We start from the raw sequence: 72,089 nt of genomic DNA, 5'->3' as shown, positions 1-72,089 counted from the left end.
GCTATAGTATGAGGCTGATCATGTGAGTCATTTAAAACTCAACTGGACAAAGTCATGGTGGATGTGGTACCAGGAATCCCCCCATTTCAGTCACAATAAAATTAAAAAGACAAAATGATCGCAAAAGGATCTATCTCTTCAGTTTTGTTTTGTTTAGTTTTCTAAGCTGAATTTCATAATTTTACTGAAATCAGCTATATTAATAGACAGCAAGATTCTTCACTCTTTTGGTGTCAAATTTACTAAGCACTGGAACAAAAGGATTGAGCCACAAAAGAAAATCATTGACTATGAAGAAATAATCTGATATCATGAATGAAAGTTTGCCAACTTGGTATTTAGAGACATGGGCCCTAATTCTACTTCTCTTTCTAATTCTGTGATCAAAGGAAGAAAAATTGCATGAGAACAGGCAGTAAGTTGTGATTATATCTTATGATAAATAGCCTGATTTCATATATCACTTCTTACAATATTTATGTATCAATTTTGTCAGCCAATAAATATAATTAACTTAAATTAGTATCCATTTTGCCATTAAAAGATTAAGATGAGGGATTCCTGGGTGGCGCAGCGGTTTGGCGCCTGCCTTTGGCCCAGGGCGCGATCCTGGAGACCCGGGATCGAATCCCACGTCAGGCTCCCGGGGCATGGGGCCTGCTTCTCCCTCTGCCTATGTCTCTGCCTTGTCTCTGCCTCTCTCTCTCTCTCTGTGTGACTATCATAAATAAATAATTTAAAAAAATTAAAAAAAAAGAAAAAGTTTAAAAGATTAAGATGAGAGATGCTTGGGTGGCTCAGCAGTTGAGCGTCTGCCTTCTGCTCAAGGTGTGATCCCAGAGTCCTGCGATCAAGGCCTGCATCAGGCTCCCTGCATGGAGCCTGCTTCTCCCTCTGCCTGTGTCTCTGCCTCTCTCTCTCTGTGTCTCTCATGAATAAATAAATAAAATCTTTAAAAAAAGATTAAAATTATTTCTCTCCTATGCATTTACTACTAATAGTGCCACTACTGATACTACTACTACTACTACTACTACTACTACTACTACTACCTGCTTCTATTATTGTGACTATGATTATGATTGTGGTACACACCAGCCTCAAAGAACATTTCAGAAAATTTTCCTAACCCAAAATATGAAAACATATGCATTGCCAGTGTAGAATACAACTATGTTCCTAGGACTACAGTGTCATGGCTTTTCACTATGATATCAGAAAAAAATATATATTCTTAAAATGCTCTGAATTTTTAATAAAAACCCCACTAGAGTTCCACAGATCAGCAGACTAATTAAATGGAGCTCTTAGTTTATGGAGCATTTTCCAAAGCAACCTCTCATTTAAACCTGAGGATAATCCTGTGTGGTATGAACTATTATTAACTTTATTGATCCATGAAAAAAAACTAAAGTTCAAAAGGAGGAGTAGTTTCTTCAGAGTGAGAGTAAGTCCAAAGTAACATCACCTTGGGTCCCATAGCCTTTTATTCTTCTTGTTCTAGATACTTGCCCTTCTCAAGTATTTAGGGGGCTTCATTCACTAAAAAATGTTCAGGTGACAAATTGTATGTGCCAATTACACTTTCCTCCCTTCATTTTCTCCTCTACGTGTTCTGTTTCAAGACTACACACATAAATACAGGTAATATTTTAACAAATGGTATTTTATGGAATTTTATTTTTTTAATTTTATGGAATTTTAATGAATAGTAAGGTGTTTTATCCATTATCAGGATGAACTTAGTCCTACATACACAATAATGTAAACAACTGCCACAAGTTGTTTAAAAGACATGCCTGTGTCTACAAGAGTACACACTGAGGTTCTATAGATAATCTGCAAGAACAGACAAAAAACAATTTAAGGTTATTAAAGTCAAAATAGAGAATATCTCTGGGGGAAATTAGATGATAGATGATTAGATAGATAGATAGATAGATAGATAGATAGATAGATAGATAGACAGAATAGAAAAGTTGGAGAATCAGTTACCTACTCCAGAGGCTATTTAAATATACCAGTGAGAGGTAATGAGAGTAGAGACTATTAATAGTGCCTAATTAATACTTGGCTGTGGAAAATGATGGTAAAAGAAAAGTTAGGGGTTATTTTCAAGTAATTTCTGGTAATATTAACTAAGATGATTCAAACCAGATAATCAAATAATTCATCAAATATAAAAAAGAGCTGGTTAATCTCTTCCTATGTTTTCTGTGAAAATCTGCTGATGAGTATGAGTGCAATTCACCAAGGAGATGTTTTAGCTGGTGAGGTAAGCCTGTGATTCATTAGCATAAACACATTCTAAGTCATTCTGGCCTTAAATATTGTCCAGGGATATTGTTTAGAGAATGGGGGCTAGGAATTAGAACTTTAAAAATAAATAAATGAATGAATAAATAAAGGATTAGCAAAAATAGGAGGTGAAGAAGCCAAAGAGGAACAACCAGGAAAGCAGAATAAGATCCAGATGGTAACAGAAGACAAGCAAGGACAGCATTTCAAAGACTAATCAAATCTACAAAGAATCTACAAAGTTCAAGTCATGTAAGATTTTACATTGTCCATTGGGTTTGGGTATTAATGGCTATCAGTTATGCTTGCAAGAGAAGAGAAGTGAAATTGGTAGTGTGGTGATGGTGAAATTGATTGCAGTGAACCATAGAAGGATGTGGAGGTGAGACATAAAAATTGTGAAGATGACTATTCACATCAATTTGAAAGTAAAAAAAGAATGAGGTGGAAAACTAGATGCCTAGGCTTTTGACTAATGTCAGTTTTATAATATTAGAAAGACTTGTGGCACTGTACTTGAAGCCAAAGTATCGTTGAGAGATAGAAAAATTAAAAACAGAAAATGGAAGAGTACTGGGATTACAATCTTGGTGGAATAATTAGCTTTGGACAGAAGTTCAGGTTTGTATACCTTTGACATTGGAAGAAGGACCTTATGGGTATTGAAGATATAGATTAATTGCAAGCAGAGGCAGAGAGCCACCATCTCAAAAAGAAGGAGGTGAAGGCATCAATCTACTGCATAAAGCAAGTAGAAAAGGTTGAGAATAGGCTGAACAGAAGGGAAGAGGTATTACAACCTTTTTTTCCTTCTCAGTTTTCTAATATCACCTTGAAATATTGAAAAATAGTAGTAGAAAGCCATTCAGATTTCAGATTTGTAACATATAGTGAGAATGAAATGCTACAATTATTTAAGATCAGGAGAAAATACACTGCTCACTAACCCTAGTCCCAAGGGACCACAGAACTGGATGTGAACCCACCCTTTCTAGTCAATGCCAGCCCTTCTTCAGTACACTCACTTTAACCAGGGTAGGACAAAGGTGAGGTGAGTGAGGCATTCATCTCAGACACAGCATTGAAGGAGACACCAAACAACTCAATAATTAAGACCACATTATAAAGCATTGTCTGAAACAATTGAAATTAATGCAAAAAATATATTGAACAAAATACAACTTTAGTGAAGATTGGCTCCTGATGTAAATTGCATTACTCTCTCACCCTAATTTCCCTGCTTCCGGAAATGAGCCCATCTCCTGAGCCCCAACACCACTTCCCCAAAACATTAGTAAATCTGTTTTCCTCCTTTGTTCTAAATGACTGAGCTCTGCAACCAAACTTGCTTTTTGCTTAGCAAACAATAGTTTGTTTCAGATACATCTGACTACTCATCTTTTTTCCTCAATCTGAGAATAATAGCAGGGCATGTATATTTTCTGTTAGATAAGGGTTCCTAACTCAATCTTGCCATTAATATACTCTGAGACTTGGCTAAGAATTGTTCTCTCTGGGTGTATTTTCACATGTATTAAGTAGGGTCTTATTTTGTAATAAAAAATGATTCTTATAGATACCTTCAATGAAGGGTGTTACTGCAAGGAATCACAGAAATAAACTTAAGGTTGCTATGGTCACTGCCTTTTAACCCTGAGGCATACAGCAAGCCTTGAAGAAAGCCCATGGAAGTAATTCTGCTTCTTTTATGACAGGGCCAAAGCACTGGTGACATCCTTTTGTTTATTCTTTAATAACAAAGATACAAACATTTAAAAAACTACTTCCCCGGTATTTTTCTCTCATAAAAAAAAATTAAGCTTTGAGATTTTACAAATCATCTCCAATCATCACACTAACTCAGTTACTTTTTTTCTAAACAAAGCAAAGCTGCCAAAAAAATTTGGGCAAGACACATTACTTGAAATTACCTCAGCCATTGCTAGCTTGGGATGCTAATAATAACAAAATACATCGAGTGCTAATAATAACAAAATACATTGAGTGCTAATAATGCTCAAGGCCCTGATCTTTATTTAAATTTTCTTTGGATCTTTGTATTCATTTTTCAAGGAAGTTACTGTTATTATCCCATTTCACACATGAGAAAACAGAAGGAAGTGATGCAAGTTTGAGCAACTATGATGGAGAAGAGCCAAGATTTCAGCAATAGGCTGTTTTGCTCTGGAACCCACATTCCTAAACATTATGAACTTCTGTTTTAAAGTTTGCCACACAATATCAGATTTAAAAAATAAATTAAAAAGATGAACTAGAAATGTAGTACTTGGTCAGAGGTGTATATCGCCACAATTGCAAATTATATTATTATAAATAAGTCTTTTAAAGATTGTAACTACAAAATAACATAATAAGTTTTTGTTGTGATTATGTTTTCTAGAGTCATAAATATATGTTTAAAGGCTGGTTAAAAATTGCTTTAATATTATGTAAAAGGGTGCTTGTGGCTTAGAATAAATTCTTTAGTATTCATATTGGATACGATTCAAAAAGTGTCAAACAACTTCATCTTAGAAAGCATGATCTACCCCCTATTTTTTGTGCTATATGACTTAATAATGGTTCTAGCAATGAAGTTCCTAGGATTGTAAATAGCAATAAAGTTAAATGTCCACAAACATTTGCTACTCATAAGCTTTGTGATGGCAATGATTCAGGTTGTCTTAGAAATCTTTGTTATGTGTTTTCTCATCGTGAACTGGGATATTGCCTTAGAACCAAAGTGTTCAAATATTTGAGTATACACACATTTTTTTTAGACTTTCCACAAAGAAATGTTGATTTAATTGCTCCATTACTTAGATAATGTCCTCCCTGAATAGAGATTGAGGACAAGTCATCTGAGAGACAAGTTGGTCCTGCCCTGTTAGTATGTGATTTACCTCTGTCCTGATGCCATCATTTGTGGCCGAGTAAAAGGGCTTGGCTCCCCTCAGAATGCACTGAGATGTGACCCTATGGACATGACAAGCACTTGAGACTTGATGGACAACCCCACAGTCTGATGGCAATTCCCCACCTCTGCCAAATGGAAGTAGTATCACCCATTCTATTCCTTCCCCAGAGAGGAGATAACAGAGCTTTCTCCTTTTGTTCATCAAACTATTAATGTTAGAAATTACTGTAAGAAGGGCAATACTTCTTTGTAGTTCTTAGCAGAATACCTGAATATGTTAAATTTTCTAGTCTAGAAAGTCTCTACATATGTGAGGTGTTAACCACAACAGTCAGCAAGACTGTCAGGGTTTTTGTTTGCTCCCAATGTTGTCCGAACTTTGCCTGGCACTCTGGACATATTCCACTATTTGCTGATATGTTTCACAAATAAGGGGGAAGTCCATCCAATGTCCAATGCTGGTGATATATGTTTTTTGGTTCCTCCCTAGTTTCCAAACTCCAGCTGCCTAGCTCTCATATCCTTGCTATTCTTTCCTAGAGTAAAGTAATGGAAGTCAGAAAATACTAGTCAGAACTGCTTGTCCTCCTTTTATTGTCTCCATATTCTGTAACTGACTGGATAATATAGGAAATGTGGAATAGCTGCAAGAGAAGCAGGAAGTCAATAGTCATTCTGAGGTCTAATCCTCTCACTTGCTATGGGACTTTGGACAAGATATTTCACCTCCTAGATATCATTTTTCTCCTCTGTAAAATGAAGGGATTGAATTAAAAGATCTGAAAGGTATCTTCAAGGTAAAAAAAAATCTCTACGTCTATGATTACATAGATATCTCTAAAAGTAATTTTCTTACAAAAGTTTTGTTAAAGGAAGCCTGGTACCTTAAGTTTGGTGGGGCCACTTGTGAGGATGGGCTCTATCTCAGTGTTACTGCTATTATGACATGATGGCTACTTAACATCCCTATGAATGGATCATTGGTTTATTTGTGTGCATAAGGTCAGCAAATCTCAGGCAATGGGATTAGTGAAAGAACACGGCTTTATGTGTCAGAAAATCAAGGGATCAAATCTAGGCAAGTACTTATGTCATTTAACCTCTCTAATTCAATTTCCACATCCATGGAATTAAGATAGTTATACCTACTCCCAAGGTTGTCATGAAAATTACATGAGGTAAGATATGTGAAGAATAGAGCACAGTACCCAGCCCATGTTGAGTACTTGTGACAGCTTAATTTTCTTTGTTTCCTTCCTTAACATTAAAGCTGGCCAAATCTATGAGATCTATAGTTATTCAGTTCTCAGATGAATTTCTTGTCAAAACTTTGGCTTAATGAATATTTCTCTCCCCTGACTTCTCTGCCTCAGCATTCAGAGATATAAAATCATTGCAGAACACCCATGATCTCCCTCCCCCAATATTCATAGACAGTAATATAAATGACTTTTAATGTTCACCATAAAATGATATATAACAAATTGCCTTTGGGAAGTATATGTTTAGAATGATAGAATCCAGAATTTTTGATGCAACATTATAATACTATCACTTGACTATCACAGTCAATAATTTATTGACTTTAAATATTACTTTTATTAGAAAGATTGGCATTTATTAAATATCACCCAGTGTTTCTCCATTACATCATCCTCCTGTCTCATATTGCATTTAGAGACATACTGACATTGTCTTCTATTTTAGAACACATATACTTTTACAGAAAACTGAAATATATGTATCATAGTTCAGATGTTAGGTCTCTCAGTCAGTATGTATTATTTAATCTTGAAAGTGGTGAAGCCTAAGCTGTATGGCTGCTGCCCCGATATTGCAGCCACCTGCAATATCCTATAATATCCCACATTTTCCTTGGTTCATGATAAGAAAGCATTCCCCATAGTCCTTCTTGTTGGACGTCCATATTTTTTACCCTGGGCATTAACAAATGAATTGCTCACTACTAACTGTTTTAGGGTCAGAGAGTCTAGAGTGGCAGAAGTATATTCCCCAAGGATCCCATTGACATGTTCCTACTTAATTTAAATTTCTTTGAGTCACGTGTTTAATGTTGTAGACACTTCCCAGAGGTATAGTTATCAATCTGGATAACAGATTGTAGGGAAGATAAGTCATTTTCTGTCTCAATTTAGTCAAGCCAGCAAAAGCAACCTGTTACTTTGATAATCAGTATACTTTCCCCCTTTTGATTTCATTAATGTCATAAATTACACAAAAGAATTGGGCTAATCCACTTCTCCTGTTACACAATCTTCTAATATTTTCTGACTCTAAGTATTTTTGAGTAGCTATTATGTACCAGGTTCCATGGGTTTATAAAGGAAGTAAATGTCCCTGGCTGGAGGCAAACAAGTAAGATTCTCCTACTCAATGAGTATGTGGGGTACTGATGTCATAGTATAATTAACCAGGAGAGGATGGGAAGACAGGAGTAATTGCTCTGGCTGTGTATCTTCTTTTATTTTTTATTTTTATTTTTTGCTGTGTATCTTCTTATCAGACTCTTGTCCTGAGAGCAACAAACAGGAAGTGCTTAAGTATGCCTGTGATGACCACACAAAGTTATTCCCATTTCCTTGTTGAAGGTATAGAGGGACAACAAACACATTGCCAACCTAAGTATGAATCAGAGGAAGCTAAAATCTTCTTCCTTAACAAAAATATCTTCACCACTCACTGTCCATCTCTCTGATCTAACAAATATTTAATGAGTGGCAATTCTGGCCAGGTATTGTGTGTGGTGCAGAGCACTCCAGAGCAAATGAGAAAAAACTGTTGCTCTCTGAGAATTCAAAATCATAGACAATTCTTGCAGGGAGGAACTTGGGAAAGGTTAACACATTAAATGTGGTATGTTGAAAAGGCTTTGGTTCAGATTAGGCTTTCTTATCTGCCTGATTTAAGAACAATAACTTAACTCTCTGACCCTCAGTTTCCTTAACTGTACACATGGTCAATAATAACATATTTTTTAAAAGATTTTATTTATTCATGAGACACACACACACACACACACACAGAGAGAGAGAGAGAGAGAGAGAGAGAGAGAGGCAGAGACATAGGAAGAAGGTAAAGCAGGCTCCCTGCAGGGAGCTTGATGCTGGACTCGATCCCAGGACCCTGGAATCATGACCTGAGCCAAAGGCAAATGTTCAACCACAGGGCAGGTGTCCCAATGTAGTTTTCTTTTTAAAAGCCTCAGAGGAGAGCAGGGCACTGTGAGAACAGAGCTCCAGAGAGAGTAATGATATGGTTAGAGCAGGTGAGAGAGGAGATTCCCGGGAGCCAGGCACATACATGTGGATTACATATTAAATATTTAGCTTTCAGGGCTGAACGAGGATTTATTTAACATGATCCCAAATAAGCTGAGTTATCAAAAGTGGGACTAAGAAACAACCTGGGGCACCATAGCAGGACTCTTGGTAGGCTCTTTACAACTCATGTCAGCTTCAGAACTTTTGGTACTGCATTAGGCATGGATCTCAGCTGCATGGCCATTGTCTCTAGATAATACGGTTAGGACTCAGGGGGTTATTTTAACCTCAGGTTATTTATTCTTCATGTTTCATGTTGCTTTGATGATACAGTCTCTGGAATTCTAAAGGCGAGGGAAAATTCTCAAAAAAAAATGTCCTGGAAGAAAGAGCATAAGGGACATAATCTCCTCAGAGTACATAAGATGTGACCACCGAGTTACCTTCTGGGTTTGGACTCCCTATCCTCTGGCTGTTAGGCTATTCCATCTGGTTTCAGGGGCCCATGCTCCTCATGCCCACACAAAGGATAGAATGGAGACATAGAGATAAAGAAAGAATTCAAATGTGCCCAGCTTGCAATACTGAGTATTTTTACCATTTTAACCCTTCTTTTGAAGTCTGGCTCCCTTGAATGCACTCTCCTTGGTGGCTCTACAGAAATGACAGGGCCAGGGGAAGGGAGTGCTTGCTAATCAGAGGGCCTCATTGCAGGTTGCTCTGGAACACGTGGGGCCTTCCTGGTGCCAGAGGGCACCCTAGTTTCCCTCCTGAACATGACTTTTCCCAGACATAGATAGAGCCACATTAGGGTGCTCTTTGGCCAAGGGTGTTATGAGGCTTTAGGCCTTCTTCACCTGGTCCAGAGGGATTCGACCCTCACCCTCATGGAAAATTCACCTTCCCTCGGGCTATCCTCATACTCTCTCCTCATAGAAACAGGAGACCTTCCTCTCCTCCTCATGCACAGACAGAGCCTGTGCTATATCTGGTCCTACACCGGTGACTGGTATCTCAACCTCATCACTCCTTCCTAGTTCTGCTGCTTATGTCTCTAAAATAAACAGGTCTTGATCACAAACACACACACACACACACACACAGAGTTTAGGTGCGTTGTTCAGTTTTTATCAAGAAAAACAATGTTCCATGATGTTAGAGCATTTCAATGCAAGATCAATTATTGGGGTTATTTTGGCATTATTAACTATGCTAGTAAAAGCTGTTTTTGTTGTAGTGGTGGTGATTCTTTTAAAAGGCATTTGTACCAGTTCACATTGTGGAGGTTCCTCAAAGAGTTAAAAATAGATCTGCCCTATGACCCAGCAATTGCACTGCTGGGGATTTACCCCAAAGATACAGATGCAATGAAACGCCGGGACACCTGCACCCTGATGTTTCTAGCAGCAATGTCCACAATAGCCAAACTGTGGAAGGAGCCTCAGTGTCCATCGAAAGATGAATGGATAAAGAAGATGTGGTTTATGTACACAATGGAATATTACTCAGCCATTAGAAATGACAAATACCCACCATTTGCTTTGACGTAGATGGAACTGGAGGGTATTATGCTGAGTGAAATGAGTCAATCAGAGAAGGACAAACATTATATGGTCTCATTCATTTGGGGAATATAAAAAATAGTGAAAGGGAATAAAGGGGAAAGGAGAAAAAATGAGTGGGAAATATCAGAAAGGGAGACAGAACATGAAAGACTCCTAACTTTGGGAAATGAAGTTGGGGTGGTGGAAGGGGAAGTGGGCAGGGGTGGGGGTGACTGGGTGATGGGCACAGAGGTGGGCACTTGACCGGATGAGCACTGGGTGTTATTCTATATGTTGGCAAACTGAAGACCAATAAAAAATAAATTTATGAATAAAAAAATAAAATAAATAGTATACACAAAAATAAAAAGTATATGTTTAAAAGTCAAAAAATAAATAATTAAATTAAAAAAAGGCATTTGTGAGTGGTTCAGTATAAGCCCTGTGCATGTTTGAGTATTCCTTAGGGCTAGCTGCCATCTAATAATGGTTATGCAGGGGTGGGCGGACCTACCCTCTTACACTTAAAATCCTCCTTTGTTTTGCTACCCCAATCTAAATAAATAATTTTGTGAATAGATAATTGTTCTTTTACTATGAGATAATTTTTGCCTACAGAATGCCTTCCGGAAAATCATTTTACAAAGCAATTTTTTAATCTATTGAAACTAACCTTTTACAATAAAGAGTTACTGTTTAGATATTTTTAAAAGCACTTTTTTGTAGTTTGTTTTATCTAAGAATCTTGCCCAATTTTATTATTTCACAGGAAAGAAGAAAGAGATAAAAGTAATTTTAACACTTCCTGGCTACTGGTAGATGATTTCTATTCAAATGGTACTTCTTATTCACTAGAGTACTAAATTTCAGAAAGACAGTTATGATATGAACATATGCCTGAGCTCCTATACATAATTATAAAAGCAGATTTTGTAAATTCTAGTCTCATCGGTAGGAGTGAACATTTCATCAGAACTAAGTAAAATTTCCCTTGGTGAGTCATACTTCTTCACTCTTAGCCCACATGTTATGGTTAGGTTTGACCTTACTATTGTGGGAATAGATACTGAATAGTATGACCTATTTCTCAAAGTGTGGACTATGAACCACATCATAAGCATCACTGGACAAGCTATTAGAAATGCAGCATAGTGGGCCCTGCCTCAGACCTCCTGAATCAGAATCTGTCTTTGGAAATATTTCCCAGATGAATTCTATAAACATGAATCATTGTAGTCCAGGTCTAAATCAGTGGTTCTTAAGTCTGGGAAGACACTGAAATGACAAGGGAGCTTCAAAGCATTTAATGCCTGATTCCCACTCACAGATGTACAGGCTTAATTAGCCTAAGGTGGGCTTCAACATAAATATTTTTTAAAATCTCTGCAGGTGATTCTAAGGTACAGACACTAATTTTCAACCATGGGAGAGCTTTTCTCCCTACCTGTAGTGGTTACTTCAGATGTAGGAATTCGATCTAATTCAACCAATGAGAGTCTCACCTCAGACATTTGTCAGATTCTGAAGTAAAGACAAGCTCTCCCTTTCTACTTGAAGGTGAATTTAAAAATATATAAAATTGGCACTTGGTGGAATGAGCACCAGGTGTTATATTCAATTGATGAGTCACTATATTCTACCTCTGAAACTAATAAAAAAAAAAAAAAGAAACTAGAGAAAAGGATAAATTAAACCCAAAGAATTCAGAAGAAAGTAAATAACAAAGATTATACCAAAAAAATCATTGAAATGGAAACACAAAAAATCGAGAAAAAGCAATACAAATATATATATATATATATATATATATTTATATACAATACATATAAATATAGTATTCAGAGCAGATATATACACAGGCAAAGATCATACCTGCCTGTTAGCAAAGTCAACACATGGAGGAAAACATTGCTGAGCAGAGGGGCTGGAGTGAAGTGGATCCTGGTGATAGTTTTCAAGTCCTGCTGTAGGTCATTCCTGAAGTATTTAAGCTTTGCCTTTATAGTCATGTCAGCTGGTAAATTCCTTTTCAGCTTATAATCATTTGGTTGGTTTTTCTGTTTTGCATCATACAGTGTTTTAGTTAATAAACTGAGATTCAGGACTCTCTTGCTAGACTCGATCTTTAAAGTAAAATACATTAATCCATTATAATGTTATAGAATTTTAAAGCTTGAAAGGAAACTCTTGAGTGCTGAATCAGTACACATACTTTATAATTGAGGTTCAGGACAAGTGAGAAATGAGGCTGGCCAGTAGGAGCTGGATGCAGAACAGCAAGGGAAGAACCTGATGCCTTCAGGAGACTTGCACTTTCCTGTGTGCAATACTCTCTCTACCTCACTGACAGTTGTCCTTCCCATTCATTGCTTGGACTTTTTACATATTCATATTCTGAAAATCTAATTATCATTTACTAAACTGTGCTCTAAAAATGACCAGCAACCTGGCAGATGAATACACAACCGAAGGATTCTTTGACAAGTCAATTTGGAAAGTACTTTTTAATAATTTCTACCTCCCCTGAGAGCATCTCAATTCACCTGAGTTTCTAATAAATGCTTCTGTAAAGGAAAACTGCTTAAATCCTCCTTCTCCCTAAAAATACGTATTAATGTAACAACTTTCTGAACTGAAGTTTTAGAACATAATTGGTGAGTAGTAATATGGCCCTAGAAGTCTGAGTTCATAAGAGAAATGCCTAGGTTCGTTTTCTCCCAAAATAAACCCTAACAAAAAGATTTGGGTAAGATGACTTATTTAGAAGGTAATGTCAGAGGGCACTTGAGTGGGTCAGTCATTGAGGTGTCCAGATTTTGATTTTGTCTCAGGTCACGATCTCAGGGTCTTGATACAGAGCCCTTGCATAGGGTTCCATGTTTAGCAAGGAGCCTGCTTGGGATTCTCTCTCTCCCTCTCTCTCTGCCCCCCCCCCCACACTCTCTGTAAAATAAATAAACAAAATATTTAAAAACAAAACAAAAACATTGGTGATCTCAGGGAGCAGAGCAGAAGTGAAGGAGTAGATGGAGAGATGTGAGAAAAAAAACCCAAAGATCTGTCCCCATTTGATGGGGTTCAGAATTCTGATTTGATAAATAGGTAACAAAATGCTGCTTCCAAAGAAGTCCTCAGTGGTTCAGGTTTAGGGATGATCATATAGCTGGACAACTGCATGGATGAGAAGATTTGTCTTCCCGTTCTATTCACTGTAATCCTGGGACATAGTTTTCAGGCCTCTCCCCTCCTGTCTCAACAACAGTGAGGTCATCTCTGGACTTGAAATTCTCCTGAGCTTCCTAATCAGAGAATTTCAAGGCAAAAGAAGAAGAGTGGTTTTTATCTCCCTCTGATATGGTCAAATTTCATTTGTATTGATGGCTTGGACACCAGTATCCTGGATCTCAGCAGATGATAGAAATCTGAAATTGGGACTCTGAAGTCACCAGGATGATTTTAAATTCAAATAAGCTTCGTAGACAAAAATGAGACATGCTGGTACAGCCATCAAGAGAAATGAAGACTGACAGTTTAATTTCTCAAAATACTATAAGCAAAATGATGACAGCTCCATTGGCTGGCATGGAGCAGGGTAGGTGGTTGCCTCCATTGAGTATAATAGCCTATGGCAGAGAAATATAATATTAAAACATATCTATAAGATTCTACATGGAGAAACTGGGAGGGAATCTTCTGGGTAAGGATTTCAGGTTATATTTTGCCTCTTACTCTGGTCCCAGACTTTTACAGTCAGCCAAAATGTGTTGATTTATTTACTACTGCCTAAAGCCATAAAATGACCCTTTCTGTTTATCAAAATTTATCAAAATGCCCCCGTGTCTTCTGTAAATCACTGTTCATACCATCCTTAAGAATGATTGTGTCAAGTGACAGTCGCATATAAAAAGGCTCATATTTCCTCCATTTGGAAGCATCTCAACTTACAATCTATCAAATGCTTTGGGTGCAAGAGACCTCACATTGTTGAAATAGACAGAAGATACACGCCATGTCTAAGTTTTCTTTACAAGGCAAGGATTGATATCTAAGAATTAATTTTATAGGCCAAATTTTCTCAACACAAAAAGCAAGACCAGTTCTGCAGACAGGACACTGGAATCCACATGATGGGGAAAAATGACAATGTAAAGAAAGTCAAATATTTTAAGCTTGTATTTAAATAATGTTGAGGAAAATGAGAAGAACGTCAGGTTGTGAATGAAATAATTTGGTGGGGGGAGACAGAATCACCTATAAAATAATAAAAAAAATATTTCTTCCTTATTTTATTTTAGGACATCTACTTTAAAGTACATACAACTGTCCTTCACTCCAAATATACTGAATTCTCTGATGATGATAATTACAGCTACAGTTTATAAAGTTTTTATATCAGATCCTGAGCTACAGGGCTTACCTCTGTTAACTTTAATATTTTCACGGCAGTTAAACTATCATACTGCATAAGTAATGATGGTGAAGAGAAATAAAGTCATTTCTAATACAAGAGAAAACATATGTTTATACCATTAACTATGGCATTGGTATGGTTGAAATGAATTTCCAGGCCCAGGATGGAGCTGCTCTTCCCTAGGGTGCCACATCAGCAACCTGAAACTTAGATTAACTTTTGTGCATCTATAAAGGCTCCACAGTGAGCCTCCCACATATAGGACAGCTATTCAATGATGCAAGAAGCTTTCTTTAAGTTTCTTAGTCTTTCTCACCCCTTGTCTCCCTCTCTTCTCTCCCCCTCTCTCTCCCCCATCTTCCTTTCCTTATTTATCTTCTTTTCTCTCTCTCCTCCTCTCCTTCTCTCTCTCTCTCTCCATTTTCCTCTCTCTATATATGTATCTCTATCTCTTCCCTCTCCCTCTTTTCCACTCTATCTGATCCATTAGTCTCTTCACAGAAAGAGAAGTTTTCCCTAATCACTCCAAAAAAAGAAGCTGAAAGAGGAAAAACAAAATAAAACAAAAACAAACAAAAAAAACGTTTCCAAAGGATGAATTGTATTTCAGGTTATATCAGTTAAATGGATTTTAAAACTTCTAGTATAAGGAGAATGCTTGCAGTTTGCCATCTGGAATGGCAGAGTTGTGACAATATGGAAATAGGCTCTGTGTGTGTAGGAGTTGGGGTAAAGATGGGAGGGGCTGTTTTCCATCTGAGCTGCAGTGGGTGAAGTTAAAGATTTGCTTCATTCAGCTTCTTATTCTGGACTTGTTTATTCACTCTTGAGAGCCTAACCTTGGTGGGGCTGAAATCAGGACTTCCCAGGTGATTGCTGCAGCCACAAATTGGAATCTCTGGCTAGTTGAGTCTAAGACATTTGGGAGGAAAAGGGTACTTTTGCAAATGTGAACATCTCAGAAAATTACAACACTCTTTACCCAACAGACACCTTTTTCATTACATGGAACTTGTGCCTTTGTTTTTGGCTTGAACAGGAAAAGAGAGAACATTAGAGTGGAAGAAAAGGAGTAGAAACACAAAGAAAACAGTTTCATCCTGTGATAACGTTGCCTTCTCTGAAGTCTGACTGTAAATTCTAATTCTGTTCTTTTGTAATCTGAATTTCACTATTTGTCCCTAACAAACGGGTGATGATGTCCTGAGAAGTCTGGGGACTTATTTCCCTTTTCTTAGGAAGATTGGTTCCTAATTAGAATCTTTTTTCATTTGCATGAGGATGCTGGTGGTCATGTCTGACTCTGACTCTCCATCACCTACCATGATGCTTAGCATGTAGTGGTTTACCCGTAAAAGTTTATTAAATCACTAAATGAATGTATTACCATTTATTTAATGGTTTATTAGTGTCCCATGCTGTGTAATGAATTACCACAAACAGTGATTTAAATAACACCCATTTAACATCTTCTGATTCTTTGTTTTTCTTATTTTTAATAATAAATTTATTTTTTATTGGTGTTCAATTTGCCAACATACAGAATAACACCCAGTGCTCATCCTATCAAGTGCCCCCCTCAGTGCCCATCACCCATTCACCCCCAACCCCCACCCTACTCCCCTTCCACCACCCCTAGTTCGTTTCCCAGAGTTAGGAGTCTTTATGTTCTGTCTCCCTTTCTGATATTTCCCACACATTTCTTCTCCCTTCCCTTATATTCCCTTTCACTATTATTTATATTCCCCAAATGAATGAGAACATACACTGTTTGTCCTTCTCTGATTGACTTACTTCACTCACCATAATACCCTCCAGTTCCATCCACGTCGAAGCAAATGGTGGGTATTTGTCGTTTCTAATGGCTGAGGAATATTCCATTGTATACATAAACCACATCTTCTTTATCCATTCATCTTTCGATGGGCACCGAGGCTCCTTCCACAGTTTGGCTATTGTGGACATTGATGCTAGAAACATCGGGGTGCAGGTGTCCCGGCGTTTCACTGCATCTGTATCTTTGGGGTAAATCCCCAGCAGTGCAATTGCTGGGTCGTAGGGCAGGTCTATTTTTAACTCTTTGAGGAACCTCCACACAGTTTTCCAGAGTGGCTGCACCAGTTCACATTCCCACCAACAGTGCAAGAGGGTTCCCTTTTCTCCGCATCCTCTCCAACATTTGTAGTTTCCTGCCTTATTAATGTTCCCCATTCCCACTGTGTGAGGTGGTATCTGATTGTGGTTTTGATTTGTATTTCCCTGATGGCAAGTGATGCATAGCATTTTCTCATGTGCATGTTGGCCATGTCTATGTCTTCCTCTGTGAGATTTCTGTTCATGTCTTTTACCCATTTCATGATTGGATTGTTTGTTTCTTTGCTGTTGAGTTTAATAAATTCTTTATAGATCTTGGAAACTAGCCCTTTATCTGATAGGTCATTTGCAAATATCTTCTCCCATTCTGTAGGTTGTCTTTTAGTTTTGTTGACTGTATCTTTTGCTGTGCAAAAGCTTCTTATCTTGATGAAGTCCCAATAGTTCATTTTTGCTTTTGTTTCTTTTGCCTTCATGGATGTATCTTGCAAGAAGTTACTGTGGCCAAGTTCAAAAAGGGTGTTGCCTGTGTTCTCCTCTAGGATTTTGATGGAATCTTGTCTCACATTTAGATCTTTCATCCATTTTGAGTTTATCTTTGTGTATGGTGCAAGAGAGTGGTCTAGTTTCATTCTTCTGCATGTGGATGTCCAATTTTCCCAGCACCATTTACTGAAGAGACTGTCTTTCTTACAGTGGATCGTCTTTCCTCCTTTATCGAATATTAGTTGACCATAAAGTTCAGGGTCCACTTCTGGGTTCTCTATTCTGTTCCATTGATCTATGTGTCTGTTTTTGTGCCAGTACCACACTGTCTTGATGACCACAGCTTTGTAGTACAACCCGAAATCTGGCATTGTGATGCCCCCAGCTATGGTTTTCTTTTTTAAAATTCCCCTGGCTATTCGGGGTCTTTTCTGATTCCACACAAATCTTAAAAGAATTTGTTGTAACTCTCTGAAGAAAGTCCATGGTATTTTGATAGGGATTGCATTAAACGTGTAAATTGCCCTGGGTAGCATTGACATTTTCACAATATTAATTCTGCCAATCCATGAGCATGGAATATTTTTCCATCTCTTTGTGTCTTCCTCAATTTCTTTCAGAAGTGTTCTATAGTTTTTAGGGTATAGATCCTTTACCTCTTTGGTTAGGTTTATTCCTAGGTATCTTATGCTTTTGGGTGCAATTGTAAATGGGATTGACTCCTTAATTTCTCCTTCTTCAGTCTCATTGTTAGTGTATAGAAATGCCATTGATTTCTGGGCATTGATTTTGTATCCTGCCACACCGCTGAATTTCTGTATGAGTTCTAGCAATCTTGGGGTGGAGGCTTTTGGGTTTTCATATCATCAGCGAAGAGGGAGAGTTTGACTTCTTCTTTGCCAATTTGAATGCCTTTAATGTCTTTTTGTTGTCTGATTGCTGAGGCTAGGACTTCCAGTACTATGTTGAATAGCAGTGGTGAGAGTGGACATCCCTGTCTTGTTCCTGATCTTAGGGGAAAGGCTCCCAGTGCTTCCCCATTGAGAATGATATTTGTTGTGGACTTTTCGTAGATGGCTTTTAAGATGTCGAGGAAAGTTCCCTCTATCCCTACCCTCTGAAGAGTTTTGATCAGGAATGGATGCTGTATTTTGTCAAATGCTTTCTCTGCATCTATTGAGAGGATCATACGGTTCTTGGTTTTTCTCTTGATGATATGATGAATCATGTTGATTGCTTTACGAGTGTTGAACCAGCCTTGCATCCTGGGGATTAATCCCACTTGGTCATGGTGAATAATCTTCTTAAGGTACTGTTGGATCCTATTGGCTTGTATCTTGTTGAGAATTTTTTTAAATTTATTTATGATAGTCACAGAGAGAGAGAGAGAGGCAGAGACATAGGCAGAGGGAGAAGCAGGCTCCATGCACTGGGAGCCCAATGTGGGATTTGATCCCGAGTCTCCAGGATCGCACCCTGGGCCAAAGGCAGGCGCCAAACTGCTGCGCCACCCAGGGATCCCTTGTTGAGAATTTTTGCATCTGTGTTCATCAGAGATATGGGCCTATAATTCTCCTTTTTGGTGGGGTCTTTGTCTGGTTTCGGAATTAAGGTGATGCTGGCCTCATAGAACAAGATTGGAAGTATTCCATCTCTTTCTATCTTTCTGAACAGCTTTAGTAGAATAGGCATTGTTTCTGCTTTAAACATTTGATAGAATTCCCCTGGGAAGCCATCTGGCCCTGGACTTTTGGGTCTTGGGAGGTTTTTGATGACTGCTTCAATTTCCTCCCTGGTTAATGGCCTGTTCAGGTTTTCTATTTCTTCCTGTTACAGTTTTTGTAGTTTGTGGTTTTCCAGAAATGCGTCCATTTCTTCTAGATTGCCTAATTTATTAGAATAAAGCTGCTCATAATAAGTCTTTAAGATCGTTTGTATTTCCTTTTTATTGGTGGTGATCTCTCCTTTCTCATTCATGATTTTCTCTCTTCTTTTTAATAAGGCTGGCTAATGGTTTATCTATCTTATTAATTCTTTCAAAGAACAAACTCCTGGTTTTGTTAATCTATTCCACAGTTCTTCAGGTCTCTATTTCATTGAGTTCTGCTCGAATATTTATTTACTGTCTTCTTCTGCTTGGTGTAGTATCTATTTTTTTTTTTCCTTCAGCTCCTTTAGGTGCAAGGTTAGCTTTTGTATTTGAGTTCTTTCCAGTTTTTGGATGGATGCTTGTATTGTGATGTACCTCCTCCCCAGGACAGCTTTTGCTATACCCAAAGATTTTGAATGGTTGTATCTTCATTCTCATTAGTTCCATGAATCATTTTAATTCTTCTCTAATTTCCTGGTTGAGTCTTTCATCTTTTGCAGGATGGTCCTTAACCTCCACGTGTTTGAAATCCTACCAAACTTCTTCTTGTGATTTAGTTCTAATTTCAAGACATTATGGTCTGAGAATATGCAGGGGATGGTCCCAATCTTTTGGTATCAGTTAAGACCTGATTTGTGACCCAGTATGTGGTCTATTCTGGAGAAAGTTCCATGTGCATTTGAGAAGAATGTGTATTCAGTTGCGTTTGGATGTAAAGTTTTGTAAATATCTGTGAAAACCATCTGGTCCAGTGTATCATTTAAAGCTCTTGTTTCTTTGGAGATGTTGTGCTTAGAATATCTGTCGATTGTAGAAAGCGCTACATTCAAGTCACTAAGTGTTAGGCATATTATTATCTAAGTATGTCTTAACTTTGGTTATTAATTGATTGATATACTGGCAGCTCCCACATTCGGGGCATACATATTCATGATTGTTAAGTCCTCTTCTTGGATAGATCCTTTAAGTATGATATAGTGTCCCTCTTCATCTCTTACTACAGTCTTTGTGATAAACTTTAATTTATCTGATATAAGGATGGGTACCCCTGCTTTCTTTTGAGGACCATTTGAATGGTAAATGGTTCTCCAACCTTTTATTTTCAGGCTGTAGGTGTCCTTAGATCTAAAATGAGTCACCTCTTGTAGACAGCAAATAGATGGGTCTTGCTTTTTTATCTGAAACCCTGAGCCTTTTGATGGGGTCTTTAAGCCCGTTCATGTTCAGAGTTACTATTGAAAGATATGAATTTAGTGTCATCATGATACCTATTCAGTCCCTGTTTTTGTGGATTGTTTCCTTGGACTTCCTCTTTCTTTTACAGAGTACCTCTTAATATTTCTTGGAGAGCCGGTTTTGTGGTCACATGTTCTTTCAGTTTCTGCTAATCTTGGAAGCTCTTTATCTCTCTTTCTATTCTGAATGAGAGCCTTTTGGATAAAGTATTCTTGGCTGCAGGTTCTTCTCATTTAAGACCCTGAATATATCCTGCCAGCCCTTTCTGGCCTGTCTGGTCTCTGTGGAGAAGTCTACTGTTATCCTAATGCTTCTCCCCATAAAGGTTAGGGATTTCTTGTCTCTTGCTGCTTTCAGGATCTTCTCTTTATCTTTGGAATTTGCAAGTTTCACTATTAAATGTTGAGGTGTTGAGCGGTTTTTATTGATTTTAGCAGGGGGATCTCTCTATCTCCTGGGTCTGAATGCCTGTTTCCCTTCCCAAGTTAGGGAAGTTCTCAGCTATGATTTGTTCAAATACAGTTTCTGGACCTCTGTCCCTTTTGGCGTTCTCGGGAACCCCAATTAAATGTAGATTTTTCCTTCTGAGGCTGTCATTTATTTCCCGTAACCTATCTTCATGATCTTTAATTGTTTTTCTCTTTTTTCCTCAGTTTCCCTCCTTGCCATCAACTCATCTTGTATGTCACTCACTCGTTCTTCTACCTCATTAACCCTCATCGTTAGGACCTCCAGTTTGGGTTGCATCTCATTTAATTGATTTTTAATTTCGGCCTGATTAGATCTAAATTCTCTAGTCATGAAGTCTCTTGAATCCTTTATGCTTTTTTCTATAGCCACCAGTAGCTTTATAATTGTGCCTCTGAATTGGCTTTCTGACATTGAATTTTAATCCAAATTTTGTAACTATGTGGTAGAGATGACTGTTTCTGATTCTTTCTTTTTATGTGAGTTTTTCCTTCTAGCCATTTTGCTCAGTGCAGAGTGGCCAAAAAGAATTTTTAATGTAAAAAAGAGAAAAAGAGAGGAAAAAAAAAAAGGGGGGGGGAAGGGGGAACAAAAAAGAAAACAAAAAAACAAGGGGGAGTATCTTCTGATTCTATACACTGTAAATCCCTCGACTTCCCCTGGAACTTTCCAGTGCTGCTTCGTCAATAACTTGCTTTTCCCCTGTCCTTCTAAGTGGTCTTCTTGGGGAGGGGTCTGCTGTGCTGATTCTCAGGTGTGTGCACCTGGGGGAGCTGCCCAGCCCCTGTCTGGTGCATGGCTCAGTGGGAGCTGTTTATCCCGTGATGCCCTGGCTCAGACCCAGGTACAAGGTGACGCCAGGAGGAACAACAACAGTGGCGGCCAGCTTTCTAGCCCTGGAGTCAGCTCTCGCAATAACTACCACAGCTCCCAATCCGCAGGGGCCTGGATGCTCCAGGGACGGGGGCGCTGATCTGCACAGCTCCGGGGGCATCTGGGGAAGGAGCGCCCTCGCTGTCCTGGGCCCTCCCCGCCTCCACCTGTCCCGGGGGAGTGCAGGGTCCTGGGCTGTGTCCCCCGCGCCCTGGGCTCCCGGGCCTGCGTTGCTGGAATCGCGCTCCTAGGGCATGCAGCCGCCTTCGCCCGGAGCCACCACCCACCACCCGAGCTGCTGCCCGAGCTGCTCCGGAGGCCCAGGGCTGCAGCCCTTTAGGGAGCTCGGCTGCGGGGTGTGGCGTGCTCTCCCTGGGGTGCAGGTGCTCCGTTAGTGCCCCTGGGAGCCTGAGGGCATCCCTGCCCCTCCTGGGATCCTGCCTAAGCTCCCTGCCAGGGCCTTTCCGACGGGGAAGATTGGTGAAGCTCCTGCCTCTCCAGGGCTGGGGCTTTCCTATCCTCGGGGCACTCACCCCGCAGCCTTAGCCTGGCTCCTTGCTGGGGCCCCTCCCCCTTGGATGCTTATTTATTATTATTATTATTATTATTATTATTATTATTATTATTTTCATCTTTCTACCTTGATAGAAGCCCAAACTCTTCTCACTGTAGCATTCCAGCTGTCTTCTCTTTAAATCTCAGACTGAATTCATAGGTTTTCAGAATGATTTGAAAGTTATCTAGATAAGTTGGTGGGGACAGGTGACTTGGGGACCCTACTCTTCTGCCATCTTGCCCTACCCTCCATCTTTTACTCTTAACTAAAGGAAATCTCACAAAGAGAGGCACTAAGTTTTATGTTCCAACCACATTTGCAATAGGGATTGAGAGAAAGGAGCAGTAGACTGGAAAGGTTAAGGTGAGTCTTAAGTTGGTCCTGAAAGAATGAGTAGTAATTGAGAAGCCAAAGAGATAAATGATAATACAGGTAGTGTGAATACTATGGCCAAAGGTAGAGACAGCAATGCACATGTTGTATATGGAGACCATGAACCATTTTGGTTTCCACAGAGGGTTCATATCATATATTTGTGACACATTTAGGCAGGAATATCAGAAATATTCATTTTATGGAAGATCATCATGTTTGCCTCTTTCATGTAACTTTAAACTGTTAGGTTTGCAATAACAAATCCTCATTTGAAATCAATGGTCAGTTACCTATGCATTTAATTTAACCCCTTTTGCAAAAATATTGTGGCAAACTGAGGAACTCTTCTGTGGTTATAAATCATACGTAGTAGACCAGGACTCTACACCAAGCTCCATCACTTATCAGTTATATGATGCTGAGCAAGTTAGTCTTTCTGAGGTTCAGTTTTCTCATTTATGCACTAGGGATAATAATACCTAGTATAAAGAATGAAATAAAACTATGCATATACAATGATATTAGGGTCACTAAGATATAAGATGTAACTTCCTTCCTTATTCATTGTACATCTGCACTGTTACCAACTTAGGCCTAATCCAAGGTGATGATGATAGTGATTTTCATGACCGATCAAAGTAAAATATGACCCAAGAGTTTTGTTAAATGCCTTATGTGGCTCATGCCCTTTAATTCTCACAACCTCAAAAAAAAAAAAAAAAAAAAAAAAAAACCTCCAGTACAGAGTTCTTGTTACAAAAAAATTTCTATTGTACTCTGGAATTACTTCCAGCTTGCTATCAATTCTGGGTAAGTGAGTATGTCTCTGGACTCTAAAATCGAGTTTGTTCTGTCAGGAAAACAGTGTCCCTCCAATGTAGGCAATCAGGGTGGGCTAATGAAAATCAAACATCACCTTCAGAACATGTATTTATTCTCAGGGCAACTCTTGTGTGCATCTTGGCAGAGGGCATTCGTGAAACATGAGTGAGGATGTTTGTACTTGATGAAAAGAAAGAAAAGAAAGAAAAAGAAAGAAAGAAAGAAAGAAAGAAAGAAAGAAAGAAAGAAAGAAAGAAAGAAAGAAAGAAAAGGAAAGAAGAGCAAGGAGGTAGGGAAGAAGGAGGGAGGAAGGAGGGAGGGAGGAGAGACTTGGCCTCTGAGTAGAGATTTATAACAATTAGATTTATCCATGACTCTTGGGCAAGTCACTTGACCTTTCTGAATTAGACTTCCTTTACTTGTAATAGATATTAAGTTTCATAACGTGCAATATAATGAAATTCATTGGTTTTAAACCATGGTTTCAGTGTCCAGGCCCCACCTCAGATCAATTAAATCTGAATTTCTGGAGAGCAGAGCCCTCCATAGATATTCTAACAATATGCAAGTGACTTAAATGTGCAACCTGACTTGAAATCACTTAAATAGATGATATTTAATATATAGTTTATATCTAAAATTCTAGGTACGAGATAGTAGTTACATCCTAGAAACAATGTATCTGGGCAGTATTATTAGAATTGAAAAGCGTTAATGAAAATGGTATTTTCTGAATAGAAGTTAGTTTGGGGAACTATTTGTATGACCGAGTCTAACCTAGTGAAAATGATTTTGAGATACAAGCTGTTCTCTCCATGCTATTCTTTCTCCTTCTGTAGCCTCCTTCAGAAGGTTGGTCTCTTCTTAGGATCTTTACAGTTATATCTATTTCTTAAAAAACTCTTCCTTGTGGCTTATTCTTTCCCATTATTCTCTTTTTAAAAATATTGTTGCCTGTTCTCCAGCTTTTTTGAGGTATGATTGACAAATAAAGATGATACATATTTAGGTTATGCAATGTGATTTTTTAAAGATGTACAATATGAAGATATAATTTACAAATACATTCCAGAATTTGTGCTATAATCAAGCTAGTTAACGCATTCATCACCTCACACAGTCACCATTTCCTTTGAGTGTGGTGAGAACACTTGAGATCTACTCATGTAGCAAATTTCCAGTATATAATATATTATTAACTATAATCACCTTGCAGAACATTAGATCCCCAGAATTTATTCATCTTATAACTGAAAGTTTGTATCCTTTGACCAACATCTCCCCACTGTCCCCACTCTCCTGCCATTTTTGTAAATAATATATAATAAATAATAAGTAAAGCTAATAAATAAGTAGTATATATAATAATAATAAATAAATAAAATAGTTTTGGTTGTTTTGTGAACCCTTCTTTTTAAAAATGAAGTAGAGGGGATCCTTGGGTGGCGCAGCGGTTTGGCGCTTGCCTTTGGCCGAGGGCGCGATCCTGGAGACCTGGGATCGAGTCCCACGTCGGGCTCCCGGTGCATGGAGCCTGCTTCTCCCTCTGCCTGTGTCTCTGCCTCTCTCTCTCTCTCTCTGTGTGACTATCATAAATAAATAAAAATTTAAAAAAAATTAAAAAAATTAAAAAATAAAAATGAAGTAGATTTGGGGGGCATTTGGGTCACTCAGTCAGTTAAGCATCTGACTTTGGCTCAGGTCATGATCCCAGGGTCCTAGAATTGAGCCCTGTTTTGGGCTCCCAGCTCAGCAGGGACTCTGCTTGTGCCTATCCATTTCCCTCTGCTCTTCCCCTGCTCATGCTCTCTCTTTCTTTCTCTTTCTCTCTCTCTCTCAAATAAATAACTAAAATCTTTAAACAAATGAAATAGATTTTTGAGAATCCGGGTTTGGCATCTTTGGTTTTTTAATGAATATCTGCATCTGTGATATCCAGGGATTGAATAATAGCATCTGGTTAAAAATAAAGATGACGTGAGAAGGGGTAGTAGGTATGGCTGAAAACTTTTAGAATTCCCTCCCATCATTGACAGCACCGTGGAATTTTTTCAGTCAGGGTTCATCGTACATTGTTTTAGAATATCTTTTAAAGTTACCATTGTGGAATGTCTGGGTGGCTCAGTCACCCAGCATCCAACTTCTGGCTTCAGCTCAGGTGATAATCTTCGGATCCTAGGATCAAGCCCCATGGCAGACTCCACGCTTAACAGGGAGTCTGCTTGAGGATTCTCTCTCCCTCTCCTTCTGCTTCTCTCCCCTCCCACCACACAGTCTCTCTCTGTCAAATAAATGAATAAATCTTTTATAAATAAAATTAATAAAATAAAACCATTATTGTATCCTGTGTTTCCAGAGTATTTGAAAATCTTCAATGATATTTAAATATTAATATTTCTGAGTCTACACACATTCTGTAGGATTGTAGGGCAGTCACTTTAGGTGCAAGACAATGAGGTTAAGAGAAAATAACAACTTGCCAAAGGTCACCTTGGAAATAAATGGATAGAAACAGAAATTCATATTTCATTCAGATAGTATTCCCCTTAGATAATTCTGTAGAACTGCATCCCATCAATGTTGAAAATCACCCATACCAGTCATTCATTACACGGTCCTATGAAATGTGTAATACATTCCATATAACACAACTAATGTAGAGCAGACTTAGGACTTTGAAAAAGGACTAGACCGAAAGGCAGAAAATCTTCATTCATTATGCTGAATTGCCGTTGCAAAATTACTCCATATCATTACAAAATGTTTTAAAAATTAAACTCACTGCTGATGCCGCCTTGAAAATCTGGCATTTGTCCATGAGCAGACTTTCTATTAGCTCAGCTCTGGCTCATTAAACATCCTGAATTTGAAGCAACTTGTTTAAGATGCAACATGTGTGAAACTAGTATATTGATTAAGCATGACTCATGACATAATCAAAACACAACCTTATTTTATCTCTCATTGTTCTTTACAATATTTAGGAGCAGATCTTTTTCAGGCCCTGAGTAAAAATCCTCCATGTTATGCTAAGCAAAATAAGTCAATCAGAGAAAAATAATTATCATATGATCTCACTCATATGTGGAATGTTAGAAGCAAAACAGGATCATAGGGCAAGAGAGGAGAAAATAAAACAAGACAAAACCAGGGAGGAAGGGATCCCTGGGTGGCGCAGCAGTTTAGCGCCTGCCTTTGGCCCAGGGTGCGATCCTGGAGACCTGGGATCGAGTCCCACGTCAGGCTCCCGGTGCATGGAGCCTGCTTCTCCCTCTGCCTGTGTCTCTGCCTCTCTCTCTCTCTCTGTGACTATCATAAATAAATAAATAAATAAATAAATAAATAAATAATTAATTAATTAAAAACCAGGGAGGAAGACAGACCATAAGAGACTCTTAATCATAGGAAACAAACTGAGGGTCACTGGAGGGGAGGGAGGTCAGAGGATGTGATAAGTAGGTGATGGGCGTTAAGGAGGGCACATGATGTAGTGAGCTCTGGGTATTATATGAGACTGATGAATCACTGATCTCTACCTCTGAAACCAATAATACATTATATGTTAATTAATTGAATTTAAATTTTAAAAATCTTCCAGGTTCAGACTTTTATGTTAGCTTTTTAGTAAGAGAAAAACTCACTTTAAGTCACAAAGCAATCTCCAATCAGAAATCAGAATATCTAATACAAGTCTAACAAAAAATTTAAACTTAAAAAAATAAAAAATAATTTTGAACTTAATTTAGCATTGACTGTTTCCCGGTTGTAGACTATATCAACTCAAAAGCTACTGTGAGAAAGGGACTTCTCAATTTCTCTGCCACTGCAATGGCCACTATTCAGTGTTTACAAATATATTCTGCTGGAACAGTAGACCCCCAAATCTACTGAATTGGCTTCAATTAACCTCATTCATCTTTGGATAAGCTCTTTAAAACTTCTCCTGACATGGGATTCCACTATTCGACTTTCCACTATTTGGAAAGATGTCTACTTCTCTTGATGCCCTTTTTCTGGCTGGTGAGCCCAAAGAAATTATAACAAACATTTATAATTAATTCACTTTCCATTAGTTCTTTCTGTTTATGCCTTACAGAGTTGGCTTTGTGAATTTGATACATATTCTTCTTAATTTGGACCAGTATGTTAGAGAACTGTAGAGGTTGGTTGAGGATGATTCTTTTCAAGGCTAATGTATCCAAAGGATATGAAAGTACAGATTCAAAGGGGCATATGCACCCCAGTGTTTATAGCAACATTATCAATAATCACCAAACTATGGAAAGGGCCCAAATCCATCAACTGATGAATGGATAAAGAAGATGTAGTATATAATATATACGTACTGGAGATGAGAAGTACAACATAGGGAAATGTAGTCAATAATATGGTGATAGCATTGTTTGGTGACAGATGGTGACTATATTTATTGTGATGAGCACTGGGTAATGCATAGAATTCTTGAATCAATATGTTATACACCTGAAACGAATACAGTATTATATTAATTATACTTCTATTAAAATAAATCTGACACCTGAATGTTCTCACAGGCACTTTCCATAATCTTTTTTTTTTTTCTGGTGTATGGGTCACACCTTTCCAGTATGACCATCTGTCTCCAGTATTTGTATCTCTGTGTGTGTATATTCCTGTGACTGTGACATTTTAAATTGTATGTTATAGCAATTCTAGGCACTTTCTTTCTCTTCCCAGGGCTTAGTATTATTTTCTTGTTTTTTTTTTTTTTTCTTGTTCTTGTTCTTGTTGTTTGTTTACTGATTCAGTCTGGATTATTTTAGTGAAGCCTATCCTTTCCCCAACCTCAGCACCCCATCACACACCCAGTGTGAAGCTTCTGATTTTGGTCTTCAGGGGACATAGACTTGAATATGTCCACAGTTACCCTAGGGTGACAGTGATTATAGTAGAACTCTGTTTCTTTTCCTGATCACACACAGCTGTTAGCTCCATTAATTGCTAACTAATTGCTTTGTTGTTTTCAACAATGCCTTAAGACATAAATTCCTTTACAGAGGAATTCAATCAAATTTAGACTCTTTTCAAGGGACAGTTCTTGAGGTCCTTGGCTGATATTTGTCTTACTCAAGAGGATTCTTCCCAGCTGTCACTGTCCTCATTTCTCTCCACTGAAATGAAGGCAACCTCCCAGGTAGCCTTTATAACCAATGAATCCATAGATCTCCTGTCAGTTACCTTTCACCATAACTTTTACTGCTTTTCAGAGTGTCCTGAGGCTTGAGCTTCTCTGTACTTCATTACAATTGAAATCAGTTCCTTGGGGGTTGGAGATGAGATTAGAGCTCTGTTTTTTGGCCTGTCTCTCCCTATGGGCAAAATATCTGACCCACAGGTCTGGTCTTGGAGATGGGGACAATGGTCAGCTTCTTTGTGGGTGAAACTCCACATTGAGTTGTTGAATGTTCAGCTGATCAAGATGGCAACAGTCCTGGGTCTCCTTAGTTTGCCACTCTCACTGAGGAATGCCTAGTCTATGAGTATCCTCATAATTCTTCTGTAAATCTACAAGTGTTATGCAAAATACAGTTTTATTTTTAAATACACTCTTAAAAATTGCCCATCCTCACTAAACTCCCATAAATGAATCTTTCCGACCACATCTTTAAGTGAATGATCTATCAAAGTGTATTTGGGAGACTGGGGAAAGCAACATTTATATTGAGGTAAACAAAAACAAAAACAAATCAAAGCATTTGAATCTTTACCAAATTTCTCTGGGAACTATTTAGTGTGAGTATTCATTCTTGTTTTTACACTAGGCAGATAATCAATAATCTAGGACTAGAATATTAAAAACATTATTTCAAAATCAACATTAGTCCTTACCCTTCCAATTTATTCTTTTTCCTTTTTTCCTTTGCTTTGCCCAGTTCCACATTTGTACAGTGACCTACTTGTACTTTGACGTTTTAATCCTGTTTCCCAGCTACGAAATAATTTCCACACATTCATCATGGCTAGAAAGAAGGTAGGGAGGCTTTTCGACAAGACTTTAAACAAATGCATCTGCAAATTTTGAAATCATTATGAGAGAAGAGAAATGAGAGAGAAGAAACAGGTTTGCTGGGTTTTAACAAATAGCAAGTGGGGCTCAGGGATGGAGGAGAATAGCAGGTTCTTTTCTCCTATGTAAAAACCACAACTGGCAGATACTTTGTTTTACTTTGAGGGTACAGGTCTGTTTTCCAAGGATAAGCCCTTATTCGTGAATAGTAGAGATATTTTTTGGAAGAATATTCCAGGCTCCTTTAAGGACTGAACTAATCTAATTTGGGGCACTCTCTTGTTCATGGAAACACTGAAATTTAATGGCTGCGCTGGCTGTTTTGCTTGCATCTGCTCATTTTAGATTGGTCTAAAGAGTAACTCAGCAGATTCTTCCAAAACACATCCTACAGAAGCCAAGTCACAAAGGGTTTAATTATTAATGAGTAACAATTACTCTGTTATCTTTAAGGTGATTCCTTCATAGGTCTAGAAATTTTACTTCTCAATGAAGTTACCACAAGGCAAACAAAATATATATTTAGAAGAATATATACTTCTTTAGTATATAGTGAATTCTTTAGAAGAACTTTTACTCTTATCATTATAGCTATTATATTTCTGGCATTCATTTATTAAATATTGGGTGCCTACATGTGCTTACAGGAGTGTTATTAGTTTTGTAAGGGCTGTGAAGACATCTGAAGGCATTTCACCCTTATAAAAATAAAAAAATAAAAAAACCTGTCTATGTGAAAAGTTTTGGAATTTAAGAAATATTTTGCAATTTCCAAAGTCATTTTTCCTCCCTAAAATCTCCATTTGAACTTTATAACAACAGCAGCATGAGAGGTGGCTTGGAAGATATTATATAATACAGTGGAAGAATTCTAGGCTCAGAGAAGTCTTAAAGGTCATTTAGTCCAATCCTTTCATTATATTTTTTTCATGCCAATTTTCTTTTTCATTTCACTTGAAAATAGTACCAGACTACAAAATGTTGCCAAAATGAAATTCATATATACCTTTTATTCAGCTTCCACAAATACAATCATCTTATACAACCACAGTACAATTTCAAAATTGGGAAATTAAATGTGATATAATACTGTCAACTGATTTATAGACCTTATTCAAATCTTGCTCATTTATTCAGTCATGTCCTTTTCCTGGTCTAGGAATCAATCCAGGATCACACACACCATTTGTTTTCTTATCTCCTAAATTTCCTTAAACTGGGAACAGTTTTTCAGTTTCTTTGTCCTAAATGATGTTGACATTTTTAAGAACTGTACTAGTTGTTTTGTAGAATGCTCTTCATTTGCAACCTTTCCATTTTCAAGTTTAGGTAGTCAAGCACAGTGATTCCCTGAGAACTCACAGCAAATTTGTGGCCGACTTAAACACAAATAGAAGGCTGCGAGTCGTATGGAAGTTCATCCTAAGATTTCAGAAGGCCGGTCTCCTTCCAGAAGGGTAAGGACTGACAAGGAAACAGTGAATTTATACAACAGTTTTAATAGATGCGCTCAACACACGCCTCTAGTATATTACTGATTACCTATGAAATCTTGAATTTTGTGCTAAGCCATGAGATGTGTAACAGTGAGCAAAAACCAAAATGGTCCCACGCCCACAGTTTGAGCTCCTTTTTTGTTTCACCCCGGACTTTGTCTTGTTCTGGAAGCTGTGAAAGGATATGTCCACAAAACACTTAGCACATGGCTAGTAGCAAAGTGCTCTTTCAAACGAGTTATGCCAAAAAAAACAAAAAAAAAAAAAAACAAAAAACAAGCAAACAAACAAACAAAAAAAAACTGGTTTGAGAATGAATGTTATAGAAGATCCGGGAAAGGGAGCAAAGCATGGCCACTGCTGGGAGAAACGTCTAAATACACATACCACCATCATCATTGGAGAGGTAGATGGTAGATCGATCTTAGATAGATAGAACATATTTCTATTTACCTCTATAAAAGATCTACAAAAGATAGAACTCTGTTCTATCTAAGATGGGTCTATCTAGGATCTTACACGGGACCTCACACCCTTCCCTCTGCTGCCCTTCCGCGTCCCTCCAGAGCCCAGACACGCGGCTGGCGCTCCAGCTTAGATCAAAGTGCCAATTCACAGAGACCAAGAGGAAGGAGGAGGAATCCTTCAGTCCCTTCCTCCCAAAGACGCTGGCAAGAGCCCTGGCTGCAAAGGAGATCCAGGCAGTGGACGGAGGGGAACAAAGCGAGAGGACAGCAGGAGCAGGAGGGTCCCCGGCGCTCACAGCCCGTTCCCGGGGGGCAGCCGAGCCCCGGGGACCCCGGAGAGCCCGGCACTCCCCGCCCCGCGCGGGGGCTCCGCAGGCAGCGGCCCGGGGTCCCGAGACCCGCTGCAGCCCACGTGGCTGCGCCTGGCCCCGCGCGCCCCGCCTCCGCCCGCCCCCCGCGCGCCCCAACTTGGACGGAGTTGGGGTCCTGAGCGCCCGCCCCAGACGCCCGGCGCTCCCGGCTCCGGAAGGGAAAGCGGGCGCGGGGCACCCGGGGCTGAGCGCGCTCCTCGGGGCGGGGGGGACTCCCCAGGGGCTGAGCGCGCTCCTCGGGGCGGGGGGCTCCCCAGGGGCTGAGCGCGCTCCTCGGGGCGGGGGGGACTCCCCAGGGGCTGAGCGCGCTCCTCGGGGTGGGGGGGGCTCCCCAGGGGCTGAGCGCTCTCCTCGGGGCGGGGGGCTCCCGGGGGCTGAGCGCGCTCCTCGGGGCGGGGTGCTCCCCAGGGGCTGAGCGCGCTCCTCGGGGCGGGGGCTCCCCAGGGGCTGAGCGCGCTCCTCGGGGCGGGGGGGCTCCCCAGGGACTGAGCGCGCTCCTCGGGGCGGGGGGGCTCCCCAGGGACTGAGCGCGCTCCTCGGGGGCGCGGGGCTCCCGGGGGCTGAGCGCTCCTCGGGGCGGGGACTCCCCAGGGGGCCGAGGGGTCCTCCGGGGCCCAAGCGCTCGGCGGCGGCCCCCTCCACACCCCGCGGGCCCCCGGGCCCCGCCGCCGGCCGGGCTGCTGCACCCCCTCCCCTTCGGGGGCGCCTCTGGCGCGGAGCGGGGAACCGGAGGCCCGCAGAAGTGGAAGCCCGGGAGAGACTTTAAGCAGCGGGACCCCGGAACTCCTCCGCAAGAGACACAAAGCTTCGGGGCTGGAGGAGCTGAGCTGAGCATCAGCACGTTGGAGGTGACCGGGAACTCCGCACACAAAGGACGCTCCACTTGGCTGGCTGCCACGGTGTCACGAGTGGAGAAGGGGCAGGATGGGGGGGTGACGAACGAGGTGAGGGGTGAGGGGAGTAAGCGCTGAAGTGTGTTGGAGAGTCAGGTGGACAGGGGCGTTTGAAGCTTCTTACTCGGGAACTGCGCGAAGCGAAGCCACTGCCCAACTTCCCCAGGAACTGTGTCACCTCCAGAATGCTTCCATCCTTCCGGGACATCTATCTTCTCCAAGCCCCAACCATGAAAGAAACTTCCAAATTAGCAGGTAAATCCTAGCCCCTGTCACAATGGTCTGTGGGGTTGAAGAGCAGGCAAAGAGGGGGTTTGTAAGGAAGTATCTGGAATGCGGGGATGAGAGGGTTAACTTGTAGGGCCGCCTGATACTCGGTGGAATGAGTTCCCCTTTCTGGGCTGCAGACTTTGCAGACTTACTGATGGCTTGAGTAAGTCCAAGATGACATATTAGTAAGGTAACTTAACGTGGATGAGAACTGCAGTGGGATGGTCATTGTCCTTTTGGTGTAGTCCCTCTCTCTGGGCACTCAGATGCAAGTTACAGAGAGCGCCCGTTCAGCCTTTTGGGGGCGTGTGTGCTTTTCCAGTGTGACCCATTCCTAGAAACATCAATACCCCAGTGACAGCAACCCCTTGTTGTCCTCCAGTATTTGACCTCCTCCAGTGAAGAACACAAATAAAGGCTTGACCCTACCTCATGAGGTGAAGAGATTGCTAGATTACAGGAGGCTGACACGGAGGACAGTAGGTGTGGTGGGGTTTTGCTGCCCACAGAGTGGCTTGTAGAGGTGAACATCAGTGATTTTTTGGCCATGCCAGAGGAAGTTTTAGAATTTGAGGAATATATCTGCAGTTGTTCAGCTGTCAATTTAAAGTGAACCTGGAAACTCTCTTTGACAGACGTGGTGAAACAACAGCTTTGGTGGTTATGATTAAGACCATTCAAAAAGTGCATGAAAGTTCTCTAGGCTACCATAAAGCAGACACTGAGAACATTATGAACAAGGGCAGGCAAAAAATAAACATAAATGAGTGGTGGATTCAATCAGGAAATTGAGAGTTTATTCTTTGAAATACGCACAGATTATTCAGGTTAGCACCTTCTACCATGACTTCATCTGTAATATTATTGCTAGAAACCTTCCCACTATAGTTAGGCTCATACTGAGCTTTTGAAATAGAAATTTTTAGTATTTTAAGGTGAAATCTGTTCAATAGGAATGAATATAGGTTTAGAATATATTGATGCAAATCACAATAACAAGAGTTAATATTCCTAGCCCTGTCCTGAGAGCATCCAGAATGCTCTAATATCTACCCTTGAGGATACAGATGCTGGTCCATATGTTGTTCTCACACACATTTACTTAAACCATTGAAGCGGAGGTTATTTCCATGGAGCTCCAGGAGATCTTTGCTCTTACTCCCTACTTTAATAATCACATCTTTAATATCATCACTGGTAAAATTATTCACTCCATTTAAGTTTGAAATTTTTAGAGCTTTTCCACTTCTTCGAATAGTTAGCTCACAATTTCTGACTGTAAAGGGAAGTTTTGGACATACCAAACATGTAGGTACTGTGAAGCAAAAGACTTTGGACTAGAAATGCATGCTGTTTTCCAAGCATGGAATTATCTCTCACCTTTATCCCTCACCTAATCTTGAAAGAGAATGAGAGAGGGGAAGATGCATCCTTGGCAAACCAGATACTTGTTCATTTAAGTAATTACTAAACTGTATTGCCAGGTTGTGTGTGTGTGTGTGTGTGTGTGTGTGTGTGTGTGTGTGCATGCGGGGGTGTTGCCAGCATGGTCATGTAATTGTGCTTACAAATTATATAGGGACAGTGTGGGTCAAATTTTGGATGGGGACATGCAGTAGGTCTACTAGGGTTACTTATTGTTGTCAGTAATAAGGGTAGTGACTGATGCTTGAGCACTCAAAGTCTGCTAACTAGTGACCTTTCTCTCTTGCCTGAAGTCCTTTGTTTTTTATCTTAACACACACCTACTCCATATCCTTCTCTTTCTCTCTCTGTCCTCAAAAGTAGAGCTAATCAATTTCATCTATCCAGATATATCTGTTTCAGCATCACGAAGAAAGTAATTATTTTTGTAAATTGGATAGTATAGAAGCAGAGGAAACCTCCCAGATGGAGGCAACTTAATGTAATGAAAAAGACTGGAAATTTGAGTTCTAGCCCTCTTTATTTGTCAAGTACGTTTGGCAATTTGAGGCAATAATCTGAATTTAGATTTCTTCATCTGTAAAGTGAGGACAGTGCTAATCAGAATTAATTGACAGAATGATAGATCTTGATACACATGAAAGGACACTGTTGTGATAAGGTCCCTACATATTTGTGTCACTGTCATTTCCAATACCTTTCTTTCTCTCAGATCAGTAAAGGGAATAGTTCATCAACCCCAAATATGAAGACAAAAATCAGAAATTCATGATTTGCCACCTCAATTTTCTTCCTCAGAATGAAGTGGGGCAGGGGCACTTGGGTGGCTCAGTCAGTTAAATGCCTGCCTTCAGCTCAGGTCATGTTCCCAGAATCCTGGGATCTAGCCAGAGTCAAGCTTTCTACTCAGTGGGGAGTCTGCTTCTCCCTCTCCCTCTCCCCCTGTTCTCCCTCTCTTTCTCCCTCTCTCTCAAATAAATAAAATCAGAAAGAAGAAAGAAGAAAGAAAGAAAGGAAGGAAGGAAGGAAGGAAGGAAGGAAGGAAGGAAGGAAGGAAGGAAGGAAGGAAAAGAAAGAGGCCCAGGTGTAACACATCTTTTAAAACTGTCTGATCTTTAGTTAAAACCCATAAAAAGACTAATGATTGTGCTAAATTAAAGTGGGGTGATTATAGACTGCCCATATAACATTTCAGGAATTCTGAATGTTTTTTTTTTTTTTTTTCTGAATGGTTTCATTGACTACTTTCCCTCTTCTTGCCTCCCTCCTGTGCATGTTGCTGATGCTCTTGGGACAGCCATTTGAGGGCATAACTTTTGCCTTGCACATGACTAAACCTTTCTTTAGTGTGTGTGTATGTGTGTGTGTATAAGAGAGAGAATGAGAGAAAGTTCAGAGGAATTTTGAAGATTTTGAGCCATTATTTAAATTCAGGTATTGACATTTGTAGCCCTGTCATACAGGGCAGACTTTCTTGATGGGGAACTTAGCAAGATTTGGACCAAATGAGGGAATGCTGTGGCATTCAGGATCCTAAGCACAGATAATTTGTCAGGAGCAAGAACATATTGCTTCTACACAGCTCATTTTATACATGATCTAGCTTCATATGATTATAGTCACTGCCTTGTGGGGTGTGTTGTGTGTATTCTTCTTTCCTCCACTGGTTTCAAAATGCTAACCAGCACTAGCTCATTAGTGCCTATGAAATTCTTGTTAGGTAGATAGTATAAGCATTAATATTGTCTCCTCACATTTTTATGCTGAATGTGATTTAAAATGCTTCAGTTTCTTACTCTCTATTTCTCGCTGGCAACATTGCTCATAGACAATCATCTGCATACATATGTCCTTATGATGATATTTATGTCGCATTTATCAAATTGTAGGACTATCTGGTTATTTGACATGTGCATCTTCTCCTTCAGGTATTTTTAAACCTGAGATGTATCAATGCAAACTTGGCAATAAAACCAGGCCGGTATTTTTTGTTGTTGTTGTAAAATGTCTTATATTCATCATTTAAAAAAAAATCACAATAATCTTGTGAGGATTGAATGATCACTTCCATTACACCAAACAGGAAACTAAGGTTCAGAAAGAATAAGTCAGATGTTCAGGCTCTTATGAGAGTGTCAGGGACAGAGCACAATTTGTAAACTTTTTTGATCTGACTCCAGAATCTATGCTTGCCTGATACATTTTAATATAGGACATAGAAATCAGAGCCAGTTGAGATCTGTTTGTAAAATTATTCATCGTGAATGGATTTCAGAGGAGGTTGGGAGGAGGCACATCAGTTATGGATGCTCTATCTCCTTGAGAAAAAGGAATGCTCCTAATACATACCTGTCAAATTTCGTTCCTGAGCTGCAGTAGTGATTGCATTGTTCTCACACTCTCCTCTTCATCTTTAGAGAGCCTGAAAATCAACTCTTGAGTGATTCACTGAGCATAAATTGATGGGAAAATTTTAAGATCTAGTCTTACTTTATACATTTATGAGTCAACAAAAAAATCTGATTTTTGTTTGATATCAGCTGTGATCATTTATATAAGATTTTCTTCACCTGACCTTTTAAATTTTAATAGAATTAGCTTTCTTTAACAAACTTACAGTTTTCTTTTCCTGATCAGGGTTCTGATCCTAATTACGAAGGCAAATGCATTGGACATGGAAAGTGAGATGCTATAGAGGAGGAAAGCATAAGATGTGAGGCACGAGGGACCAGTTTGAATCTCCCTACTAGCGATCTTAAGAGTAGGGAGACTACATGCTTTCTGCTTTCTGATGACACATAGTCAGTTCTTTCTCTGAAGCTCCACCCACGTCAGACACAATATGTTAGTGTTTTCAGTTTGAGAGTGTTGCACTCATTGTAGCTTATAAGTTTGGGGGGAGCAAAGATAAAACATTGATCTATGTCCTTGACTTTGGAGTAAGCAAGCCTTCTGTTTCACATGATTAGGTATTTCCCTATTGTTCACATACATATGTGTTTACATAAATTCCCGAAGTTTGAAACCCACTATTTAAAAATCAGGTACTGGTATTCATAGTAAGAAAGGCATAGTAGTTTATTTTATATCATTTTTGTGTTGGCAAACGTGCAGTCTTTAGCTGAAAAATGCATAATCTAAGAATAGAAATTACACTTCTTTTTGGAATTTGCTGATACCTTCTATAAAAGATAATTAAATATTGACTTTGGGGGTGGGGTGGGGGATGAGTTAAATAAGTGATGGGGATTAAGGAAGGCACTTGTTCTGATGAGCACCAGGTATTGTATAGAAGTGATGAATCACTATATTGTACACCTGAAATCAATATTACGCTGTAAGTTAACTAACTGGAATTTAAATAAAAACTTTTTTAAAAGACTCAGGAAGATTCATATCTTTTAAAGAAAAAAAGATATGAATAGAATAGAATTAGACATGAAATCATAGATTTGGGCACAAAAATGCGTGGAGTGTTTTCTTATTTATATGAATAATTGCTAACATTTAAGTAGTACTATGTGCCAGGGACAACACTAACAGCTTTATGCAAATAATCTTATTAACTTTTCATTCTACAGATATGCTGAGAACCTAAGTTGTTCCAGGCACTGATAGGTGTGAGTAACATGGTATAAAAAGTCATGAACAAATTCATATGATGCAGTAGAAGATGCACGTCCTCTCATGGGAGAACTTCTAGAGGACTAAAGGTGAGGTGGGAACCTTCTGGTAGGGATGGTTAAGAAGGCTTTTTGACAAGAGTGGTGCTTAAATTGAACAAGGAATAGTAGTAGTGAGAACATTAAAAGGGGAATGTTGAGGTGGCCACAGTTCATGTTAGGCAAAAGAACTGCAAGAGCACGTGTAGAGAGGAAATCCCTTAATATATGACATCAGGTTTGAACGATTAAGGATATATTGCATGCCCAATGAGAAACTGAAAATTCACGCCCCCTGAAAACAAAAACAAACAAAAAAAACCCCACGCCATCCCTCAAAGATATCATTGCCCTTATTTGCACATTTAAATCTCATCTTGGATGTCATAGCTTCTTTTTATCCTGACTTGTTTTCAAAACAAAGATTGTCTTTTATTTAGTAAACTCTATCAGAGACATCCTGAGCCAGGCTCCCCAAAATGCCACTTTGCCTTATGTCTTTAAATTTATATACAAATACTATGGCTTTTCTTTATGTGTATCTTGATCATTGTCGCATACCTCCTGAAAGTGTGAAGGATGCATCTGTGTCTCCAAAGGCATACTGGCCAGACATCATCCCTGCAGCAGCCAAAAGTGATGGCCTGGAAGAGCTTTGGAGGAAGGAGTGTGAGGAGGAACCAGACTCCTCAGAATGTGCCAGCCACTGCAGAGTGTAGATTCTGCTTACCTCAGATACATGTCTAGGAGAGGAAGAAGTTTCCTTGTTTCTTCCAAGCTCCTTCCAGTTGGTTTGGGAATTAAATTGACATGAGACAGATGAAAAACAAAAAAAAAAAAAAAAACAAACTAAAGTGCACACAGAGGCACAATAATGAAATTAAGACTTCAAGAAATGACCAGCTCAGGCGGTTTTTACACTTTTTTCGACAAAGAGACAATAAATCTATGAGGAATTGACAGGATGAGAAAATGTAACTTTGGGAGCTACAGTTGGTAAGGAATTCTAAACAGAATTTGGGCTGGGAAAGTAAAAGATTAAAAAAGTAACAAGGGTTGTTGATATAGTCTCCCTGGCTCAGATTTCTTAGAGAGCAAAGATCCTCTTTACCCGTATTACAGGGAAGGAACTATTCACTTGGGAGATTGATTTCTTGCTTTCTGGAGTCTAAGACAGGTTAAGAGGCAGGGGCGATCAGAGCGTTATTTTTGCAATGGCTGTCTCGTAAGTGACATTTATTTAAAATCATCAATAGGCCAAAGTAGCACATTTGGGGGTAGCCTGCTCTTGGCCCCTATAGATGCAATGGTTAAAAGCTTGGCAAGAAACAGAAGTGAAATCTTACTACTCAAGGTTCATACTGAAAGAACAGGCATTATTCTAAAATTCTGATAGAGATAAAAGGACCTGGATGCTCTTGTAGGAAACTCTACGTAGTTTTTACATATACATCAAAGCTGTCATGTCTCTGCTTCTGCTAAGATCTACTGAATATTTTTCTACTACCTTAGATCAGTAATATGCCTTTTTACTATTCAAAATGCTTCACTCTGAAGAATTTTGTCATGTTTCTTCAGTTTTATTATCCTCATAGTCCTAAGAGATAAGAAGGACAGATATTATTACCAACATTTTGTGGGAGATGAAGCTGAGAGATGGCTGGTCTAGCAGTGTGGTTTACACGTATAAGGTGTTGGAAGAAGGGGAGACTAAAATCTAGGATGCAGAATTCCACTGATATCTGGACTTGCTCAGGCCTTTTTGCCATGGGCTGGGGACAGAGTTATGTTTTGGCTGAAGCCAGCATTCCTGCACATTAGGGAGTACCATTTGGATTGGGCACAGGGCTCCTGGGGTCCAGGAGAGCTGATACAGGTGATATGTGCTGGGCTTCAGAACACACTGTCTGATTCAGGGTGATTGAGGGGTCATTACTGGCCTTATGAAGTGGCCATTGAGGGAACTATTAAGATTTACTTCAAGTCAGATGTCATTGCCTCATGATAGAAGTGTTATGTTTTATGCTGACAATTATAAATCAGTCATCAATGGCTCCCTTTGCTCTTCTTGTATCTGATTGAGGCTGGGGGTTGGAGACAAGGCAGAGGGGAGTTTTCTGAACACTAGAGCAATGATTCTACTCCACCCTGATATGCTCTATATTATGATCTTACAGAAGCTGACTTTTAACGACAGTAATAAAAGTCACCATATCTTTTGAGCAACCCTCTATAAGGACATTTGCAAAATATCATCACTATGTTATTTAATTTAATCCTTACAACAACCCTCTGAAGTAGGAATTATCCCCATTCTAACACTGTGGAAACTGAGTGGAGTATTAATGACTGGGGTCCTTGGGCAGAAATTTACTAGAGGACAAATGGGAGTTCCAGGCAAGGCTTTTGGGGCTTCTGCTCAAGCACATGGGAGAAGAACAAAGGAAAGGATCCTTCAGGCTGGCTCTCAGAACAGAAGGTGAGGCATGTTTCTTTTTTTAAAGATTTTATTTATTCAAGAGAGACACACAGAGGGAGGCAGAGATATAGGCAGAGGGAGAAGCAGGCTCCATGCAGGGAGCTCGATGTGGGACTCAATCCCAGGACTCCAGGATCATGACCTGAGCCAAAGGCAGAAGCTTAACGGCTGAGCCACCAGGCATCCCAAAATCTGACCAAGGATTTTTTTTTTTAATTTATTTATGAGAGGCGCAGAGAGAGAGGCAGAGACATAGGCAGAGGGAGAAGCAGGCTCCTCACAGGGAGCCCAATTTGAGGCATGTTTCTAAAGAGCCTGAGGTGGCAAAGGAGTGATGTCTAAGTATGTAGGGGTGGGAGATACAGGAAATGAGGCATGCAGGCACAGTGGGTGGAACATGCTTCATCATGCACTGCATGTCTCATGAGCATGTCAAATCTCCACCCTTAGGTGTGATTTTTTAGTGTTATAGTGAGGAAGAAAGTTAGTGAAAGGTCAGGTCAGCACTGTGGTCCACCTTGGCGCAGACTGGTTTGGTTCAGTCTTCACCAGTCTTCCTGGTTGAGTCTCTCCTTCGGTAAACGTGTTTCGTTCACATATCTGTAAGATCTACTACTCAAGAGGCATAGGGGTCCAGCTACCAAGAAATGCTGAGTTTTGAGGTCAAAGTTGAGGGACCCAAGTCCAGCCCCAGCTCTGCCTCCAGAGAGGTTAAGAAAGCCACTATAAATTATCTAGCTAAAAGGCGACAGATCAGCAATTTGAGTTTTGCTTTGACTTTGACTCCAAAGCTCTTTCTACTGCCACACTGCCCTTGTGTTTGGGTTCATTCTGAAGTTTCTTAAAGAGGAATTCCTAAGCCAGTTCAAGTGATGGTAGGGGAGCCCTTGGCATGAACAGAAGAATCTAATTGTGCCCCTTTCCATGTTACTCTGTTCTCAGGTTACTGGCCTCTTTTATTCTTTTCATCATGCCCCCATTCCTGTGAATGACTCCTGTAGCATCACTAAAATGTCATCTCCAGCTTGTTCTCCAGGAAGAATGAACGTGTGGAAGCCGGCATTTGATTTCTTCCTGCTGGCTACTGACCTTAGGGAGACAGCATGGACAGTGTGGATACTCACTCTAACATCAGGCTACCGAGACATGTTATCAGGTAATTGTCTGATCATACTGTACTCATGAGCCAAAGGCTTGATGGTTCTGGTCATTTTCCCTAATCAGAATGAGAGAGGACTTAGTCATCTGATCCAGGGCTCACCTGTTTGGAAAGTCAAAGGTGTTTTGCTTATTTCTTCACTTCTTTCTCTCGATTAGAATCAAGGGAAGGGTTTTTGTCACTCAGGTTTGGAAATGCTGCCTCTAATCTCTACCTGACTAGCTCTGGGTAGATAGAGGGATTTTGAACTGAGCAGCCTTGGGTTCTCCAACTGGCAACTGAAACTACATTCAGAGATGGTCCTCTGGCCCCCACATTTAAAATAACCTGGGGTGTTTTAAGTAAATGTAGCCTCTGGAATTAGTATTTATTCTGTTGATGGGGGCAGAAGAGTGAGCAGGGTTATTGATGTTTTAATAATCCCCTAGGTGATTCTTAGTAACACTAAAGTTTGAAAAATATTTCCCTAGGGAATTCTCCTGTAAGGCTTCAGAGTCCATGAACTTTCTGAGATTGCCTACACATTGCGTGTATATGAGGAATTTTTTTTTTTTTTTTGGAAAAAGTTGAAGTCCACAGCTATCTATAACTTCTCAAAAGAATCTGAATATATTGGGGTACAACCCTCTGAAGCAGGCTGGAGGAGAGGTAATGATGCATGTATAAGATGTCAGAAAGAGGAAATACAATACCTTTCTCTGGAAATAAACACTTTGTAGTTTGTATAATGGAAATGAGTTTTTGGTACCATCTTTCTTGTTTATCCACATAAATAAGATTTGTGTTCTGAAGATAAAATATGGTGTAATTTTTTAACTCTAATAATATTGATTAGTAGCAAAGAGTCTGGAAACAGACTTCTTGGGTTTGAAATACTGCTTCATCATTAATTAGCTCTGTGACTTCATGAAAATAACTGACTCTATGCCTCTATTTCCTCATATGTAAAAATATTCATAAAGGGTTCTTACAATCTTAAATGGCTTTGTAGGCCTTAATGCAGTACCTGGCACATAGTAATAAATATTAGCTGCATTAGTAGTAGTAGTAGTAGCAGTAGTTGTTGCTGTTGTTGTTGCTGTCATCACTGAATTAATAACATGTTAAAGTAAGCACATCTAATGCCCCCTTAGCAGATGTGTAATCATATTATCTTTCTTCTATAATAATACTCTCTTCCTTGTCCATTTTCATGTTTTAGAGGGTTGAGACCATCATTCATCTTTTAAAAATGGTTTTTTTTTTGTCCTTTTTTCTATATATCCCTCACAGCATTTATAAATAAATACTCAGGGGCATCTGGGTGGCTCAGTGGTTGAGCATCTGCCTTTGGCTCAGGTCGTGATCCTAGGGTCCTGGGATCGAGTCCTGCATCAGGATCCCTTCAGGGGTCCTGCTTCTCCCTTTGCCTATGTCTCTGCCTTTCTCTCTATGTCTCTCACGAGTAAATAAGTAAGGTTTTTAAAATAAATAAATATTCTCTCAGAGTAAATACTAAATTCTTGTGTGATTTTTGGGTTTGTTTTTATTTTTTTGGACTTTTCTTGGTCCACAAAAGCAAACATTACCCATGTTCTTGTGCATTAGTGTGATAAAATATTATATACCCATTAAACATATTATATAGATCTGTATTTAATGATTTTAAAAATTTACACAGCAAAGCAAAATATAAAAACGTATATTTTTAAAATAGTAAGATTTTAAGTTCCATGAAGGTAAAAATTTTTGTCTGTTGTGTTCTCTGGTGTATTCTAAATATCTAACAGGGCATCTGGTACATAATAGGGGCTCAGTAAACTTTTTTGTAAAAGGAAAGAAAGAAAATGTGAAAAGAATTTGGAAAGATAAAACTCAAATATTATCATTGATTGTGACTATCTTAAGTATCATTTAGATTGAGTTTTTTGATGTTTATTATATGAATATATGCTAATTTTATTACTTAAAAATATTTTAAACCAAACATAAAAAGATCATTAACCTTATAAGCTCATTATACTTAATTCTAGGCACCTAGATTTCACCAAAAAAACTCAAATCTCTAATTACTAGTGTTGGTGGATATTTTTGATGACAAAGGTGATAAGGAGATCACTTTGTATTTTTTTTCTTCTGATTGTGTGATAGTGGATGCATCTAGGCCTTTCCTCATCAGTTGTTTTTGTTTTTGTTTTTGTTTTAGAAAAGAGAGATATGGAGGTTCGTGTACCAACAAGACTGTATACTATATACTAGACATTCTGGTGACCTGTAAGTCCAACAAAGAAAACATATATCTCAATTTAAATCTCAGACATTACTTGATCTCGATACTCATCTAAGTATTTACCTACATGTACATATTCATATTGCACACACACACACACACACATGCATGCATGCACCCTTAGCCATATGAATACTGTGAGTAAAGCACTCATATTTTACCTGTAACTCCTCACCCAGGAATATGAATCATTAGAAGGTCTTGCATGGCAATGGAAAAGAACCTTGCTGATTGAAGTGCTTAAATGAAAGGCAACCAGACAAAGGGAGAGAGCAAGAGAAGACAGAATAGACAGCAATTGAGGTACAGAGAGACAGACAAAGAGAAAAGATCCCCAAGACTATGATAGAACCAGAGTGAGAGGGAGAGAGCAGGAGGAAGGGAGAGAGAGGGAGAGGGAACAGGACTATGTCGAAACATGGAGACCCAGAGATCCAAGGAGAGAATCACAGGCAGAGTGAGAAACTGAGGGAAACCAGTGACAGTGGAGAACTTGTAACTCATCAGAGTTTTCAAAAGTTCTAGAGTGGGACTTGATCTTACATCCACTAGAAACTTTCTTACTAATAAGTTGGGTGTTTTTCATTTTTTTTATGTTTTTTTTAAGTTTTGGTATAATTTCTATTTTTTTCCCCATAGATACCATGTCTTACTACTAAAGGACCTGAAATATATGCCCAGTTGCAGGGCACAAGGGTAACCAGTACACGACCACAGTCCTCGTCTGAAGGAATGTGCTGGTGGCTTCTGATGTTACAAAGAAAGGGTATTTCAATTTTTTTCCCATTGGCTTGCAATTTTTTTAAAAGATTTTATTTATTTATTCATGAGAGACACAGAGAAAGAGGCAGAGACACAGGCAGAGGGAGAAGCAGGGAGCTTGATGTGGGATTTGATCCCGGGACTCTGCTATCACACTCTGTGCCAAAGGCAGACACTCAACCATTGAGCCACCCAAGTGTCCATTGCAATGGGTTTTACTTTTGAAATAGTATTCATCCTTGTGGTTAGATTTCTAGGCAGCCCACAAAAGCTTCAAGTCCTAGCATTAGAGCTTATGTTATAATTTAGATATTGAAAGGGTTAGATAATTTTATAGGCTTATCTGAGCATAAAACTAGAATTAGTAATTTCATTTCTGGTGAAAACTGTGCATTTGAGGAGATATGGGGGTCCCAAAGACTTCAATACCTTTGCTTTATTTTTTGACTCTTCAGATATTCCACAAAGGTAGTTGGTAGCTACCTAACCACATATACCTGTTCTTTGTGGTGGTAGGGGGGAGTGATTTAGGAATTTTTTTCACTTTGAAGACCAAGTCAATTATTGTGTATTTTTGCTGTCTTTTTTTTTTAAGATTTTATTTATTTATTCATGAGAGACACACAGAGAAAGAGAGGCAGAGACACAGGCAGAGGGAGAAGCAGGCTCCACGCAGGTAACCTGACGTGGGACTCGATCCCGGGACTCCAGGATCACGCCCTGAGCCGAAGGCAGATGCTCAACCGCTGAGCTACCCAGGGATCCTCTATTTTTGCAGCCTTTAAAAGCTTCATTTTGGCTAGTGGGACTGCGTAAAGGATATATTCAACTAACAGTCAGTACATTTTATAAGAAACTTTAACGGTCATTAATTTGGGAGACGAGCTCATCACTCAGTATAGGGATGGGCAAACTATGCTCCCTGTGACAAATTTGGTTTTCTACTTGTTCTTCAAAGTAAAATTTTATTGGAACACAACCTCGTTCATCTGTTTTTGCACATCATCTATAGCTGTTTTTGCACCAGCAGAGTTGAATAGCTCTAACAGTGACCGTAGGTCCTACTGCACCTAAAATACTTCCTATCTGGACCTTTACAAGAAAAGCTTGCTAACCGATGACCTAGATCATGGGGAAGAAACGTTTATCCATCCCTTTCATATTCGTCTATGTTGTTTTGAATTTTTTTGTCAGGTGTATGTATTCCTTTTGTAATAAAACTATTAAAACATCTTGGATGACTGTGCTACCTGCTAAGATGCTTTGCCCCGGAGTTTACATTACACATTGCGGAGGCTGCAGCTGCTATACAGACATAAAAAAATACAATTTAGAGTGATAAGTACATAGTAAGTATAATCAAGATTTGTGCAAAGTCCTGTGAGGACAAAAATGTCTCCGGGAGAGGGAAGGAGTGACTTTATAAGGAGCTGATATTTGAGCTGGCCTTTAAACAAGATTAGAGATTTGCCAACCAGGGACTGTTGGGAGGAAAAGGGTATGTATAGCCATTTTGCCCTCCCTTTTATGAGAACTAGGTCTACCTTGTGGTTCTTAGTACTTTTAGCGGATGTGATCAGTCGTTCTTCCTTTTTGGTCTCCTCTGTGTCCTTGCCATTTGGGACTCAGTCTAATGGTCCTTAAATACGGTGTGTTTGATTTCCTTCTTCCCTTTGAGCATCATCTCTTTGACTGAACCAAAGAATCTGAGCTCCCAGATTTCTTTCTCATCTCTTTACTAGTAGAATTTTACTAGCATGGTTGTGATGAGACTTCTTTCTCCTTGATATTTGTTATGTGGCTTCTTTTACACAAGATAGGAATGAGTGACTGTCATTTTTTTGGGCATGGGGCCTGAACCAGAGCAGCTGTTGGGGTGCATTACCCTTGTCATTTTCTGCTAGTGCAGTATTGTTACCCTGGGGAGTGTGATGGTATGCAAGAGGGAATGACATCATAATTATCTATAGTCAAGCTGTTACACATACGAATGTGAGGAGGGCTTGTGTACCTAAAGTAGGTATTCTTACCTCTTGATTTTAACCTTGCCAGCTTTCTCAGAGCTGTTCCTAAAGAAGAAAGTTAACTCTTAATCAGACTTCGTAAAAATTATTTTTTCTCCACTAATTCTCATCCATCTCTTCTTCACCGTGGATTTTTTTTTAAAGTAAGTATACATTAAAAAGTGTCCACATCATTCCTGCACTGTTTGTAGGATTTTCATAAATGAATACACCTGTGTAGGGAGCACTACGATCAAGAAGAGAGCATTAGCAGCTCCCCGGAGGCCTGACTCATACTCCTTTATAGTCAATTCTTCCACTAGGATAACCTGTTTTGACCTTACATAGCATTGATTGGTTTTACTTGGTTTTATGCTTCATATGAAGTTTATATAAATGGACAATTCTGTGTCCTTTTTTTATACCTATTTTTTTTGTTCAATATTATGTTTTCAAATTTCTCCCATAATATGCTTACTTTTAAATTATTTAAACTATATAATTTGATATTAATATGAGTCCTTCTTCTATAAACATTCTTTTCTGTGTTTTTTAGTGAGCATACAGACCCATCTCCAGTTCTGAGGACAGCAAAGTTTAGCTTTAATAGATACTGCCAAATTTTTTTACATAGTAATTGTATCAATTGATACTTCTAACAGCAGTGAAAAATAGTTTTGGTTACTACACATACACTGACATTTAATATTTTACATCTTTTTAATTTTATATATCCATTGATTATGGAATATTGTCACATAATGATTTTAATAAGTATTTCCCTGTTTACTGTTAAGGTTACTTGTCATTTGGATATCAATATCTCTTTTTGCAAATTATTTGTTCAAATCTTTTGAATTCTATTCTGTTTCCTGTCTTTTTCTTATTGATGTTTGGGAGTTTTTAGTTTTTTGTTACATATCTAATCTTGCTGAGACATGTGTCACATACATGTATATTTTCCTATATGTGATTTTACTCTTTACTATCCTAGTGATATGTCTCTCAATGTACAGAGGTTCTTGACTGTGATTTATTCCTGCATAATAATAGCTGCTCAGAAATTTTGAGGGATTGGTTTAAGAAAACCAGTCTGCGGAATGCCTGGGTGGCTCAGATCTGCCTTCGACTCAGGGTGTGATCTGAGTCCCGAGATGAAGTCCCACATCGGGCTCCCTGCATGGAGCCTGCTTCTCCCTATGCCTGTGTCTCTGCCTCTCTCTCTCTCTCTCTCCTCTCTCTCTCTGTCTCTCTCTCTCTCTCTGTGTGTGTGTGTGTCTCATGAATAAATAAAATCTTTAAAGAAAACAGTCTGCATCAGTCATCAAAAATGTTTTCCTATATTTTCTTGCAAACTATTTAATAATTCATCTGCCACATTTTGATGTGTAATTCATCTTGAATAGATTTTTGAGTATGGTATAATATAAAAGTAAAGATACATACAATCATGATTTTTCTCTACAGCTATGCAGTTGACAAAGGATTACTCATTGAAAAGATCATTGTTTACTCATTTTTCTGCTGAGTGACCTTTGCCACAGATTTGCTGACTATATTTGTCAGTGTGTTTCTGAACTCTCCACTCTCATCTATTTGTTGGTTTTTCCTTGTGTTAATGTTATATTATTTTAATTATATGGCTTCATCATAGGTCTGTGTGCCAACCATCTTCACATGTTCAACAATCTTCTATTGTATGCTAAACGGCATAGAAGATGATTGAGGAAATACAAATGGTTCCGGTTCCAAAAGAGAAATTTCCCTTTTCCTCTGTTAGGATCATCAATAGAGAACAGACCACCTCAGTCTTATCAAGGGCTGACATGGGTTTTGCCCGTGTTTCAGATGTGGTAAGATTCAGTCTTTTTTGGCTAGCCCCTGCTACCATGGTGTGATTCTCCATGACTTTCAATTGAGATTCTGGTATCTCTGGTGTCTTCACCTCCAGAAAACAGCTAGAAATTCAGGTTTTTTTTTTTTTTTTTTCACAAATATTTAGCTTAGCATTGGTCTTCTACCCCATCCAATACTCTTCTCTGCCTTTCTTTTTAAATTTATTTTTTAAAATATTTTATTTATTTATTTGACAAAGAGCTAGAGAGATCCAGAAAACACAAACAGGGGGAATGACAGAGGGAGAAGGAGAAGCAGGCTCCCTGCTTCCTAATGCGGGGCTCAATCTCAGGACCCTGGAATCATGACCCGAGTTGAAGGCAGATGCTTAACCGACTGAGCAACCCCAGCACCACCTTTTTTGATGGAGAATGGCTATGGTTTGAAGTCCACCAAACCCTCAACCTTGTCACTAAGCAGAAATGGCTGCTAATTTATGTCAGCTAAGGAATCATAGCTTTCTGCCAACAGTCCACGCTGGGCCTCAGACTTAGCTTTTACTAATATTGAGATGTGCCACCAGGTGAAATGTGATTTAGATTCTCAGTATCAATTCATCATGCCTCCTAAGGTTTTCATGAGTTCCCTGCATTGGGCCTCTTCCTCCTTCTGGTAGGTTGTTTACTAAGCACGGCAAAACTGCAGGTTTGCCTCTTTGTGTCCCTGTACATCCTCAGAATTCAGCAAATATATTGTGGAACAAACTAGACATACAAATCTCTTAGAATGGAGGCAAGGAGAACAGTTAGAAGGCTAATCCAGGCAGGAAGTTATGGTGGTCAGAATCAGCAGGTCACTTATAAAGATGGATGGGCGTAGGATAAAGTGGAAACATTTGATACAAATTTTAGGATATATAACCAGTAACCATGGGGAATCTAGAAAGGAAGGTGGGAAAAGAAAGAGTCAAGGAAGGTAACTCACATGTTTCCAGGTATGGCCACTGAGTGCCTGATGGCAATATGTGTTGTGATAGGGGACAAGTTAGGGGTACTGGATTTGGAGTTGTCAGTAAGGAGGAAGAAAGGTTAACCTAGTCTGCTGAGCTCTGCCTCTGTACCTTGCTAGGTGGGGGAAGCCCAGTACCACTGAGGATAACTCTGTGTGTGTGTGTGTGTATTTACGTATGTGCATGTGCACACATGACTTCACCTGGTTTGGCTTGCTCACAAGAGTGCAGTCTCCTCTGACTCTTTCCTCACTGCAGGATTTTAAGTCAATGGTGACTATACAGAACCTTCTGATATGGAGGATTTTCTGTTGTTCGATTGAGTCTGTGTGCTGAATAAACATATCATGCGGTTACCTACAAAATCCATTCTGGACACCAAATACAAATCACAGGTGTTTTTCTACAAGTCCATTGTGAACAAAATTAAGGACCTATGCTATGACCTTTCCCTGAGAGAGAAGGTGTGGCTCAGAGAAAACCAGCATTATCATAAAGAAAGCAATCCCCAAGGTTAGTGACCCCACTGTGGTTCCTTGTAAACTCATTAACTTTTCATGGTAACACAGAGGTAAGCTGCCACTCTTGAATCTTTGTATCATCTGACCATCCTTTTGAAGCTTCCTGAATGAGGTATACATTATTTGTTCCAGTGGTCAAGGAAAATATATGAATCTAGGCCTCTGTGATCTTTAAATGAGTTATGTCAAGAGAATTGGTAAATAATCTGACCTCCAGCCATGATTGCTAAGCCAGTTATATCTTGGGTCTACTACCAGTGGCATCAGTTTTGTGCTTTCCACCCTTTCTTGAAATATACTAATGTGAATCAGTTCTCATTAAAGACTATAAGATGTCAGAGAGATTTTTATGTTAAACAGGTAAATTTTGGGCATCTTTCAAAATCTTCTGTCCCACCCCAATAAACTTTGAGTCAATCCCCTATACTATTAACAAGCGTTAGTGTATATGATGTATTATGATGTAAAAGGTTCATTTATTCAATCTGTAATGAATTAATAAATGCATGAAAAATGAAGACTGCCACTTCATTGCTGATTTTCTCCTCTCACATCTTGCTTCCTCAGAGTTATACTTTATTGAAGCATCCATCTCAGGAAAGAACCAAAGATTAGGATTGAGTCTTGATGTGGGAGACTAAGAGGGTGCAAAGTCACGTATAGAGAGCATAGAGAATATGTGACTGATCGTCAGTGATTTGGCCAGTGCTTCGTAACAATGAACTTTAATGCTCCATTCCGCCTGAATGTTATAAACGTGGCTGATGGAAAACCTAATTGGGAAACACGCTAAACCGACTCTGTAGAAAGCATGACTTTTGATTGAATTGGTGAGTTTCTATTAATAGTAATAGACAATTGAAATTATAGGGTTTTTTAAAGTAATGGCAGGGACTTTCTCTTACTGATGATCTTCAACATAATCCCAAGAGGTATTATTTTTGATTTCAAAATGTATGGTGAGGTCATCCCAAGAGTTGGCACCTCTGTATCCCCAGAGTGTCTGCTAGTGAATCTCTTGCCATGCGAGCATGAATAGTTGGCATCCAGTTCCAGTCCAATTCTTCTGAAAAGACTGCTGTTTTACACTGTCTTGGCATTATAGAATTCCTTGTACTGCTGACTTCAGAACTTTACTTAAGCCATCCCCATGAAATTGGTAATTCATTAAGTGCCAAGGGCTGGCTGAGTCATTCCTATCATATTGGCTATTTGATACATATTAATCTCTCTCTCTCTCTCTCTCTCTCTCTCTGTTTCTCTCAATTGATTAAGTCTCCAGAGGCTCATTTTGATTAATATATATATATATATATATATATATATATATATATATATATATGTTCTAATTCCTTGTGGAAAGGCTTCCCTCCACCAATTTCACTTAGTCTGTGGGTTTGGAGTTCCTCAGAGTCTATGAGAAGGTAACATGGAAGCCAAACCTTAGAGAAGCCCACTTGCTTCCTTGAGAAGGATGTTATTTTCATGAAAAGTGACTGCAAACATCAGTAAAATTATATGAGGGAGCGTAAAGCATCTCATTACTCTAGAGCCAGCCTTATCCTCTTTATGAGCCCCATTTAATTAATTATTAAAAGCTAGGACATTTCAAAAAATTTTATCAGCCTCTGTTAAGGTCAAAGTGATAAGATTCACATTTAAATGTTTTAGAAGTGGTGTTATTTCAAGAACTCTCTCTTGCATTGGAGGAGGTAAAATGAAATGTGGAGTGGAGGGGTCAGGGTTGAGTCAGGACACCTGCTGCTTCTTTGTCCACTGTTAGCTGGTGACCTCAAATATGGTGCTTAGTTTCCATAGGTAAGGAGATAAAAATACCATTTACAAAGTTGGTTGTGAGGGATCTGTAACTTAGGAGAATGGCTGGCCTAGTTAGGGCCTGCCTCGCTGTAGATGTCCACTGAACGTTTGGCTCAACATATATATCAATCTTTTATTTAAAAAAAAAAAGATTTTATTTATTCATGAGAGACACACACAGAGATAGAGAGGCAGAGACACAGGCAATGGGAGAAGCAGACTCCATGCAGAGAGCCTGATGTGGGACTTGATCCTGGGACTCCAGGATCTTGCCGTGGGCTGAAGGGAGGCTTTCAACCACTGAGCCACCCAGGCATCTCTACATCAATCTTTTCTAAGACATTTGTTCAGGAAGTTTCATGAAATGCCAGTGGTCGTGACTTGTGAGCACTGGTTCAGGATATTCTTAGGCTAGGGCATGATCATCTGACCTCATCCTGGAATATTAAAGGTTTAGTGCTGATTTGTCCCTCATTTGTGAGTGACTTTTGAATAAGTCACATAACCTTTCCTGAGTATTTCATTCCCTCATTTGAGCTAGGATCGCCGCAGACCAGTGTAACTTTGGCTCTGAGTGAGACTGCTCAAGTTTCAGTCTCATCTCTGCTATTTAATAAATAGCAAATTTAGTCCAAAGCCTTGAACAGAGTGTAGAAGCTTCTCTGTGCCTCTTTCCTTATCTGTTAAATAAGCACTTCATACAATCTTCAGGAAGCTGATGTGAACCAACACATGGAAAATGTTCTAGAGAGTACCTGTCACATCATACATGCTCAATAAATGTTAATTGATTTTTTTTTCCTTCCTAGTCCTCACTTGAATGCAATAACCCATCATGGAAATCAGAATGCTGAGTATACTGCTAATGCTGTATTAATGCCACGGTAGTTTTCTGGAGAAAAAGAAAACCTGTCTAATGCTCCCAGTTTTATTTTATCTAATTTTTTTTTTCTCTCCTCCAACCCTGATTTCTCTTTGTGGCAGAGCAGCAACAAAAACAACAATGACAACAACTCTTGTCAGAGACCAAAGTGCCAGAAACTAAGGATGAAAAGATCACCCCTCCTCCCTAGTCTTCTTCTGTGTCCCTGGGGTTTCTTTGGCAGGAATGTTTTATATATTACCTCAGGAGACCTGTAGCTGTGAGTAGCAGTTTTTTCCTGGAAACAGAGGCAGAAGGTTCCTGCTTCCTTTATGGCAGGCTCATGTTCTCACTCAGGGAATCAAGCATTTCTTCATACAAGTGGAAGCACATGGTCTTTCCTTTCCTGGTTCAGCAGTTCCCACTCCCAGCATCAGGCCAAGTCAAGACAAGTAGGGCTGTGACCTGGAGGAGTCTCCGTGAGCCCCACGAGAGAGTTTGGAGTGTCTCTCAGACAACAAAACTTTGATGGATTTTGACTTCAGCCATGACTCTTTTTCCTGGCAAACTACATATTGGATGACCAAAGAAGATGCTCTCTGCAGAGTGTAATCCAGTCACCAAAGCCAGAGGTTGAGGGGAAGTTGCCATTTTCCCTTGTTGTTTACCTGTCAAGGGTCCGTTGCCTTGAATCTTTCAGTTATTGGTATCCTGGCTTAGTACCTCTGCCCTGGTATTTGAGTGTGTATATCAGCAGTGCTCATGGCACTGCTTTGAAGTTTGTGGTCCTGCCACTCTAACTGTATGACTTCGGGCCTTCAGTTAATCTAAGTTTCAAATTTCCTCTGTATGATGGGAGTAGTTATGCCTGTCCTGCTTGCTTGATCAGATACAACCCCAATTTTGTGAATCTGATAACTTAGAGTCCCAAGCTGGGTAGGAAGCTTATGTGCTAACCCACAGAGCCTTTGTCTGCTTGAAACAGCCACCCCTCACTGGCATCCTGGATAAATGATCCTCCAGCTTCAAACTGAGCTCTGGCTGGGGATCTGCCCACCCAGAAGCTCTGCTAGAAAATTCTTCCATGGGCTGAGCTGAAATTTGAACCCTCCAGTAACTTTTACCTGCTGGTTTCTATTTTCTATTTCACCTGGACTCACCGATACATTTTTATCACAAAAGTATTCTGTATATTGAAGACTACTGTAAAAAGTCCCACCATAGTTTGTGTGTGTGTGTGTGTGTTTTAATTAGTTATCAAGTCATCTCTTCAACTCCTTTGCTTTGCCTTAGGGGATTCTGATCTAGGTTGACCGCATAGAACAGGATATGGTGCAGTGTTCTGAACATTATCAGGGATCCTTGTGGCATCAGTTATAAAACTTTCCCTGGAGTTCTCTGGGGGAAGGTGTTATTAATTATTATTAATGGCAGATGCCACCACCCATAGTGAGAATGCACAAATCCTAGAGCCATAATTGGAAACACATGCTTCTTAACAGGTTTTAAATTATTCTATTTTACTTGTAAAAAAAAAAGTATTTCCTCTTATACCACCTTGCATTATTTTTCATTCTGAAGAGTAATAGAGATATATGAAATTTTGGTAAAAAAAAAAAAAGAAAGAAAGAGAGACCTAGAGAAGAATATAAGGAATAAAATTAATTTGTAATGCATCTATTTTAAAAAATAAAATTATATTTTTATACCTTATCCTTTGGTTGTGTTTCTACATATATATGTGTTTATGTGTAATTGTTGAAATTATGCAACATATGGTCCTGTGGTTCTACGTTTTGCTCTCTTACTGAATATTATGTTGTCTTTTCCGTGCCATTACCACTTATTTATAAGTGTTATCATTATAATGATTGCATCATAATTTCTTATTGAATGAATACACAATAATTTACTTAATGAATTACATCCTAATCCCTGATTTTCAGTCTCCTAGTTTTTAGGAGCTTCAGGGCTGTTACCTCTAAATTCCTGTGGAAGTATTATTCCCAGTAATACCTTCACCCCATTCTTCTTTTCCTAAATGAGAATTAAAAGACATATAGATCAGATCTTTTTAAAGCTGGAAAGCTGAACACAATGAGTTGCGGGGTGTGTGTGTGTGTGTGTGTGTGTTGTATGTGTGTCGTCAACTCACAAATTCAAAATTAAAATGCTATACTGGTGATTTATCTGAGTAACAAAGGGTTCAGGTTTGTTTTATTTGCTTATACAAATTGGACCCACCAAGAGCTTGAGTGGTCTCTTTCCCTTGATCAAGGAAATCGAGGAAATTCAAGGATCAAGAAGTTGTTGTCCTTTGATGTCATGAAGAAAACTCAATGCACTTGAACTCCCAGCTGGAAATCAAAGAAACCCAGATTTGTTTTCCATTACCATAATCTAGGGCTCCCTTGCTTCTTAGAACATAGCCCTGGCAGCACAAAGGCTCCACTCCCATATAATGAGGTCAGTCATCTTGTGTAATTGTTAAGGGGTCAATACCCCACTTCTCTACAGACATAGACCAGTCATCAAAATGGGGAACTAGAAATCTGTGTCTTTTGCAAAAATCTCCAGGTGAATTTTGTTAGGTAAATTTAAGAAATGGATCATGACCCATACAATAAAATATTTCTAGGCCATCAACAGCCTGAGAAATAATTGCCCCACACCTGTATTTCCAAGGAGTATTAATATATTAGATATGAGACTTTACCTGATGAATTGTTTCATCTTTAGTGACTATCAAAATCATATGATTGGAAAGGAGTAGCTTCATAAACCTGTAGCCAGGCTGATGAAAGGGATTTTCTCCAATATAAAAGTGATCATTTTTGTTTTTTGTTTTTGTTTTTGTTTTAATTTTTTTTATTTATTTATGATAGAGAGAGAGAGAGAGAGAGAGAGAGAGAGAGAGGCAGAGACATAGGCAGAGGGAGAAGCAGGCTCCATGCACCGGGAGCCCGAAGTGGGATTCGATCCCGGGTCTCCAGGATCGCGCCCTGGGCCAAAGGCAGGCGCTAAACCTCTGCGCCACCCAGGGATCCCAAAGTGATCATTTTTGAAAGAAGCATCTTACTTCTCCCCAAGAGCATTGCCACTAATAAAGAACCAGCTGCTCCTTCCATCATGGGCCAATGTCACCCTTGTGGAATGGATAAAAACTGTTATCACCTATGGGGACTGGCTGATTTGAGGCAGTAGCATATGGTTGACTGTTAAATCAAAATAAAACCAAACAGAAACTTGTGGTTGCTTAGCCTCAGTAGAATTCTCAAAAGCCAATACAAATGACTAAGCCCAGATACAGCCTCACTCCATCTGTGTTTTATCTCCAGCCTAGAGGAACAACCTTATTGGGTTTGGTGTGCTGGGATGCTTTCAAAGCACTGTCCAGACATTTCTGAGGGCTCAGGTTTCTGTTTCTGCAGATGAGAAACTACTGATCATGTATCTCATGTGCCTATTAGGAAGTTGAAAAATTATCTCCTGACATGACCCCGTCCAGTAGTGAGGGTGTCTATACACCGGGAACAGGTCCTCATAGTGGTAGGCAGTGGTAAAGAGGAGTCAAAGTTCTAGGTTCTTCTCTTTCCCTTGGTATAATCGCCAACAACCAGGAAACCAGATCTTTAAACCTCTAACTTTGTTCTTTGCACAGACAAAATAATTAGATAAGAATTACCTTATGAAAAAGCAAGAAAGGGAGAAAGTATGGGAAGGAAGAGTGGGAGAGAGGTATGACCAGCTTTCTTTATTCTCCACATTTAAAAACATTCAGAAGTGTGAATTGCTTGAAAATAAGAATAGCTTCTCTTTTCTTTGTTGGGCCACCTGCAAGAAGTCTGCCTGTTTTTTGTTCCCTCAGTATTGTGGAGTTGTTAAATTTTGTGGATAGGAGCTACAGGACCTTGGCTTCCACTAGAACAGGAACCACAGCAGAGTGGGGCACCCCGCCCTTGAGGTGTTGTCCTGTACAAGAAATGCAGATGAGCCTTAGGGCCATTTGTATATTTCCTGCATTTCCTGGAGCATTCAGGAAATAAGAGGCAGGTTCCATGAATATGTGCCCACTTCTTACAAGGAGGAGAGAGGCAGAGATGGCTCCAGCCATGCTGGATCTGTGAGACCCTTCACAAAAGCAACTGGTCACTCTGAGTCTGGGCATCAGTTCAGCCCAGAAGCTTTTAGGTCTTGAAACCCTTTCAGTACACGGTGTAAGTGCTGAAGAGAAAAGTTTGGTGACCAGGATCAGGGCCCGAGGGAACACATGTTTTATTAAGAGCAGAGCCATGGATCACAACCACTGCAGGTACATACAGCAGACAAAATGGGCCCAACAGGAAGATTCCAGAGGCATTCCACCTGCCCCAACTTGAGAAAATTCAGGCATCTCCTCAAACTGCCTGATTTATTTGATTTTTAAACCTTGTTTTCTTTTCCTATCATTCCGCTTTTTTTATTCTGACAAAAAAAGCAACAAACACTTGATACAAGCATCTAGTGATGTAAATGATAAAATCTAATGTGGCAATCACCCATTATTAAGTTACCACCTATAGATAACCACCATTAACTAGTATATATTCTTCCAATTTTCTTTCAATGCTTTCAGGAACATATAAAATGATTGTGTGTATATTTATAGAACAATGTTTCAATACACAGACACCCACACAGAAACATCAGTTCATATAATGCATATTATGCAATTTGCCTTTTTTTTTTCCTGAAAATAGATTTCATTTTTTCCCCTTTGGATTCATGCAAGTCCACCTCATTTTTTTTAAGTAATAGACTTTAATTTTTTAGAACAGTTGTAGAGTCAAAGAAAATTGAGCAAGGCTACCCACATACCCTCTCCTTATCACACATGCAGCCCCCTCACGTTCGACACCCCACAATATCATGGCACATTTATTACAATCCATGAATTGTAATAATTCATGTAATTATTGTAATCATTGTAATGATTATCAATCATAGTTTACATTAGGAATCACCCATAATGGTGTACACGTTAGGGAGTTGATAAATGTATAGTGATGTACTCACTATTACAGAATCAGGAGTAGTTTCTCTGTCCTAATGATCCTCTTTATTCCACCTACACATTCCTTCTTCCCATGAACTCCTGACCACCACTGATTATTTTATCATCTGCATAGTTTTGTCCTTTCTAGAATATCATAAAGTTGGAATCACAGTTTGTAACCTTCTCACGATGACCTCTTTCACTTTGCAATATGCATTTAAGGATTCTCCATGCCTTAATGTGGTTTGGTAGCTCATTTCCTTTTAGAGTTAAATAGTATTCTATTGTATGAATGTAACAGTTTTTCCACCTGTTGAAGGAAATCCAAGTTGCTTCCAAGTTTTGACAGTTATGATTAGGTGGCTATAAACATTTGTGTGCAAATTTTTCTGTGGACCTAAGTTTTCGACTCATTTGGGTTGATGCCAATGAGTGTTATTGCTGAATTGCTTGATAAGAATATGTTTATTTTTATGAAAAACAACCTGCCATACTGTCTTTCAATGTGGATTGTGCCTTTCATGAATCATGCCTTTGCTGTTGTATTTAAAAAGTCATTGGCAAACTTAGTCTTTTATATTTTCATTTATTATCTTCCAGGGATTTTGTAGTTTTGTATTTTAAATTTGGATGTATGATCTATTTTGAGTTAATGTTTGTAAAAGGTATATTTGTGTGGGTCTATTTCTAGGCTTTCTATTCTTTTCCATTGATCTCTGTTTATTCTTTTGTCAATACCACACTGCCTTGATTATAGTAGCTTTGTATTAAGTCTTAAAGTCAGGTAGTGTCAATCCTACAACTTTGTTCTTCTTCAATACTGTGTCAGCTATTCGAGGTCTCTTGCCTCTCCATGTAAGCTTTCAAATCAATTTGTTGATATCCACAAAATAACTTGCTGGGATTTTTGACTGGGATTACATTGAATCTATAGATCAACTCGAAAAGAAGCATCTTAACACTATTGACTTACTACTCATGAGTACGAAATATCTCTCAATGTATTTAGTTTTTCTTTGATTTCTATCAACAGAGTTTTGTAATTTTCTTCATGTAGCTCTTTTGAATGTTTTGTTGGATTTATACCTAAGGATTTCATTTCTGATGCTAATGTTATAACACCTTATTTAATGGCTGCAAAAGTGTCTACTAAATGAATGTATTTAAGGACACTCAGTAAGTCTTCAGTGCATATTTATTTTGGATAACTTTAAAAGTGAACGGACAAAAGCATACCTTTGGCCATCCACCAAAGCAGAGATGGTGATACATTACTTGGTCAAGCTGGAGGTCCAGAAAACAAATGACGCCAATCTCTATTTATCATCCAGAGCTACAGTTGTCAAATATACCAGCATAGGGCAGCCCCAGTGGTTTAGCGGTTTAGCGCTGCCTTCAGCCCAGGATGTGTTCTTGGAGTCCCAGGATCGAGTCCCACACTGGGCTCCCTGCATGGAGCCTACTGTCCCTCTGCCTGTGTCTCTGCTTCTCTCTCTCTCTCTCTCTATCTCTCATGAATAAATAAATAAAATATTAAAAATATATATACCAGCATAAATAGCAGCAAACTATATTATGCTAATAAGGTGAATCTACTAAAAAATAAGTACCTAAAAACAACTTAATCTGGTAGATAGACAGTTCTTATTCTTGTGTGTTTCCAAGAACCACTGATTCAAAATAGTATAGCTGAACCTTAACACATTTCTAGTGCTCAGGTTATATGAGTAACCAAGCCAGGGAAGCTTAAAGTGATGTTTCATAACTGTAGTCTAAATTTTGATCCATTAGAGGTCATTTTGGGATACCTTTGATTTGTATGTGCTCACATCTCTGATGTACTCCATAAGATAAGACTATAAAGGGGGTTTCTGTTTGAACATTTAGAGAAAGTTTCAATTTGTTATTTGTTTAAAAATCCCCTTTAAAAATCTGAAAATCTCCTCAGATTTTAGTCAGTTGTCTCTTTGATATCCCAATGCTTTTTCCATCCTACCTGCTCAGGAAATGTGTGTTCTGAATTGTAGCTGATTTGAAATTTAAGCAGACTTTACCTCAAGTGTAAACCTCACTGTTCATTCACCAGGCTATTAAGCCTGCCATTTCCTACAGCAGCCTACAGAACAAAATTCTATTTAATTGTTCAAGCACAAGGGGTAAAAATATTTAGATGCCCTGCTTGTCTGAAGCTTCTTTCATGGACCTTGCCACCAGTTAGCAGTTAAGTTAGAGAAAAATAAATTTCATGAGATGGCCTGATGGAGATTCAACACCACAATAAAATTGTAATACACATATCTCAAAAGGATGATTTGAGGATAAGCATGTAGTATGAAAGAACTATTCTTCCTCACTTTTATCTAAATGTATTAAAAATATTTGAAGAGAATGGTCATTAGGCTAAAATTACAAAATAAATCCAGAGGAGCAGACCCTATTTCTTTGACTCGCTATATTACCCATTACTTAAAGTTTTATCTGTAAGACCAGTAATCAGTATAAGTCTAGCACTCACATTACTGGTTTCCAACAATTATCAATTGTTCTCCTCAGACTGATTCAGAGTGAGAAGTTTCAACAGGCTGGTTTAAAAGGAATTGCAACTGTGATCACCAATCTTGAGCAAGATTTTGACCTTGGTGTTCATCAATAATTGGTGAGTTTGGAGTTCATCAGGAGAGGTGTAATGGAATTCCACCCCACCCCCAAGGATTCTATATGAGGGACTTTGATACCCTTTTAAGCAATAGCTCTAGCACTTTTGACTTTGTGGAGGACGGATTGATTTAAAAGGATGATGTATTTGCAGATTTTTAAGGCCCTACTGTAGTTTTTTTTTTTTTTTAAGATTTTATTTATTTATTCATGAGAGACGCAGAGAGACACAGGCGGAAAAGCAGGCTCCATGCAGGGAGCCCGACGTGGGACTCAATCCTGGGTCTCCAGGATCACGCCCTGGGCTGAAGGTGGCGCTAGACCGCTGAGCCACCCGGGCCGCCCCCTACTGTAGTTCTTAATTGCAATGTTAGCTAAAGGGATAGATGTTAGGAATTAACTAATATGCATGGTCTATAAAACCATAGATATATCAGGTGGATAAGGCTCATGAGTTAGGCAAATCAAGAGATGATAGACTGAAAAGTGATCTCTAACCCTAAAGGGGGCAGCAGATGTCCATCTCCAGGTAAGTGCTACACAATGCCAGAGAACTCAGAGGAGAGGCTGAAAATCCTCAAGTTTGTTTTAAGGCTCACTCTGGGATTAGGCAAATAAATAACTTGCTTTGTCCCATAAAATGTTATTCATGCAGAAGTTTGAAAAACTGCTTGCATGAGTCCTTCTCTTCTCCTGGAGTCCCCCTACTGTAAGTATAAGCCTAGGCTTATTTGCCTGAGAGTGAAAGACCAAAGGAGGAATGAAATGTATCCCAAATAACCAGCCTAGACAGCTAACTTCCAAATATGAGGGAGCTCAATTAAGATAAACAGAAATACTCACGCAGCTGTAGCCAACTGCAGACATAGTGAGTCCAGCTGGGTTTGGTGTAGATCAGCAGAACTGCTCAATCACCCAACCCATTGATTCATGAGAAATAATACATGCTGACTGCTATATAACATTGAGGTTTTATGGTTGTTGGTTAGGTAGCACTAATGTGGTACCAGATAATTGGTACACCAGTCTATGGAAAGTGATCAATAAATATTAACTATATATACTCTTATTTCATTGATTCTAAGGTGCTTTGATAATGGTGCCACCTTTTTTTAATTTAATTTTTTTATTAATTCCAGTATAGCTAATATACAGGGTTATATTAGTTTCAGGTGTACAATATAGTGATTCAACAATTTTATACATTACTTAGTGCTCATTATGATAAATGTACTCTTCATTTTTTTGTATGTGTTTTTATTGGAGTTCGACTTGCCAACATGTATAACACCCAGTGCTCATCCCATCAAGTGCCCCCCTCAGTGCCCATCACCCAGTCACCCCGTCACCCCAACCCCCTGCCCACCTCCCCTTCCACTACCCCTTGTTCATTTCCCTGAGTTAGGAGTCTCTCATGTTCTGTCACCCTCACTGATAATGGTGGCTTCTTGATATTTCCAGAAGCTATCTACAGAAGGTTTTTGTTCCATGGCACCATAACTGTCCCCTAGATGACATTGAATATTATATTTCATTGATTCTAAGATGCATCCAGAAATTTGAAGATGTTAAAATGCAAAAATCCTGCTTATTGTAGAAAACTTCACCAAGACTCCTCAGGATAGTGGTGATTTGTGAATATAGATAAAGCCCAGCTCCTCAGATCCAGAGTATCTGTGGGAATAGAGGTTGTCAGCATGATAGAAGAGAGTCAGAACTTCAGTTTAGTAAAGAACAGGGGGACCTGGAGAATGTGTGGCAAATGGTCCCTTCCATTAAAGTTTGTCAATGCTATCTTCTTTCATGTCCTAGGTGACCAAACGTTTTTGGTGACTCCTAAATGTTCTCTAAGTTGCCTAAAAATCATAAAAACAAAAACTTCAAAAAAAAAAAAACTAAAGTATTCTTTTACTCTTATAGTTTGAAGGAATAATACATGTCCCCTAGGGTCTCCTTATGCTGAATTAGGATAGTGTTTAATTAAGCTGCCCATAAACAGTATTGGGAAAACCAGGGAGAGTTTAAATACTATAATTAAAAGCACTCATTGTATGTTTTGTCTTTTATGTTTCTTAACGGTTTGTAAGCTACCCAGAAACAAATTAATATTTTATTCTGTTACCTCAGTCATTCTAGTCTTTAATGGAGTGTAGTAAATAGGGTTAACACTGGGCATCTAGTGGATGTTTACAAGTATGACAAGAAAATCAATACTGTCATTTCATTGTTTGTATGATTTTGGACTAAAAACATTCCCCAGGTTAAATCCCACCTCTGGCTCCAAATAATCTTCCCCTGCTGGGGAAAAAAAAAATCATGCTCTTAAAACAAAAAGCTTCTCAGAGCACCTTCTCCAGACTCTGAGGATCACTGGAAAAATAGGCATCCCTAGACTGTTTGAAAAAAATGACATTGCAGAGATCCTGGCTGCCCTTTTCATGGCAAAATCCTTGGAAGGGGCAGTTATCAGTCAAGAGGAGTCAAGCTGAGTGCTAAGCTGATTCAAGATACGCTTTCTGCCAAAGGATTCTTAATACTCCCTTGTCTGTATATCTAAGAAAGTGCCCTTGGCATTATTCATTATCAAGTTGGGAACTGAGCTACTGAATATCCTCCTTGTCTAGGATACAGCTTTGGTTTCCTGCCTAGAACCATTGTAGTCTCTGGGAGGGTAAAGGTACTGTCAAGGTGGTATGAAGAGGGGTCTAATTCTGGTTATACCATATAGTAGCTGTGAAAAATTACCTAAGTTTTCTGGTTCTGAACTTCAGTTCCCTCCTTTCTTAAAAGGAATGGTGGTGATTAATAATACTGCCTTGCAAGGTATGGTGAAAACTAGAAATGATAAGATATAGCAAGTGCCTGTGCATAGAAAGGCTTGTTCCCATTCTCCCATTTCCCACCACTCCCCCAACCCCAATCCTGAGCCTCACTCTCTGGGCCTGGCTACAGGTGCTACATCTTGATGCCAACTATTTGCATGAAGGTCCAGATTTTCTCACTCTCAAATGGTAAAAGTTCATGTTCCTCCCATTTGGCAAGGCACTCTCTTTTTGGTTGATTTCTCTGAAGTGACCACCAGCCTAAAATACCAGCATTCAACTTACTCTTCAGCATAACTTCTCTGCTTCTGAATGTTTGTATTGCTAACCATCCTAGTGCGCAGGGTAGTCATGAGACACAAGGCCTACCCCTTTGTAGTCCTGGACATACCGGCAATCAGGCAAGGGAGAGCAAGGATGAAGCAGTGCAGCCCATTACTATCCCTGGGAACCTCATACAAAGAGAATTTGGTATAGAAGTTGAGCCACCTTGTCACCTTCATATAACAACAACAACAAAAAAGACACTACTAGGATGAGGGGCTTTAGGTCATTGGGATCACTATAAGCATTGACATGAAGGTTTCTAGAAAGTTCGTTGTCAAGACAGAACAAAAATGAACATTTATTGAGCACTTTCTACATGTGCCAGGCACTCTTCTAATGGCTACACATTTATCATTTTGTTTAATACACACAGCAGACTGACAATGTGGGCAGTATAATAGCTCTATTGTACTTAAGTGGAAATTGAAGTTTAGAGGAACCAGGCATCTTGCAGAGGCTGTATAGCTCCTGAGGGGCAGTGTGATTCCACAGCTCTCTCTGCTTCCCTTCAGCTGAAGCCATCCTCACTTGGACACTGGCCATTTTCAAATTCAAACAGATTACTAAGGGGACTGGATGTGTTGGGGAAGTTCTGGGGACTGGAATGAAAGGGACATCCATACTTCTGTTATGAAAGGAATTCCATCTTTAGTCACAAGTGGTCAAATTCAGGACCCCATAAAGCTTTCTCAGGGGTCAAGGAATAGCAGTTTCGATGCACTGTGTCAGGTGTCCAATGGCAGGGAAGGGATTAATCTCCTAAGGTCAAATCTTTGGGCATCAGTAAATGAGATGTCTTGTGAGTATAAAGAGAAAGACAGGTCCACATGCCCTTCCCTTCTTGGACTCCACCCTCTGCTTCCTGTTATATGTAATTAGAAAGCATGTATATATGAGCCAGATCTGATGCCAATTAGAAGAAATGTTCCCTAGGGTTTAGGGTTCTGGTTGGCTCAGTCCATAGAGCATGCAATTCTTGATCTCAGGGTCCTGAGTTAAAGCCCCTTATTGGACATGGAGCCTACAGAAGAAGAAGGTGGAGAAGGAGAAGGAAGCAGAGGTGGAGGCAGAGGCGGAGAAAGAGAAAGAAGAGAAGAAGAAGGAGAAGGAGAAGGAGGAGAAGGAGAAGGAGGAGGAGAAGGAGAAGGAGAAGGAGAAAGAAAGAAAGAAAGAAAGAAAGAAAGAAAGAAAGAAAGAAAGAAAGAAAGAAACTTCCTCTCAATGCTATGTGAAGCAATGTTCATTAATTAAGAGGCAATTCTCTTACTAACTGTAAAAATTAAAATGAAAGCATCAGGAATATTATATCTTGAAGCAGAAACACAGAATATTTATTTCTATTCTTGTGCTTATAATCAAAACTGTATAATTTGAAACTATACCCTCTCTAGAGGATTTTTAAGATGCTTCTATTTGCCTATCCTCAGGAAACGTCATACATAAGCCTTGAATTCTTGGGCTGTGAGGTCACCTAATAATTTTTCCTGCCTTTGACAAATGTCAGGAAGTGAAAACTAATTGTCAAACATCTGCTTTATCCCGTGGACAAAATGAGGATATATGAAAGAAAATATGTTCTTCACTTTTGATAAATTAAAATGTATTAAGGGTGCTTATGTGGTCATAAGCCTATGCCTCAAAAGCTGTTCTTGTTTGAAAGCCACAAAAGTAAATTTTACTTATCTTTATCAAAAACAAAAATAAGTCAAATGAATAAGTAAATATTGAGGCACCTGTGTGACTCAGTCCATTCAGCATCTGGCTTCAGCTCAGGGGAACCTGCCTCTCATTCTCCTTCTGCCCCTGCTCCCGCTCTCCCTCTCTCTCCCTCTCTCTCTCTTTCTCTAATGAATAAACAAAATCTTTAAAAATAAGTAAAACTTTTTTAAAGTGGGAGAGAGATTCATTTTATTTTTTATTTTTTTGAGAGATTCATTTTAAAAAAGATTTTATTTATTTATTAATGAAAGACTGAGAGAGAGAGAGAGAGAGAGGCAGAGACACAGGCATAGGGAGAAGCAGGCTCCGTGCAGGGAGCCCGATGTGGGACTCGATCCTGGGACTCCAGGATCACACCCTGGGCAGAAGGCAGGCACCAAACAGCTGAGCCACCCAGGCGTCCCCCACCCCCACCCCCCATTGTTTGTTTGTTTGTTTGTTTGTTTTTAAGATTTTGTTTACTTATTCGGGAGACATTTATTGGAAAAATATCATTAGCCCTGGGGATAGGTAGGGCAGCAGGAACTACAAGTAAGATCCTATTAAAGGGTAGTATGGTTCATGTACCACTGAACTTCAGATATTCCCTTACTGTAAGTATCATTTGATCAAGATTCAGAGTCCTAGAGAAGATAATCCAACTGACTGAGACTAGGTCAACAACCTACATCTAGGCTTTTCCAGGAGATGGAAAGGGAAGAATGTGGCCTCCTTGGCTCTCTCATTAGGAGGAGGTGGCAGAGGAAGGTTGGGCTTTCCTCTGCCACCTCTGACAACATGGATAATTCAACTGAGTAGAGGTGGAATGCTACAGAAACAGAGATAGGAAAGGGCTGAATGCTAACCAGCAAGTAACAAATTATTATTTTTATATATATAGTGCTGTGTGTATGTGTGTTTCTTGCCTTATATAACCTACAGGTTTCTAAAAACTGTATTTAAAATATCTCTTATTTCAGTTGTAAAGGTTAACCAACTAGTTGTAATAATTTGGATGCTTCACCTTTTCATTGTTAGTAATGTAAATGCAAAACAAGCCTCAAATTGATTTCATTTACAAGTAGAATTATCCCATAATGGCGTGCTTTAAGGGACAGAAACTGAATTTGTAATTGAGTTCCCTTAAGGAAAGAAATTCTGAATTTTGCCTTCAGGAAGATTCTTTTTTGAATAGATCTTGTTGGAGGGTTCCATCACAGATCCTATTACTTTAGCCAATATCCCTCAATAACCAAATGTACTGGGATCCCTTTCTTTTCCTTCCTTTGTGTGAGATGTATATGATTCTTGTAGCAATCATGCATGCTATTTCAGCTCTGACTTATATGATTGATTTTATTCTCCTTTTCCAGGCAATTAAATAACTCATTTTTGTTCACTGAGTGCATGCTAGGAGGTCCTAGATTTTCTTTAGAGTCTGCTTCTGGTGATGACACTTTCCTTAAGGACCACCAGCCCAGGGTAGATTTTCCTTTTCTAAAAGTTCACTAGGGCACAAAAATCTCATGCCTATTATCTTTGTCCTTTTCTCTTTTCTTACATATGGAGCACTTATTCCCTCCTAGTCCAGACTCTCTGGCAATCCTTAAGGGCTTCTGATAAAACTCAATCTGACCTGATACTTAGGGAAAGTGACATTATTATTTGTTACTTATAATAGTGAATGACAAGTGTGAAAAACAAAACAAAACAAAAACTTTCTCCTGTTTTTGTCCCTGTCAAAATACATCAATAATTGGTAACTATGGTTTTGGGGGGCACCACTGAGAATCTGCCCACAGGAATTGGCCATCAAAGCTAGCTGTAACCAAAGCCCAGAGCCTCTAGCTGGCCTATAAATCACAGAGCCAAGGAATGTAAGGGCTTCTAGCCTCATGGAACCCAAGCTTAGGGATTTCAAGCCCCGATCAAAAATGTTAGTATGACATAACTTGGGGCTGAATTTGATAAGTTGTCACATTAAAATAAAAAGAAGGGACACCTGGGTAGCTCAGTGTTTGAGCATCTGCCATTGGCTCAGGGAGTGATTCCAGAGTCCTGGGATCGAGTCCCATATCAGGCTCCCTGCATGGAGCCTGCTTCTCCCTCTCCCTCTGCCTATGTCTCTGCCTCTCTCTCTCTGTGTCTCAAATAAATAAATAAATAAATAAAATCTTTTTAGAAAATGAAAAGAAAACTAACTAAATAAATAAAGCACCAAAACTAAACTTCCACCAGTTAACAAAAGATTTCCAGAAAGAAAGATGATTTTTGTCACCAAAAAGATGAAAGCATGTAATCTCAAATGAAATGACAGTCATTTATTTTGAATACATTTAGCTTTATGAAAAACATACTTTATTTTCTTTTTTTCTTAGATTTAAAACATGCATCACTAAACCCTTCAACATTACATTCTACAATAAAAATAAATCTCCCATATTTAATGGTGAGTGAAAGAAGCCAGATACGGAAAAGCTCATACTGTATAGTACGCTGATATAAACAGGCGAAGCTGATCTCTGATGACGGGAGTCAGGGCTGTGGGTCATCATCAAGAGGGAGATGGGGAGGGTCTGGGGAGAGTCTGGAGAGAGTGAGGGTGGGCACATTTCTAGGGTGATAGTCATGTTTTTTTCTTGGTTCAGGTGATGTTACACTTCTCTATTCATCTTGTGAAAATTCAGCAAGCCATACACTGTTTTACATGAACTTTGTCATATGCTATGCTTCAATTAAAATAAAAAATAAAGGATTTTGTCATCATCTTCCTTTATAGACCAACAGGCATTTGGAAATCACTGATCTGGTTTGGTTTCCCTTTGGCAGATGAAGAAACTGAGGACCTGAAGGAAAACCATCTTGTTTGAAGTCAGGAAACAAACCAGTGTTCCCAGTGGGAACAGAGCTTTCTCAGCATAATCCAGCACCCTTGCCATGCTGCAGGGTCCTTCATCCTGAGATAATCATTGTAACTTGAAAAGTCTCTAAGGAAGGGCCAACTTATACTTGTGTGTTCATTCAGGTGCCAAGCACTCAGTAGACACCACATCTTACATACTAAGTGCGGCCTGGAATGAATGTGGCTGTCACCTGTCTTCAACCAGGGAGCTGGGCACTTCCTGCTAGATAGCGGTCTCTTTCCCACTTGTCCCTCTTTTGGTCATCATATTATCTCTTTAAAAAAATAAATTTATTCTCTTTCCAAGATGACTTCTTTCCTTGAATACCTGAAACTCTTCAATCATTCTTGTTTTATTTTTTCCTCTCCCATTTGCACTTTTTTCCTTCTTTCTATTGGGTCCTCGCTCTCTGCCTATAGACATGCTTAATATTCCTCTTAGATAATAAATATGATATACAAAAGCAAAAAAAAAAACAAACAAACAAAAGTAGGCCCTTTTTCTTTGTCTCTGATCATGAGTCATCAGACAAATATTGGGTGCCCATCCTGTGTCCACATGCCAGCCCAGCCCACTTTCAGCCTTTCTCTTTGGTTCCTTCTTTATAACTTCACATTTCTTGAAGAAGATATGTAATAATCCTGTTCCTCCTCTCCAATTTTCTTCTCAGTCCATGACTCTCTGGCTTCCACTCTCACAGGTCTGCAGACACTGTTCTTTTAAAGGATGCCCATGGGGACACCTGGGTGACTTAGAGGTTGAGCGTCTGCCTTCAGCTCGGGACATGATCTTGGTCTGGGATAGAGTCCCACATTAGGCTCCCTGTGAGGAGGAGACTGCTTCTCCCTCTGCCTATGTCTCTGTCTCTCTCTGTGTCTCTCAGGAAAAAATAAATAAAATCTTTAAAAATAAATAAATAAAAATAAAGGATGCCCATGGTCTCTTGGTAGGGTGTCCCTCCATCCCAATTTTCCTGGGATAGCTGCAGTATATATCTGTGGTCCTGGAACTCATATTAATGAATCTCTGCTTTTAAATTCATAAAAATCTCACAGATTAGAGAATCATTTATGGTCATTACTACATCTTAGTCACCATATAAATGGCCATTACTGAGTTCTCATTCTCATTGTCAACATTGGGCACATGTGTGCTAAGGTTATGACTATAAGCTTTAACATAGTACCCTGGGTTCAATTTCTAGCAATCATATGTGATCTTACACAAGTTACTTAACTATTCTGATCCTCAGTTTCTCCATTTATAGAAAGCAAATAGTAGCAACAATGCCTACTTCATAATATAGTTACATACATTCAACAGGAAAAGTATCTAAAGTATGTTGTGCGGTGCCCGGGGCAGTTAGCATTCAATACATGGGACTGAATCTTCCTGGTTGAATCTATCCCATGTTCCCAACAGTAGTGTTGCTTTTCTTTTCTTTTCTTTTCTTTTCTTTTCTTTTCTTTTCTTTTCTTTTCTTTTCTTTCTTTTCTTTTCTTTTTTTCTTCTTTTCTTTCTTTTCTTTTCTTTTCTTTTTTTCTTTTCTTTTCTTCTTTTTTTTCTTTTCTTTTCTTTTCTTTCTTTTCTTTTCTTTTTTCTTTTTTCCTTTCTTTTCTTTTTTTCTTTTTTCTTTTTTTTTTTGTCTCGGATGATGTTTCTTGGAATCCTTCTGTCTAATCATTCTTTACCCACTGTGATTTCTATGTTTGATGCTCCATTTGTATCTTTTACTTAAGCCCCTGGGCTGAGCAGCCTGATTCATGGCTAATTTGAACTCTATCACTTAATAGCTGAGTGTACTTGGACAGGTTGTTTTACCTTTTGTTGCTTTAATTGCTATAATTACAAAATAAGATTTACAACAGTATCTAACTTTATAGTCGCTACCTACTTCAAAGCAGTTATTATAAGGATTAAATGAGCTAAGGCATGTAATAGGCGCATAGCATGATTCATGAAACAGAAGATGTGACCACAAAATGCTAGCCATTGTTATTTTCAGTTACCAGATTAGGTATTTGGCCTTGCATTCATTCCTCCCTCTCTCCTGCCCTCATATAGGCCTCTATGCTTAGTCTTGTGCTTTCCTCCTCTATGGAATCCTCTCCTCTGTCTACAAACCACTCTTACTCTAGTTCAGACCATTGTTCCTTATTTCTGACGTACTAGAATAACTTTATAACTTGTTTTCCTGCCTACAGTGTGTCTGAATTCAATCTATTTTTTATGGTAAAGGAGTTGAATTTTCCAGAACCACATTTCTGATCATGCCACTCTTTGGCACTGAGAAATCCTGTGGTTCCTCCTTGTCTCCTGATTAGATTTCAAGTTCTAGCTTGAACACAAGCTCTCCTGCATCTAGATCCCACTCACGTTTCAAACATTATTTCTCCTTTGCACACATTGCTGCATCTAGTGGCCTATCTAGATGGACCTGTGTCCTCTTCTTCAAGTCTGACTGCAGTTACCCCATTGAAGGCACTGCTTCCATTTTTCCTCATTTTCAGTACCCTCCCTCTCTAAATGCCCAATTACTACCATTTTTAAAGTTCAATTCAGTTGTTATCTTCCCTTTGACTTCCCCAATATGTCCCCTGCTGCTAAAATGGAAGATTTCTCTCTAACCAATGCAACCTTCTGAGATAGTGTCTAACTCTTCCCAATAGGTGCAACATTTTCTGCAATGTGTTCTATCTGAAGATAGTTCCCCCTCCACCACAAAAATACCACCTGTGAATACTTACTCTCCTTGTCTCCCTGTCCTCTGTCTTTTATCATACAGTTTACATCAGTCTGTCCAGGGAAGGAAGGAGAGTTGCTTGATTGCACTAACCTTGCTGTATGCAAGCATTGAAACAGTTCTGTGAAGGCCACTATAAAAACCATAAGGGGGTCTATTTCTGCCTTGTAGGTACATAAAGCTGAATGGTGGAGAAAGAGTGCATACTTATGAGAATGACTTAGGGATATTTTTGGAGCAGGATATAAACAGGTGCAGATTAATGAAGTGCCCAGGGAATTGGTAAGTGCTAAAAAGATGTGGGATAGGGGAGCCTATCAGCTTTGTGGTATAATGGGTGAAGGCACAGCAGAGACAGGAAGTTTGCAGAAGGAATAGAGAGGGAAACAATAGTATTGCTGGCAAAGGGAGAGAAGGTTATCCTGGTGTGTAGGAGCAGATGGGCAAGAAGTGGCAATATCTATTTCCTCAATTGCCTGAGGGGCAAGGCTGGCTCTATCCTGAAGAAGTTTAGGCCCAAATCAAGTTGTTCTCCATCCTTAGTTGAAACATTGAGGAAATCAATCCTTTATCTTTAATGATAAGAACATGCACTTTGCAGTGAAACATGCTGGGGTTACCTCTTCTTTTACTTATCAGGCATGTGATCCCAGGCCCATCACTTCACCTCTCTAAGGCTTCAGTTTGCCCAAAAATCTTTAGCACAATATGGGGTTTAGAACATGGGATTTGGTGGTAAGTTAAATTCTACTATTCCTACATTCTGGTTCTGTGATCTTGGAAAAGTCTCGTAACTTCTCTGAGCTTCTTCATCTCAATAGGTTGGACATGAGAGTGACTGCAATAGTGTACATAAGGGTCTTCTATATAAAAAAAGTCAATGCATTTTAGAAAATTATAAAATGGTAGAGCTAATGATTACTTGCTGAGAGTGTTGTACAGTGAGCCATCATCCAAAGTGCTGGGCATAGAGTAGGCACCCAATAAATGAAAGATTAATACTACTCCAAGACAATATATGCCTGAGATTAACCAGAAAAATACATCATCACTGTACTTAATCAATTGTGTAACTTTGTTTGAATGTTTGTCTTCCATGCTTGAATGCAATGCCAAGCATTCAGAGCTTTGACTGTTCTCTACTACTGGATGCCTGGTACTAAATATAATTTCTAATATAAAATCAGTGTGAACTAATGCCTAGACAAACAAGAGAGATTAGGGAAATAAAGTTTTAGTGGGAATTATGGGACATGCACAGTTGAAAGATGGTAGATTTCTATGGACTAATGAATTGTGCAAATTATTTTCAGAGTTGTAGAATGAG

The 72,089-nt window shown here is 39.2% G+C and overlaps 2 long non-coding RNA genes across 2 annotated transcripts; both read left to right on the top strand.

Annotated features, from left to right (window-relative positions):
• The first annotated feature begins 32,615 nt into the window (after positions 1-32,615).
• Positions 32,616-41,484, top strand: LOC129493712 (uncharacterized). Its single transcript, XR_008661194.1, has 3 exons — positions 32,616-32,759; positions 37,781-37,912; positions 41,283-41,484. It is a non-coding gene; the product is annotated as an uncharacterized LOC129493712 (long non-coding RNA).
• Positions 41,485-49,507: 8,023 nt separating this feature from the next.
• LOC129493711 (uncharacterized) lies at positions 49,508-54,221 on the top strand. Its single transcript, XR_008661193.1, has 3 exons — positions 49,508-49,891; positions 50,467-50,729; positions 52,702-54,221. It is a non-coding gene; the product is annotated as an uncharacterized LOC129493711 (long non-coding RNA).
• Positions 54,222-72,089: the final 17,868 nt, after the last annotated feature.

The sequence above is a fragment of the Nyctereutes procyonoides genome, unplaced genomic scaffold (genome assembly GCF_905146905.1).
Source record: "Nyctereutes procyonoides isolate TBG_1078 unplaced genomic scaffold, NYPRO_anot_genome, whole genome shotgun sequence".
Taxonomy (NCBI): Eukaryota; Metazoa; Chordata; class Mammalia; order Carnivora; family Canidae; genus Nyctereutes; species Nyctereutes procyonoides.
This window is presented reverse-complemented; position numbering and strand designations above follow the sequence as displayed.